Source organism: Eublepharis macularius, chromosome 5, assembly GCF_028583425.1.
Source record: "Eublepharis macularius isolate TG4126 chromosome 5, MPM_Emac_v1.0, whole genome shotgun sequence".
NCBI classification, from domain to species: Eukaryota; Metazoa; Chordata; class Lepidosauria; order Squamata; family Eublepharidae; genus Eublepharis; species Eublepharis macularius.
In genome coordinates this window covers 106676945-106749033 of record NC_072794.1, presented here as the reverse complement: position 1 = coordinate 106749033, position 72089 = coordinate 106676945, and the positions used below count along the sequence as shown (strand labels likewise).

Sequence of the window (72089 nt, the reverse complement as noted above, 5' to 3'; positions counted from 1 at the left end):
TTCCCTTACTGCTAGATAGGTTGCCAACTCTGGGTTGGGAGATTCTGGGAGATTTGGGGGTGGAGCCAGGGGAGCGGGGAACTCGGTTGGGATGTGCTGTTATAGAGTTCACCCTCTGAAGCTGCCATTTTCTCCGGGGTAACTGATCTCTCTAGTCTTGAGATGCTGCAATTTAAGGAGACTTCCAGCCCACCCCCTACCCCCACCCTGGAGATTGGCAACCCTCCTACTGAGTCATCACAGGAGTTATGGGTGAGGACCCCAAATCATGAGTTAGTGGCCTCAGTGCAGATGAAATTCTCACACAATGCATAATTAAATTGTGGAGTTTGCTGTCTCAAGATGAAGTGACAGTCACTATTGAGATTTCGATAAAGGATTAGACAAGTGTCAAATGAAACTTCCAGGTTCTGAGGCAACATGCTTCCCAATTTCAGATGCTAAGGAGAAGCATAAGAGTCTGAGATATAGCAGGAAAGGGGAAGTAAGGAAAAAGTTTATTAGTCAATGTATTGCAGACTGTTAGGTTTCTGATGATAAGGAATGAGGAAAACTAAACATTTAATTAGACCAGTACAATGCTGACATTAAAGCAAGTGATTACCCTAAACCAATCCCTTTTCTTTTAATGCTTTTCAGCAGTCCTTTGGAAAATCAATGCACTCCTAAGTCTTTCAGAAGGAACCAGTGCATCCCAATAGTCATCTGCTGTCATTCTTTTTAGCAGCACCTTTAAAAAACTAACCCCAATACTTTCTGCATAAAGCCTCAAAGATTTCCATGGAAAATCAACAGAAGAGAAACATTAAAAGAATGTAGAAAAATTGCAAGTCAAGGCACTAAAATACAGTTTGATAAGGGCTCTCCAGATGTTATGGGCACGCATACCAGAAGCCTGCCAACAGCATGTAACAGGAGCATGCACTACCTGCAGCCTTCCTAATATGTGCTGTTGTCATGTGGTCTGAAAGACACAACACATGGATTTTGCCCACTCATACTGCCTCTGAACAAACTACACCAATACCTGTTTTTTAATGGTACTGGTCTGTGTTTATGAAAAACTAAAAACCCACACATTTACCCTTTCAGATTACATGGTGATTGAATGTATTGGGAGGATCTCTGATCAGTTGCTGGCCTGATAATAATCTAAAACATAACTCTTATTCCTTATTATAATCTAAAACAACACTGAGGTTGTCTCTCCTTCTTTATCTATCTAGAAAGCTGGCATGTAGGAAATTAGGGAAGGGGTTGGAAAGAAACAAAGTTTGTAAAGAATCAGTTCATTTGGAAGAAGGTCGTTGTTTTTTTCGGAAGAATTAGGCAAAATAAAAGCTGAGGTGAGATGATCAAAGGAGGGAGGACAGGACATTAACTGACCATAAAATAAAATAAATCCCTTGAGCTCAGGTTTTTATTGTTCCCTAATGGGCTGATATTGTTGTTTAGACTGGTAGGGTGTAGTACTACAAGATATTTCTCTTACGGCACCTTTCACTTTCCCTGCTTACCATGGTTCCCCTCTGCCACCAGCCAGCTGATAGTTTAAAGGGATCTTTAAAGGGCCACGAACAATGGACAACGAACATGTTTGTGAACAGGGTCATGTCCGTTACTGTTCGTTGTTCGTTGTTCATGGATGGCAACAAACAATGAACAGCCCATGTCTATTCCCCACCTAACCTGCTTTTTCCAGTTCCATTACATTCCCACCTAAGCTGCTTTTTCCAGTTCTAAACATATGTGTTCCTTTCCAAATGCACAATGGGAATCTTCTGGGGAAAGGCAGGTGGAGATGGTCATTTTTAGGCATGAGCAGCCAGACATTAATCAGGAAATGAACTGAAACCATCCCACTCTTAGATACTATTGCCATAATTAATCAGAACTGAAAAATTAACAACAGTGGGTAACATTCAGAAACATTTGGATCTGGCTAAGAGTTCACCAAAGCAAAAGAATAGTGAGGAGAGAATAACATAACAGGTATGTAACTGACAGGAACATTTACCAAACAGCAGAATTATTCAGGGAAGGATGGCTGGTGACGGGGAAGGGTAGGGAGTAGTCAAATAGTGGTATGTATCCAAGCATCTACCATGGGACTTTTGCACTTCCACCTCTTGCTGCAAACCCAAAAGCCTTATGAAAATTTTCCTGCAGGTTAACAGACCTTAAGGAACATGGTGGAGGGAAGTGGGCATCTGCAGTAATGGGGGGGCACATCAGCAGGAACTGCCCCCCTTCCACAAACAGATGTGCCATTTTGTTGGAGATCTGCATGGTTGGATCTATGCATATGACTGTAGGCCCTACATTTGTTGAGACTTCTTCTTGAGCTTCCCCCACCCCCGCGCCCACTTCCACTTAGTGCCATGAAACTATTCAGTCATGGGGGAATACCATATACACTCAATTTTATCAGTTCTAATGCCCAAGGAGGTAAAATAGTAAAATAGTAGCACCTTTAAGACTAACCAACTTTACTGTAGCATAAGCTTTCAAGAACCACAGTTCTCTTTGTCAGATGCCCAAGGATACATTCATCGTATCTCTTCCCACTTGATTGGCTGCCAGAGCTGTAACAGCAACTTCCCCAAGTTTTGCTCTCTTTCCTGAATAGGAAAGCCAGGTTAGATATTAAGTAATTCCAGACTGCCAGAGTGGGTGGGACAGAGATCTTTCTATAGAACCTTTACATTTCCATGAACTTGTCCTAGCCTATATGAGGTCATCTGATCCAGCAGAATCTTTCACATGTGACAATATCAGTTCATAAGAAGCAGCAGTAAGTGGCAGTGCCTAAACAAAATATGGTGCAAATGGAGAACAGCAGATACTAAAGGTGGCTTATCTTGGAAGCTTTTCTTTACTCTTTTGTCCACTCAGAAAAGGCTTACATCAGAGATACGCCACAACTGTTGGGTGGCGGAACCAAATGCCTGGTTAGAATTGGACTTTCAGGTCTTGGATACACTGAATTACTGCACCCAGAAAGAGCCTCAATGTAAAAATACTATCAAAGCTCCATGCTGGAAGTTCCAGAATTGACAGCATGCTCAGTTTTTTCTTCATCACCCACACGCTAATACATTTTAGGTAATAAATGCTCCAGAATAATTAATTTTAGGTGCCACCCAATATTGGTTTCAGATTCTGCACAAGCTTATTGGTACATAAAGGCTATGTTCAGAGCTAAATCTGACCCATGAGCAACACTTGAATAATGCTGGAAGCATTTTTTAAAAAAATTAATTAAGTCTCAGGATAAAAATGAACAAAGCTCCTAAGTATTTGGGCCACACTTCATTAAATTTGTTCAAGAAAGAGCATTTAATAATTAAAAGGGCTGTTGAATGTTTACATAAATCTGCCTTGTGATTTACTATTGCTGTCCAGTCAAGTTGAAAACTGGTTTACAGACCCTTAAAGTCAGTCTCCCATAGAGTGGGAGTGACAAAGCATCTTCTTAGCTCTGTACAACCTATCAAGGTTTATTAAGATGCTCAGCACACCAATGGGAATTGACAAGATGAGCTTATTAGGTTTCTTATAGGATTAGGGACTGTGGCACAGCTGCCTGATTCTTTTTTACCCCCTCTGTGAAGTTTATGGAAGAAAAGAAAAAGGAGGAATTATCATACTATAAAGCAATCTGCTTTGCTGCCAAAATCAACAGTTCTCTCACATCTGAGGAAGGAGTTGGAAACACAAAAAAACCTTCATACACATTCCCATAGGTTCTCAATTCTTACAAAGCATCTTGTATCATTGACTCTTGTATCATTGATTAGAACATAAAAAGTACTATAAAATTACAGCAAAATATGATGCAATGGCTGATGATTAATATACACTTACTAGTTAGCCAGATTTCTGAAATATAGCTATAAAATTTCAGGAGAGCTTTGACACTAGCCCCTCCAAGCAGCAGTTGAAAACTCTTCAAGACTTAGCTATAAGTGCTGTAAGTTATTTCTCAATAACAAACCAGTGGTGCCTTTAGATAGAAATTAGAAAAACAATCTGCCAAGACCTTTATTTCAAATGAAGGGGGTAGTCTGGTAAAGAAAGCAGAAAACAGCCAAGTCCTCTCAGTCCTCCTTTCAGCTCAAGACATTTGTGTGAGCTTTTGCTTTGAGAAGCTGGTGATAGTTTCAAACCAGGAATTCCTCAGAAGCTATCAGGAGTTCCTCAACAGGAAGGTTAGTAGATATTTGCAGTTATCCTCGGTAAAAAAGTATTGGGTGTTCAACAGCAACAAGTTCAGTTTATGGACATTGCAATCAATCAGAGTAGCTGGCACCTGGCCTGTAATGAAAGTGCTCCTGGCTCCAATTTCTGGGAGTCTGTAGTGGGTACAGGGGGTTCTCTGCAGAGTAGTTAGCATGGGGAGGGAGGGAGGGAAACGGATAGATAGATATGAAACTGCCATACTGAGTCAGATCATATTTCTGGCATTTGTCCACTCTGAATGGCAACAACTCTCTACATGTACACATGAACACCAGAAGGTGTGTCTACTGAGCCAGACCATTGGACTATCCAAGTCACTATTGTCTAATCTGAGTAGCACTGGCTTCCCAGAGTTTTTGGCAGAGATCTTGTACATCTCCTACTGAAATGAAATGCTGCCCTCAAGCCATAATTGTATATTGCTAATGTAACACACCTGGTAGTGTGATAAGCAGGTTCTTGAGGGTTTTTTTAGTACACTCAAGTCATAATTGACTTATGGCGATCCTGGTGGTGTTTTCATGACAAGAGACTAACAGGGGTGGTTTGCCATTGTCTGCCTCTGCAACCCTGGTCTTCTTTGGAGGGCTCCCATTCAATTACTAACCAAGACCAATCCTGCTTAGCTTCTGAGTTCTGATGAGATCAGACTCTCCTGAGCTATCCAGGTCAGTGATAGTGTTTGGTGTAGTGGTTAAGAGCATGGGACTGTAATCTGGAGAGCCGGATTTGATTCCCCACTCTTCCACTTGGAGCCAGCTGGGTGACCTTGGGCTAGTCACGGTTCTCTGGAGCTCTCTCAGCCCCACCCACCTCACAGGGTGATTGTTGTTGTGGGGATAATAATGGCATACTTTGTAAACCGCTCTGAGTGAGCATTAAGTTGTCCTGAAGGGTGGTATATAAATCGAATGTTCTTGTTGTTGTTATAAATGGAGATGCTGGAGATTTAATCTCAGCAAAGCAAATGCCCTTCCACTGAACCACAGCCCCTTCCCTGAGGCATTACCCCTTCCTTCTCAGACAGAGGAAGAGTTCTCTTAGCACATGCTACCTGAAAACGCTTAACTGGAGGTACCAGAAATGGAACCTGAGTCCTTCTGTATAGAGGGCACATGCTGTACCGCAGAGCTGCCTGCAGTCTCTTCCACATTCTATACCTAAGGGCAGAGAATTAGTAAACCAGGGTTTTAGTGGAAAGAGTTTTCCACTCAGAGAAGCCTGATTTCTGAAGGTCACAAAAAAGGATCCAGTTGGGTATCAGAGGGTTACAGATAAATTTTCAGCTCAACCAAAGCATTTGTGGTGCTATATAAGAGGTGCTATATAACTGGTGCTCAAAATATGATGCAGTGGCTATGAATAAGTATTTATGAGTAATTCAGGTAGTCAGCTAAAGCATTCATACACTGTTATGTATAGACTAAACTGCACTGTTATAATTTAAGATCTTGCTTGCTAGAATTAAGATAATGAAGCAAGAGTTTAAAGAAGTAAGCTGCATATCAAATGCCATATTTTAATTCCTAAAAAAAATATAGTTTCTCCTGCAAAATCTAATTCTCTTCTTTCAGTGGCCAATCATATCCCAGACTGCAAGGAGCCAGAACAGTTATTTATCTGGAGCAGTTGGAGGGTGGAAGGGAATGAAGAGAATTGAGAGGGAATCCAGCCATATATTTTTCCATAACTGAAGGTGTATACTATTTCTGACATTTAGAACTGTAGGCAGCATCTGCTTCTCAAGCTGAGGTGAGAAAGCTTGTGTCTATTCACCTGGATATCAGAACGCTGACTTCAGTGGCACAAAAGAGTTATATCAGAGGCTAGTTTTTAATTGTTCCCCCATCCAACCCTATAAGCCCAGGGCCATAAAATGCCAAACCATTTTGACCAAACCAAAGAGCTTTATTTGAGAAAATAAAATTGAATAAAATGCTATCTCATGGTAAGACAGAATCACATCAGAAGCTGTATTATCCAGCCTACAGACTTATCTTGTAACTCCATAAGATCACCTAGAAATCTGGAATTCCAAGATGACCAGTGCTTGTGAAATATCAGCAAACATTCTAGCACACTTTACAGATCTCCAAAATAACTCCCAGCCATCAGACAGAGCAATCAAAGAGCCCTCTTTCCAAAGATAGGACGATTTCCTGTTGAAATTAGCAAAGCCCCCATTACAATCCCCAACATGGTAATCAATTTTCCATCACTCTGAAACGGGTGCACATTTAGGGGATAAAATATTAGCTTTAGAATTGCCTTTTGAGTTCAGTTTAGGCTCTATGTTCCATCTCTAAGCTGTCCTCCACCACCACCACCATGACAACTCTCACTCTTCAGGAACAGGCAAGTTGTAACCAATTACTGCCCTCCTTGATTTCTGTCCTCCATGCCACCATTCTCTCTCTCTCTCTCTCTCTCTCTCTCTCTCTCTCTCTCTCTCTCTCTCTCTCTCTGCATTCTCTCTCTGTGTGCCCACACCAACCTCAGTGGCCTCTACCAAGTCCACTGCCTGCAAGCCTCTACCCTGGTGCTCCACCTCTCCCTTAGCTTCATGCCCCTTGCTGACACCAGCCAGGCAACGCTCTCCCCCCTGATTTCCCTCTCCTCCATGTCATTATGCCCTACCACTCTCCCCTTCTTATTCCTTCCAACCACTTGTTCTTTCTTAACCCTCACCAGCTTTGCACACACACACACCTGGTATTATCCCTTCTCTCTTGAGAACACTCTCAGATGGCAAACTACCCACAAGTGAAACTTTATCTGGGTACTACAACTGCCTTTTCTAGGAAGTACTGTAACTGAATGCATTTTAAATTTGCCTCTCTTTCCATGTTTTTTCTACTGCTTTTGTAGTGAACAAAATGCATATTAATTAGAACCATCTCCTCTTCTTTTCCTGTACATCAGTCCAAGGCATACCTGTGGATACTCAGACTTAAAAGATTCCAACATCAGGGTCAAGGGAGAGGCTCGTGTGAAGAGCACCTACACGTGAAGCCTCTGCTTTTTGAGTAAGAGAACACTGGGCACAATCCAATGAATTGTATTTATTATATTACTAACCCATTAATTAAGACATAAGTCCCACTGTTTTCAAATGCAAAATTTTGCTCATTGTATGTTACTCAATTTAAAAAATCTTAGACAATCAACTGTATGTTTAATTAAATGATTAAATCCGTATACACTATGAAAAACTGAATTATTCAGGAGGACTTTTTTACACAGGTAATAAGACAGTGCTGTAAGTAAATAGTTCAGAGAGATGTGTTGGAATGGGATAGGAACTGTAGACTTAACTACTCTGTACTGTTTGTTGCTGCAGGTATGCTCCTACTGGCTAGTTTCCACATTGTTTAATATGTCAGGCTACATTGCTTATGTTTTGTTTCACCGTTGTTTCAGCTCTGTATTGGATTTCTGCTTATTTTCAAATTTCTGTAATATTGTTTATTAAATGTGACTTTCACTGTGTAATCGGTCTTTAGTCTCAGAGCCGGATCACACATTACTAAATACACAAGACCGAGCGAGTGTCTATATTTGTGCCTCACCCCAAGTTCCCATGCCTAGATGAGTACGTGTCCTTGTCCGGCCACGCGTTCAGATCATCTGTTTTCAGTGGCGAGTGTACGCGGTCTTGATCATCAAGTCGGCAATGTAGAGTTTCCATCTCCATTTTCTTCCGCTTCCCGCCCTGGGCACAGTCATCCGTGCTCTCAATATCACAGATAGATGGTGCTCATGTCTACGTGAGGGAACGTCAAGAATTTATTTCAGATGTCAGTCACACAACTCATTTTTTTGCCTGCCATTGCCCAGTTCTACCCGAAGTACTCTCTCATCACAGTAGGTAATCACCCTGGGTTTTTTCCCCACCATTTGACCGCTGCTTATATCCCCACCCCAAGCAACACCAAAGGAGAGACTGGCTGCTGTAACGGCATGGCTCAGGGCTTACCGGAACCATGAAAGATGGGCACAGGGTCACTAGTGATCACCAAGGCATTGCAAAACACATGATTATTGGGTGGACATGACTGAGGCATTATCAATAACCACTGTTTTATACGTGATGCATTTGTCAGCCTTCAGGATGACTTGTAAAGAAGTATTGAGTTACACCACATATGTTGAGTACAAATTACAACCGACTACAAAGCAATTGATAAGCAAACATAATGACAAACATAAAATTTATCATTACTCCCCCTGTTGAACACTTGAGGAACAATTCCTAACACTGATTCAATTTATGAGGAAATGGAACGGATGCATGATGGGATACCATTCGCCCGTCTTGGAGGAATGCCAAGAGAACCCGTGCAAAGGCAGACACGAGTTTGATTATGGTGCTGAAAGACTGGCAAGTGTACAGGGGAGACCCGTGTAAGTTGGTTTGCGTGTCATTCGCGTGTATTTAGTAACATGTGGTCCGGCTCTCAGTGAGAAAGGTGAACTATACATAAATAAATAAATATGTAAGTAAGCATGGAATTAGTAGTAGTAGTAGTTTAATTGTATATGGCCAAAGGCCATCACAATACAAAGTTAAGAACAGTAAAAATAGAAATCTATCTTACAAGCATAAAATACAGTTATTAAAATAATAAAAATAAAATACAGTTAAAATGGGACCTTAATAAATACCAGATAGTTATGAAAAAGTTAGGTTTCTGAGGAAACAATTTACATTTGTTTGTGATAATTCTGGAGGAAAAATATTCCTTTTTTTAAAAAAATGGTTCTTGTATGTGTTCCATCATATCCCACCTCAGAAGAGACATTCCTTCCTGTGTTTCAGAGAAGGAAGAATGCCTCTTATAGGATACCTGCCACCCATTGATTTGCAAATATTTAAATTAATAATAATTAATACTTTAAAAAAACTATTGCCTGATTAATTGGAATACAATTTGAATTGATTCGTCTAATTGATTATTCAGCTAAATGTTGCAACCTAGTGTGTGGTTCTACTCCATCTAGAAATATTGTTTGAGTCATAATCTGGTAAATGACACAGCATGGCTGAAATATTGCTTTGTCTAATCTCCCTATCTACCTGAGAATGCTTTTAGTTACACCATTAGAGCTAGTCTTCAACAAAAATAACACATGAACCCAAAATACATCTTACTCTGTAGTCATCCCCCACTGTAGCAGAAGTATAAACAGGTAGGAAATCAGTGAGGACTTATCTTGAATGTATTTGAACTATGAGAAATCAGGAGACTAAAGTGTATCCCATTGACAAAACACTTACAGTATAGTGATTCATTAAAGCCACTGTGGTGTAGCTCAGGGTTATCAGAAAACTCTTTGCTTTTTGTTTGAGGTGCCATGACCACCTACTACGACCAATGCTGGTTGAGGTGCCATGATGACCACTTACTACTAAATTTTCCACAGGCTGCTACTAGGCTCAAATACTGATGGTGATTATCATGGTGGAAAAAATCATACAAGCCTGGATTGAATAGTCGGTATGTGACACGTCCATAGGCAGTGTCATGTGAGTTCTCTATTCATGTTTTGTTTTTGTTTTTATTTCATACTCTAGGATGGTTCCCAGAAAGGTGATGGCAACATTTCTTCTTCTGTACATGGTAGCCATGCTGGCTAAACAGAGTGAAGGTTTCATCTCCTTCTTCAACCCAGGAGAATTTGAAAGGATGCAGGTTAGACTCTTGAAAAACATGGTACAACTTCAGGATTAGAAGGGATGGAGAGAAGTCACCATTCCACAGCAGTATCTCCTCTTGAAGCTGTAAGTTTAGGTCCTAAGAAGCACAAGGAGAGTCACACCAGAGGAAGGCAACCCCCTTCATCTGCCACTTCAGTCTTCTGTGCCCTCTGAAATTATATTTCTGTAGATCAATGGATCCTCCAGAACAATACGGGCGCTATGGTGGGATCTACTTCAGAAGAGGGCAATTAGCAAATATTACCCTCCCCTCCTCCCCAAACAGAAATGCCATTCTGTCAGTAGAACTGCTGCTACACTACTGGAATAAAGACTTGGGACCCAAGCCCATGTTTCCATCTTTCTGCTCAGATGCAATTACATTGTTGATGCAGAACCATTAGCTGCTGGGGTTGGACTAGCCAGACCACTTTAAATACAGTTTAGACTTAATCTGAGTTTGGGTTCTGGCTTCTGAACTGTCCTGAAGAAGTATAACACCTCTCCATTTTAATGGGGTTTTTACTTGGTTAGGTCTCTGAGAGATGTTTAGCTCAGTATCCAAGAGAGTAGTCACAACTAGACATGGGCACGAACAGCATTATGAACGGAAAAAAAACATGAACAGCCCGTTCATCTGTTCCCAAACAAGCCATTCGTGAGGCTCCATTCTAAACAAACAAGTGGTCATTGCAAGATTCATTCCTTGCCTTTGTCAGCCGTTCATCAAGCCAGACAGTCTGGGGCCTTTCAGTCAATTTTCCTGGCAATGGCAGGGACTGAACTCTGCCTGAACTCCTTCTGGCTTTCCTTCTGGCTTTAACCCTTCAAAGTACTTCCAGCAGAGAGTCCTATTTTTGCCACTGTGAAGAGAAAATGACAACAAAGGGAAGGACACATGGATCATGCCTTTCCCAGGGTCCAATCTCTCTGAAACTTGGGGTGTCTTCAGAGGACAGTGAGGACTGTATGTCCCCTACAAATTTGGTGTGTATTGGACATTGGGAAGGTCAGTTTATGGGGTGTTTAAAGGGCCCTGCCCCTTGCACGTGGCAGGAAAGGGCCCTTTAAACTATCAGCTGGCAGGCAGCAGGGGGAAATTCCCCCTGCCACCTGCCAGCTGATAGTTTAAAGGGATCTTTAAGGGCCCACGAACAATGAACATGTTTGTGAACAGGGTCATGTTCGTTACTATTCGTTATTCGTTGTTCATGCATGGCAATGAACAACGAACAGCTTGTTCCGGGGGGGGGGGTGTTCCATTTGTGCCCATGTCTAGTCACAACCTTCCCAAAGGCACAAGCAGTACACCAACCAAACACGAATGAAATAAGAGAATATACACACATTGCTGTAAAAGTGGGCAAGTCAGATTCTGAGAGAGAAATCCTAAGCAGGTCTGTACTTACAGACCTTACAACAGGACTTACTCCCAAGAAAATGTTCTTAGGATTGTAAAAAAAAAAAAAAAGGTCTTCAATCATTCATAGATAGGTGTCTTCTAACCACAAGAAAGACAAGATGACAAAATTTGGAATCTGTATAATTTATGTAATAGATAGCATAAGTAAAATCTCAAGACCCAGATTTTTTTTTATTTTGAAAGGAGTAAACCCTAGTGGGTAGTTTCAGATTGCAACTAGTTCTATCTTCTCTTCTTTAGTTCCCACCTATTATCCAAATATGCATAACAAATTAGTTTTATGTCCCATATGCCCAAAATCTAAATTAACAGGTTTATGATGTCATTGCATCCAAATTTCCAGGACACTCCACTAATAAAAAGTGTGTGTACTGGCAACCAAGAATGTCTCTTCTTGCATTTTTTTGGTGAGATCTCAGATGTATATCTACATTGAGATCCATGTTGCTAGATAGTCTAGATATTTTATATAAAGGGTACATCATACTGGGATGACATCCCATTGCTGAAACTCAACGATAAGAAGTGAACACTATCATGCAGTTCCTAAAGATATCAAACAAATTCAGAATGTAGGAGAATGAAGGATATGGTCAAAAGAAAACTCCAATGAATAGCTACTTCTTCGAACAATAAATACTATGTATTAGAAGAAACCAGCGGATTAAAGGATCAGAAGATACAGAACAAAGGAATACTTAACGAAGGAACATTTAAAGTCCAAACTCAAAGAAATCTATTTCCGGTAACATAAATTCGTGCTAATCTGGAAAATGAAATAAATCTAAGATTATGATTTTAGGAGCAACTCCTAGAGAAATTGACATGAATAGTTGCTGGCTGTCAAGGGAGCTTTTAACAAGATTTTGTTGAAGGGAATCTGTCACTAACTACATCTACATTTGAAATGTCAACGTAACTGTTCTGATACTCCTATTCACAACCAACCTAATGGTGGCGTTCTTGATTGTCACTTATTGTTTGACTTTAGGCACGAGAGAGGAACCAAGGTCAAAAGGAATCTCTGACCATGCAGAAGCGATCAGACACAAAAGGTTTTGCAAAGTTTTCAGAAGATGGGCAAGTCATCAAGGTAAATTGCTTATCAAGAGAGCCAGTTTGGTGTAGTGGTTAAGAGTGCAGGACTCTAATCTGGAGAACCAGGTTTGATTCCCCCCTCTTCCACTTGAAACCATCTGGGTGACCTTGAGTCAGTCACAGCTTCTAGGAGCTCTCTCAGCCCCACCCACCTCACAGGGTGATTGTTGTGAGGATAATAATAACCAGGGCTCATTTGGAGGGGCAACGCGCCGGAATGACATCCTGGTAGAGCTGAAAAGTGGTCACGTGGGTTTTGGCCCCGCCCATGATTCCTTTTCCTTTCCTCTGCCTCCCCTCCAAAGGAGACTAAGCTGCTTCAATTCATTCTGCTGCTTTATTTTCATTCGTGAGAGAGAGAGAGAGAGAGAGTGAGAGAATGAGTGCAAGCTGGGCTGCTGGGCCGGGATCTCCAAAGGAGGGTAAGCTGCTTCAGTTCATTCTGCTGCTTTATTTTCATTCGTGACTTGTGAGTGAGTGCGTGCGTGCGTGCAAGTAGGGCTGCTGGGGCTGGCTCTCCAGAGGAGGGTAAGCTGCTTTGAGTTCATTCTGCTTTATTTTCAGGAAATACCAGGAGATTTGGGGGGAAAGGGGCCTGAGGGGTGGGTGTTGCCTTCTGACACATTTCCAGTGATGTCAGGGGGTGTGGCAAATGCTAATGAGATATGCTAATGAGTTCCTGCAGTTCTTTTTCTATGAAATGACCCCTGATAATAACATACTTGTAAACCATTCTGAGTGGGCATTAAGTTGTCCTGAAGGGTGGTATATAAATTGAATGTTGTTGTTGTTGTCAGTTGTGTTAACAGGAAACAGGCATAAGACGGCGACTTACACCTATGTTGCTGATGAAATGGCTATTCTTATTTTAATTCTGTTTGGGCTGATTCTGTACTTTCACATGTTAGAACTCATATTTCTTTTATCAATGTAACTGCTCCTTATTACATTTTGTAGTCTAGCCACCAGTTGTCCTGCAAGACTTTAAAGGCTTTTCAAAAAGATGTATCAATATTTGATTACGATTAACTATCACATCACCTACATTGATATTTCCTAGAGCTGAATGAAATTCTTCTTATAACAATCACTAATCAAATATGGCTATTCATTTCCTCTCATTCAAATTCATGTCCCTGAGAATATGCATATGAAATTCAAATTCAGGTCATTTGTCAGACTCTAATGTTGATTAGAAAGAAAGATATCCTATTTGTTAACTTAAAACTCTACTAAATGGGAGGGAGAATGTAGATTGGAACTGTTTGTAAGTTCCTGTGCCATATTTATTGCAATGGAGTGCCCATGTCAATGGGAGTTTTCCTCCGACATGTTGTGCACAGCTGAAATCCTATTATACAGCACACTAGTGGGACTGTAGTCAACCAGTCTTATTGAACTGGCTGACCTAAGAATCATGAAGTTCCAAGGATTCTGACAGCCATTCTGTATACCTACTGTTGAAAACAGGTCACATCTTATAGAAAATCTTCTATTCCCTCCCCCCCCCGGCCCCACTTGCTATTTGCTTCAGATCTACAACATATACATCTTTCACTTGTTTCATATTTTAGTATGTCTCATAAACTAATATATTTTAAGTTCACTACTGTAGCAGGAAACTTCCATTACTATCACTGAGACTAATTCACAGGACATTGGTGACAAAGCTGAAAATGTAATAGAGATGTTTCAGAGTTTAAGACCAATTCATGTGCACTATATCCACCTTCTCTCTTCATTGTTCTTATTGCCGGAAAAGTTGTTCTGACATATGAAAGTCCCTTATTCACTATCAGGAAGCTACAGAACATGAACTCCTCTAGTTACCTATGGTCATAGATCCAGAGGAGTTAGCCGTGTTAGTCTGTAGTAGCAAAATAAAAAAAGTCCAGTAGCACCTTTAAGACTAACCAAATTTATTGTAGCATAAGCTTTCGAGAATCACGTTCTCTTCCTCAGATGCATGGAGGGCAGAAGGAAACTGGTCAAATATAGAGGAGGAGAGGGGAGGGAAGGGGGGAGGAGGAGAGGGGGGATGTAAACAACTCCTTTGATATGGAGATGCAGACAGCTCCTTTTGGTGTGGGGATCAGTTTGCTTGTGTAAAGATTCAAAGGAGTTTGCCGTGTTAGTCTGTAGTAGCAAAATCAAAAAGAGTTCAGCAGCACCCCTAGACTATCCAATTCCACTGCAGCACAAGCCTTCGATAACCACAGTCCTCTTTTGGACATGTGAAATAGCCAGACAGTTCTGGGGAGATATTATAGAAGTAATAAATGAGATATTGCAGATTCAAATAAAGAAAAACCCAGAACTATTGCTATTGAACTTAAGCATGGAAGATGTTCCTACTCAATACCGAACATTACTATTTTATATGACAACGGCAGCAAGACTTTTATATGCGCAAAAATGGAAGGTGCAAGAAATACCAACTATTGAAGATTGGATGCATAAATTGCTGTACATGGCGGAAATGGATAAAATGACAAGGAAGCTGAGAGATCAGAATCCAGCGGAATTTTTTACGGACTGAGGAAGATTGAAAACATATTTAGAAAAGAAGTGGGATGTAAAGGGGGAAGTATGGCAATTTGAAAATTATTAGAATGGATTTGTTATTAGAAGAGATAGAGTCTTTACCATATGAAGTGAAGTATTAGCTAATTGTTAGCCCAAATGTAAGTGGACTTAGAGTTAATAGATATTGTTAGAATTACTAAAGTAGATATTTTATCCGACTGTTAGTTTAAATTTAAATATATGTGGAGCTAATTTAAAGTAATAGATAATAGATTTTAAGCTTATAACAATATTTTTGAAGTTAATAGATAGGGCTTAGTTGAATAAAAGAGTAAGTAAACATGAGATAAGGAGTTACAGAAAAAGGGGACAGATTGGGAATAGATTAGGCTATAGGATTGGAAAGCTGTTGGAAGTCTTGGAAAAGGGGGGGAGGGAAAGGGTGGGGGAAAGGATAATGAGATGCTATTTGAAAGTTGTATATTAATATTCTCACCTAACAAAAATTTTCTTAAAAAAAGATAACCACAGTCCTCTTTGTCAGATGCATCTGGCGGGGAGGGCTGTGGTTATCGAAGGCTTGTGCTGCAGTGGAATTGGATAGTCTAGGGGTGCTGCTAAACTCTTTTTGATTTTGCTACTACAGACTAACACGGCAAACTCCTTTGAACCTTTACACAAGCAAACTGATCCCCACACCAAAAGGAGCTGTCTGCATCTCCATATCAAAGGAGTTGTTTGCATCCCCCCTCTCTTCCTCCCCCCCTCCCCTCCCCTCTCCTCTCCTCCTCTATATTTGACCTGTTTCCTTCTGCCCTCCATGCATCTGACGACAAAAACGTGATTCTCGAAAGCTTATGCTACAATAAAATTGGTTAGTCTTAAAGGTGCTGCTGGACTCTTTTTTATTCTGGTTACCTATGTAATTGTATACATTAGCATTGGCCAGTAACTCAAGAACTGCTCCATCACAAAATCACACCACCATCATCCTGTTTCTAGTCCATCTAGCCAAACATTCAAGTCAAGATACTGAGTAATGATTAAATACTGAGCACTTTCTGTTTGCATTTTGCAGTCCTATTTTTAGAATTTCCTGTGCAGTCATGGGAAGTAGATACTTGGACAAAAGCTCATCATATCTTAATTCATGACATTTGAACTGATCACATTTCTATACATAGTTCAACTGATTTCAATCGCTGTATGGATGTGTATCATGATGTACTAGATTGCAGCCTTGAGCTTTCTAAAAGCGGATAAATTGTCAAGACTCATAAGAACAGAAATGACTCCCATTGACTTTTGTAAGCACACTTCCAATAAGCAATTTAACCCTGCTCTGGAAGTCTTATAACTGTAAATGGTAAAATACTGGATCAGGAAACCCCTTTTACCAATAACAAATGATCCAGTGTTAACAAATCCCCCTCCAATGTACATGATGTGGACTGTGGTTAAGATGTTGGTTTTCTCGCTTGTTAACCCTGCTTTCCTTCACAGCTGATTGCTCCTGTAGAAATTGGAATACATCTGAACTCCAGACAGCTGGAAAAATATCAAGATGCCCTGGAGGAACTCCTAACAGAGATGTTTCCAGACCCTCAGAATGGTACTATGGGAGCCTCGAATTCTGCCTCCCCCTTTCCTTGGATGCCTTCTTGAAAGTTGGTGTTGAGATTCCAGGAATGGCTTTTGTGTCATGTTTTGCTCAGTTTCAAAAACTTCTTAACAATAGTATAAATCAAAGGCAACGCTAAGCACACCCTTGCCATATTTCTCACCAAATCTCAGCAATAATTACACTATACTTAATTTTCCCATTTAAAGGGGCAGGGGCTACCCTACTGCAGAGAAGATAATTTTGCTGTAGGTAGGATAGTCAAGTTGCTGGGTATTTCTCTTCCCATTTTTTGATCTGCACTGAATTTTGATTGATTCTTTTCCTTCTTTCCTTTTTATCTAAAGGGAGAAGTGGAAATTGACAGGGTTATCAAAAGAGGAGAAACTCAGATTGGCAGGACAGAACACGATGACGCTAACAAACACATTTACAGAACTGTGAGAAGAGCAGAGCACACTGTCTCCACATATCTCTAGAAGGAAAAATCAAATTGGGTTAGATAGAGATTAAATGGCCTATTAGTGGAACAGAAATTTCCTGCTCCCCCCCCCCCCCACACACACACCATTTGCATTGTAGCCCACTGAATACCCACTAAATGGGTAGGATTGCTAACTCTGAGCTGAGAAATTCCTGGACATTGGAGGGCAAAGGCTGGTAGGGTTGCCAGGTCCCCATAGGCTCCTGATTGGAGGTGGAGAAGAGCCCTTGTGCTCACTGGAAGAGTGCACCTGGTCCCAGCCCCGGCAAGATAATATTACTTCCAGAAGTGACATAATCGTGCAGACCCAGAGAGTGCTCCCACGCTTCACATGAGGCCAATTTTTTTAGAATCAGCCTTTGGGGGCCAAAATTGGTCCCCACAATGTGCAGGAGCACTTCTGCAGTCGGCTCAATGAAGTCACTTCAGGAGGTAACATCATTGCGCCCCACTTGGAGCACACCCACCACAAGCTTGCCTGGGTTGCCTGCTGGTTGTGGGCCATCGCCAGGTGGCTTGGCACCTCCCACCAGCGATCGGCAGGCACCAGAGCAAACTGCTAGGTGTTTGCTTGCCACCAGCAGGCACCAGGGAATCCTAGAGCCTGGGGAGGGCAAAGTTATACTCCACAGATCCGTTGTCATTCCAGGAGAACCTCAGACAACACCTGGAGGTTGGCAACTCTGCTCCTGAGGAATAGGGTCACTGAGGAACAACATGAGGTGGGTCTGCAGCAGGAAGGGGAACAAGTGGAAACTTCCTAAAAGGCTGTTGTAGGCTTACATGATTAGCCCAGATCTTCAAATTTATTTATTTGCTTACTTACTTACATTTGTCCCAATGGGGACTAAAACTGCCTTACATCATTCTTCTACCTTCCATTTATCCTCAGAACAACTCTGTGAGCATGTGCCTGGCTTAGGGATGCCAGCCCCCCAGTGGGAGCAGGGGATCCACCACCCCCACCTTTGGTCTCCTCAGCTTTGCTCGCCTGGCCAGCAGGAGCAGGGAGAGGAGAGGCCGGCCACGGGCCATTGGAGCATGCAGCAAAATGTTGCATGCGCAGTCCAGAGGCCCCAGTGACATAATTCCGGTTGCAAACTAGAAGCTTCTAGGTCTCAGTGTGGCCAAATCAGCCCCAAACATAGCAAAAATATCTTTTCCCCCTTGAAATAGACTGTGTGTGCACAAGCTTGGGCATGAGCATGACAGATACCCCCCCACACACACACACACACAAACACACTTTCTTCACTGACGAGCTGGTTTTCAAAGCAATGTAAAAGCATGTGTGAGCAATCAACAAACTAGTCCCAGGACAGCACTGAACTAATAAAACCTTTTGGCTCTGGGTCAAAATATTCAGATTACCTCTGTATTTATTGCAAGAGACAAATATTCAAAGATATGTGCCAGGCTCTTTTGAAAATGTAATTAAAATCTCTCACTTGGTATATCATAATTAGAACTGGCAAAGGTATAATGAAATAGTATTATAGTCCATTTTACACATGGGTAAACTGTGCAGGATTACAGCATCCATCTGAAAGCATAAATTAGATTGGATTTAGTGCAGTGTAATAATACAGATATGTTATTTGATACCAGATCTTTCACAGAATTGCCATGCTAATCAAAACCTTTTTTATTATTTAAACCATATGAGGGGGAATTTCTATGTGGAAGGCTATAAGATCAAAATTTTAAGATTGTATAACACTGATTCACAAGCGTACGTTTTTATTGTTTCTTCTCTTTATAGTTAATTGATGTTTTTGGAATCAGAAGAAAAAAGTGAGATACTGCCTGAAGATTCACTTAATGGAACCTCTGTCTATAAGGCACATCAGAAAAAAAATGTTTCTGTGAGTTAATAAAGCATGAAACTGGAATATATGATGTGTTTGTTCAAAGTTCATTTTAAAGGATTTAAAAAGACAGAAAGATGTCACCGTAACTCATTGGGCAGCTGTAGGGTACATTAACTTTCCATCCACAGAATTATTTGCAAACAGAAAATATTTTAGGCACTGCCCTTTTTTCCATTCTCAGGGCCTAATGAAATATTATGTTTATTATGGTGATTCATAAAGTTGTAATACCAGCAACGTTGGATAGAAACCTACCTCTAAGTAAAGTATGTTCAGATGTGTGTGCATATGTATAACTGCCAACATCTGCAGACACTGGCATGTATCCAATAGAAAGGGCCCTAATGTGTGATTTGATCATAGACAATTATGAAAACAGATTGCATATTTTTCCAGACTCCCTTAATGCATTGCTGGTATTCTGAGCCCATTGATTAAAGTGGATAAATCCATAATGTTCTGCCTGTAAACATGCCTGACCATTCATGCTCATTGACACAGACCTCCGGTATGGTCTAATCTAATCCCATCTTGAATCTCTAAGTAGCACTGAGACTTTTCCACAGAGTAATCACTAGAGCAGAAGGAAGTTAAGAAAGAAGAAAAGAGAATCTAAGGGGGGGAAGTCCACTCCCCTTCAGACAATGGAGCCCAAGAACTCTATGAGTATCAGCATCATTAAATGAATGTATGAGACCTGTGTCTGCTATTGCATCATTAAAGAGCTGTTGCAACATAGTGATACGAGCCAAGGTATCTGTGGTTCAAATCTTACCCCAGCCACCAAATCCCCAATGCTTTCAGGCAAGCCCATATTCTGTCAGCTTCTTTTCTGCATCAGTAGTACAGGCATCATAAACTTTCCAAGCTATTTATTGAGTTACCGTGTATGAAACACTCTGAAGAATTTCAGTGTGCAATATATAAATTGTAAGTAAATACTATGCTTTTGTGTGGCACTACACACTGAATGAGGACATTATGCCAATCGTGCCACATGGGCCAATATTACTGCATCAGTAATGATCACCATCATAAGATATGGCTTGGCATAACTGTGGCATGCAAAGCTGTTTCACAGTATAGAAATGGGTGGAGATGAGGAATGTATTGATGGAATAAGTACTGCAAAGATGACTCAAGCATCATTCTAAAGACTGTGGCTGCAAGGATGCTCTGTGTTACTGTCATTGCTACTATGAATGCAAACACTTGTAGATTGGCAACACAACTTCCACATGTGGGAGTTTTCTGTGCACTTTCTCCATCTTTTCCCCTTCCACACATGCTCTGCAGCAACTCCACATTGGCTTTGCGAGGCATGGTCATCGCAGCTGCCATAGCAATTCAGCATCTGTTTGTTGTTATTCTTTTCTTCGTGCACACATTATAGCACTATAATGGCTCAATTGACATTTGAAATGGGAATAAATAAGTGGTACTGGTAATAGATCATTATACTGCTCTAGCACTATAGCAATTACCAGTTGGTTTTAAAAGCCCTCCAAGGAGCGAGGGACAAAAAAATGCAGGAAAAAATTGGTCTGTACAGGATACTGGAAAGAAAATTATGCTGTGGGCAGGACTTTTTAAGGGCAGGAAAATGCACAGTAGAGTGCTTGTGCACTTGAACTGCATTCTTTCCAAAAAGACTGGGGTAAAATAGATTTGGGAAAGAGTATAATGAAGATGGGGAAAGCCTAGAAACAAGATGATTTACTCCATGTGAGGAAGCTCCCCCTCCCCCAGAGCCAAGGTAAATAACAACCTTTCTATGGAAGCAGTCTCTATCATCACAGTGCCATGCACTACACATATTGCAGTCACACTGCAGTCTTATGCCTCACACATATTGCAGTCATCAGTCATAAAAATGGGGTGGCAATTGACATAAGGGATAATAAGACAAGCCTAGATTTATTGTCGAAGGCTTTCACGGCCGGAGAACGATGGTTGTTGGGGGTTTTCCGGGCTGTCTTGCCGTGGTCTTGGCATTGTAGTTCAACTTTGAACTACAATGCCAAGACCACGGCAAGACAGCCCGGAAAACCCCCAACAACCATCAAGCCTAGATTTGTCTCACATTACAGGCCACACATGCAAATCTTTCTGCATTTTCATGAATACATGCATAGAATGGCCCACTATGAAAATACAAACCAATAAAAATATTACTTTTACATTTTTATTATAGTATTACCCATGCCCATTTAATTTCTTCCTGTTCTAGTGTCACTTCTTGCTGTTGTAAAATGTAGGACTCACACAACTTATTACACACAAACTGGTGCCATGTTCAGTCTTGTAAACAAATATGCTGGGAAAAAACTTAAATTGGTTTCAATTTTACATTAATTGCTAACTTCTTAAATGGCTGATATTTGACATAGAACTGCCAGTCTCAAAGAGGCTCAACTGCTTCACAGCGGCAAGGTTTGAAAGGGGAGAGGGGGAAACAACCCTCCAAGACAAATGAAATGTGTGACACAGATTCAATTCCAATTCAATTTCGCACTTCTAAGTTAATGTGAATTCTTCTGTCACTCTGAATCATTGAGAGAGCTAGAGTACTGCTGCCAAAACAACATGCATGCAGCTCTAACTGCTTCTCACTTTGGCATGGATGCCATTCCCTAGGCTCTTCTAACAGAAAAATCTCCTAGTATCTAATTGATTTCTGTGGTCACCAACGGTGAGCACATTTTATATATCAATGGAAATATTCAATGGCATTCACATATCATTTCACTCTCCATGCAAAATCTATGTAGAGATAATATACCTGGAAGGATAGAATGCCTTTGGCAAAACTGGAACTAACTTAAAGAATTTCAACATGTTCTGTGCTCTTCCAAATCAAATGCATAATTTTGTCGTGCTTACCTGTGTGATCAGCTGCCTTGTGCACTAAATGCACAATGAGGGATCCAGAAATTCTCCCTTGAGGATGCTCTGCTCTTGCAGGGAAATTGCATTTGCCTAACATAATGTAACCCCCTACCTGTGCTTCAGTTGCAATAATAAATGCTACAAGGATTATAGCCTCATCTATTGAACAATGCCCACGGTTTCACAGGTGACTAGTGAATCTCAGTGTTATCCTATGCAGAGTTTGACTGATCTAAGTCCACTGAAGTCAATGGGCTTAGAAAGGTGTAGCTCTGCTTAGGACCTTGTACTATCAGTGACCTAAGTCCCCATCTTCTAATGTCTGTGCCACGTTACGATGTATTGTCACTATACTTTGTTTTAAAAATATTTCTGGAAAGAAACATCAAGGACACTAAGAAACCACTAAGAAAAGAAGTAGTGATCCTATGCAGGACTATCTTACCCATATCTGCTTCAGGAACTATTTACAAGAGTGTATCCTGCTATTATAAGAACCAAATACCAACAATTTGTTACAGTCCTGCAGCAAGATTACCACCTCTGTGCCTTTCATTTGGACTGTTTCTTACAATGTTTCTCTTGGTGGAAATATCCATAAATGGTAAATGGCTGTTGAAGTTCATTTATAATGTTCTCCAGGTAAGCCCCGACTGGCAGAAGGGAAGCACACAACATATACCTGTTAGACTCATTGATGATGCATGACTCAAGGCAGAACTCAAATCTCATTCCAGTAGGTCTTGAGTAGACACGGGCCCGATCCAAAAAAAACCTTCCGATTCAGCCGTTCGTGGATCTGGGCTGCTGCCGAACGCAGGCCACTGATTCTAAACGATCAACTCTCGTTTCCACAATCGGGGAGGCCAGCACCCAGGGCAACCGTAGTCAGGCTCTTGCGCGCACACGCGCACACGCTCCTGAGTTGCCTCCGCCCACGCAGCAAGCCGGCTGTCCCGGTGCACTGCGGAGCTGGCGGCAGCGCGAGTGGCTCGGAGGCTGCCCGCGCCGTTCACCTGCCCCGCAAGACAAGGGCCGGCCGGCTTGCCCACGCACACCTTGTCCTGGGGAAAAGCGAACGGTGCAGGCGGCCTCCCAGCCACCCACACTGCCTTTTGCCTTTCCCCAGGACAAGGGGCAACCGGCTTGCCCACGTGCCCCTTATCCTGGGGAAAGGCGAATGGCGCAGGCGGCCTCCCAGCCACCCACACTGCCTTTTGCCTTTCCCCAGGACAAGGGGCAGCCGGCTTGCCCACGCACCCCTTGTCCTGGGGAAAGGCAAACAGCGCAGGCGGCCTCCCAGCCTCCCGCGCTGCCTTTTGCCTTTCCTTTGTGCCCCCCTCCCTCCCCTGGGTTACTGCTCCATGTTTGGAAGGAAGCCTGCTAATCAAGGAAAGCTGGGCTTCCGTTCGTGTTTCGAGGGCGACAGAAGGAGGGCAAACACAGCTCATTTCCCTGACTCCGTTGCCCTAGGAATAAATTACTAGCGCAAGAGTGTCTGCAATTCCGAACAGAAACTGACCCATCTGATGTCCCGAACAAGCAAACTCCCGACCGCTGGATCGGTTGCCATGGACAGAACCGATTAGCTGAGTCACAATGGAGCAAACGCCAAAATCGGGGAGTTTTTGAAATCGTAATTCAGATCGTGCCCATCTCTAGTCTTGAGCCTGTCAAGTTAAGCACAGTGAGGATGACATACTGTTGGTGAAGTGGTAGAGTCTGTGTTAATAATGGATCAACCCCCCCCCCAAAAAATTGCTCAATTTTTGGTGAGCATCCCTGTCAAATCACAAAAATATTCATTGAGCACTTGTGAATGTTCTGTAAGATACCCACAAAATGCAAGCAATTTCACACAAAAACCAATTCAGATAATGAACACTGCCAGTTACTCCGACACAAATATACTCCAAAAACGGCTTACTTTAAATTATATTCAAATCATCAGAGCAAGTGTATGAGTGCTTGACTCAAAAGAAAATGGTAACTTAAACCTGGGTAACTTTAACTTTCATTATTTGTGAGGATGGCAGTATCGCTTATTTGGGTTTGGAAAGCTGTGTTTCAAATCCCTTTTTGGCCATTTTGGCCTTGGCGAGACATGGTTGGCCACTGTTTGAAAAAAGAATGCTGGATTAGATGGACACAGTGATAGGACAGATCCAGTAGAGAACCTCTTATGTTCTTATATGCACTGTATGATGCTAGGCAGGCCTCTGTATCTTGTTCTAACCTATTATGAGAAAGATTTGAAAATCTCTGTCAATTATACAGTACTATATCATGAAAAATGATAGCATTTGTAAAATAAGTTACTGCCGATGCAATTCTAAGCAAACTAATAACCTTCTAAGTCCATTAACTTCAATATACATAAAAGGATGTAACTGTGCTTAGGATTGCAATGTTAGAAATGTAGGCATTCCGAAACAAAACAAAGAACTTCATTTTGATTGCAGCAGTTGCCTACGTATAGAAATCTGAAAGGGCTGCACAAGAGATCATTTTTGCCACCATTTTGTTCTTTCTAGGACTGGGCTGGTTTGATTTTCCCTTTAGGCACTTATCACCCTTTTGCCATTTCCGTATATGAACACACAATTACTCTTCCCTTCCCATTAAGCCCTGGCATTTTCCTGATTCTGATGCATTTCTCTGTAATGAGCCAGAGCAGAACGCAGCCTGCAGTCCCCATCTGTATGCAGAGCAGCCCAGTTCGCTGTTTAGAAACATCATCTGTGTTTTCGCACCCTTTTTTCCTATTGTGAATGTTCAAGGATCCTCCATCAGCACCAATCACTTTTTTTCACCATCAACCACTTATCCAGTTTCCAGGACAGCAAACTCTATTAACACAAGAAATTCATGGATAGCTGCAAACAGGCCTCCAAAGAAATATATCACAATTTTCCCCAGCTGAAGATGTGACAAAAAGCGGGGAAAACACTACTAAATGATGCTATTGAGGACACACTATGTGATCAGTGACAGATTGGAAGACAAATGGCGTATCCTATTCAATGCTAGCCTTAAAAATGTCTACGCTGCTGTTTCTCTCCATTTGAGGATGTGTTTAAGCTAATAACCTCCACCCATTTTTGCTCATTATACCTTCTAAACACAAAAATCCATTGAACAAACATCTGCAGGTTCCTTAAAAACACCAACTGACCATTGTTGCTCACTATTAAAGAGGCTCAGCCATGTCCCCACTCAATACCACTCTACACAGTTTCTTTTATGCTGGTATGAGAAATTAAGGTTAATATTTTGTCAGTGAGGGACAAAAGTGAACTGAAATATAGCATGACAAGAGTGAATAACTGGATGCATCTTGAAATACAGTATTTTAATAAAATTAGAGAAATATTACTTAGTTATTTTGTAGACTGAAAATACGACTGCTTGATCCGGACTGATTTAAGTAATCTGGGCTCTGAAGCACTGATTAAAATTGGATTACGGATCTCAGGTTGCAATCCTAAGAACACTTTCCCAGCAGTAAACCCCACTGAATCAAACAGGTCTTACTCCTGAGTAGAATTGCTTAGGCTTACTTCCTCCCTGAATGAAAAAGGAGGCATTCCAATATGTGTGTGTTAGCTATTACTCCCTATTATTCCATGTCATTTGTGCTTAAAGAACATACAGATTTAGCCTAGCACCCTCAGGCAAGTTCCACCTCAGACCAGGAGCTTCTTTCATGGGCTCATTTGTGGCTGCTAAACGAATGAAGGAATTGCAATGTAGTTCACAGCTGCCTCCTTTAATAAAGAAAGAAAATCGAGCATGGCTTGATCTGATGCCCTAAATTAGAGTAAGCGGTGAGACAAAGTTGGTGCTTTGAAAGGAGGGCACCAGGAGACAGAAGCAACACAACCAACTTTTCCCTGGCATTTAACACATTCATTAAAATCAAAGGCACAATCACTTGTGGAAATTGCACAAAAATGCATCTTCTAATCAGCTGACACAACCCCATAAAGAGTCTGTTCCCCCCCTTACGACTGAGCCCAGCAGAATCCAGATGAAATTTCTCACACTTCAAAGGTCTCCCACTCATCTTAAAAGAGAATATAAACTGCATAAATGAGAAGAGGAGGAATTCTCTGCTGATGGGACCAACCACACACAAGGCTTTTATATATGAGCAGTCTAGCAATACTCTGTCATTGAATGCTCTGAGTTGCTCTGATGATTCAAAGGGGATGCTAAAGAACACTAAATAATACATACACCACACACCACTCCATTCCTCTAGACCAGCACTTGTAATCATTGCAATTTACATAACTTGGAAGAATGGTCAAAGGACATTAAAAATGGATTAACTACAGAGGAGTATGTGAACAGGACAATATGCCCTACTGGCGTGCCTCTGAAACAGAAATTATACTTTAAATGGAAGCTTTTTGTTTTGTGCATGCTTGCTGAATACTAAGTTTTTATGACAACTTGATGATTTGTACTGAGCATAAACAATTCATAATCCCACTCTGCCAAATCTTTGACTCTCATAGGTGGAGAAAGCATACTCACCACTACCGGGGTGGTGGTGACAAGATGGATGAGGCAGTATTATAAGATAATATTGTAGTAATTTCTATAAGTCTCCATCTTCTTGTGCTAGGGCCAAACTATACATTATGATTTTGGGTCCTCCCTGGGTCCATGCAAGAGCTGCTGGGAACTCATCTCCCAGGTCATGGGGTCTAGTTTTGGATCAGAACAATGGTGTATGGGGAGAGAGTGCTGATGTCTTCGCCCTGTTTAATTTTCCCAAACTGAAACAACCCTGGAGGCACTATTTGCCCCATTAGCAGTTCCACGTCAACTGTGATTGGGTAACCTAAGGCTTCTCAGGGGGGCAAACAACAGTAGCCAATATCCAGTAAGGAAAAAGCATGAGTGGGGAGATATATGCTCCCTCTCCTCAACCTCCAGATGGGGCTTGCGCATCTCCTGATTAAAATTACAACTGCTCTCCAGACTACAGACTTCACTTCCCCTGGAGGAAATGGCAGTTTTGGAGGGTGGACTCTATGCAGCATCTATTACATCATTCCTCTGCTGAGTTTCTTCCACCACCACCACCCAACCCACCCTCTCCGGGATTCATCCTCAAAAATCTCCAAAACAATTTCAAGGAGGAGTTAGCAACCCTATTTCCCGCATACCATGCTCCATTGGGGCCAGAGCACTCCTAAGCAGGTTTACTCACAGGGTTGCCAGGCCCAGAGCACCATTTCCCTCTGCAACTTTGAGAAGGGGTGGGAGAAAAATAAAATAAATGATTGTTGGGTCAACAGCAACCCCATCTACTCAGAATCCTACTCAAGTCTATTCAGTGGGACTTCTTAGGAACAGACAGCACATGTCTGATTGCATGGACCCAGAGAAGGGTTGCCAGATTTCTGCCCCCATCCCATCAATTAACAGGTGATGGGGTGGAAGTGGGACAGTGGGCACTTACCTATCTTCTTTGTGCACACGTGCATCACCTAAGGGTCCACAACAGAAAGTTCAACAGCTGCTGTTACAATGGGAGTCTCGTTGGATACATGATTTAAAGAGTATGAAACCTTCTGGCTTGAATCAGGAACTTAATTTGTCTTACTTCTTATAATTGTTTATTGGGGTTGCATCTTTGAGAGTTTTCTTTACATTTGAGTATGTTGTTAATTGTTTTGCGCACGGCCAGGAAATAGGGTGCATCCGGCTGCTGCTTGAGAAATAAGACACGCCAGCACAGGCGAGTTAAAATCTGGTAATTAAAAAAAGAGCTTATTAAGAGTTCACACAAATGTTTCTATTTGATATGAATTTTATTGTAGGTATGATGGCAAGGTCTGTTTGACCCCTGATGAAGTGTTCTTCTTGGAAACCAGCATCTTTGATGACCGGTTCCTTGTCAGGTCTATGGTCCTTGATAGCTTGCCATCTCGGTTCACGTTCATCTGCAAAAAGACAAAGACATAAAAGAAAAAGGAAAAGACAGTTTCCTCGCACCTTTGAAGGACTAATTCTGCTGAATGTGATAAGAATAATTGTATCTGTACTTATTTACTGTGTACTATTTGGCCAGCTGTCTTTACTTGTCAATGATAACGTATGTACTATCTGAGAAACTATTTTTGTACTAAGCTATTTAATTGCACTGTGTCACTTTATATGGTTTATAAACAGAAAGGATTTCTTTATACACAGTACATGTTTCTTTAAATCCCTTAGCTGTGGGTTTCCACTACGTATTCTGCTGATCAGTGGGAACCTGGAAAGGAGCCCAGGGAAATGGGCACAAATCCTGTCTATGACATTATTTCTAGTGTGACCTGGAAGCAATGGCATGGCACAAGGGCCAATTCCTAAAGAATCAGCCAGGGATATAGGCACATTTGCACCCATTTCTCCAGCCTTCTTGCCAGGTTTCCACCAATGATGGGCAATTTCTGGGCAGCCTGCCTCCTCCTGATTGCCAGTGCTTGGCAGGCAGAGGCTACAGTCACCAGGAGACTGCCCACCATTGGCAGGAACTAGGCAAGCCTAACCCAGGGATAGCCCCAGGAAAATGTTATGTACAGTTAGACCCTCATGGATTTAAGTATCAGGTGCCCACTTCCCTACCCTTCAAGCCTGCATCTGTAGGGTTGCCATTTCCTCCCTCCTGCCTCCCCTCATCAATCAGCTGACAATTGGTAGGCAAAGGCATTAACTGCCAGGAGTTTGCCTGGCATAAGCAAGCACCTGGCAAAGCTATGCATCTGACTACTTTCGCTATCTACCAATTTCCAGTGAAAGGGGGCAAGACCATCAGTTACGCATTAAGCTATTGCACAATTTATGCTCATATAGGTATTACAGAATGGCCAGTACAATATAAGGTTATTTAAAGGTTGTGCGCATGAACTTGTGCTGGCACAACCTGTGGATCAAACTGACAAATGTTTTATTTTTTTGTTAAATTATTTCAAATACAATCCAACATAGTGACCCAAGAGTTCTTTTGCTAACTAGAATTTACAGGTAGGAAAACAACAACTAGCACAAATTAACATCTCTGCCCATTATAACAGTACAAAAAGGAAGTACAATTTGTTTAAAATTATGTGCTTTATACAATTTGACATGTAATGTTGTCAATTTGAGTATGACAGCTCAGACCATAACCAATGAATCATGGTTCACACCTAAGGGGTTTAAACAAGAAATGAGACTATACTAATCTCAGCATCTCCTTGAATCAAATAAGTCTATAATTGTCAGCAAATGCAAACATTTAAATTTGCAGAAATAGAATAAAGCATAAAACTTATAAATAAATGCAAATAAAAATCTGACAGTTAAAACTAAGTTTCCCAACTGGAAAAAAATGTAAATAATGAAACAACTCTTCAAAGCATAATTTCTCACAGCTCAGGCACATTCACAGAATACAAATGCAAAAGATGTTTAAACTTCATCATTTATCAGAGGTCCAAAGATGTAAATCTATAAAAACAAAAATATTGATTGATACGATTGTCTGAAATTATACAAAATAAGCATTATGTTGATTGTTACTGCTGATTGGCATCCTGCTCTTTAGAAGCAGCAGAATGCCAATTGCAGAGGTGCCATTGACTCTGCCCTCTGGGATTCTAACCTGACAGCCCACCAGAAAACTAGGCACTTCTCAGCACAAAAGACCAAATACTCATCAGTGGGAAAGATGATGTTCCAGCATGTACCAAAGTCAGGAGCAGGAGCTATTTTCTTTACTGCATCAGAAAGGACCTTTTCAGCACACTAGCACTAAAAATAGGCATGTGTGTAGTTCTGACATGAAAAGGGTATCAGCCAGACATGAAGATCAAAAGGGACAAAACCAGCTATCTCAGCCTGTTGCCTTAGCCATTATTGTTGACAAAATGTTTACTGGAGGAGCTTTGGCTTAGTGGGAGGAGTTTTAGCTCATCTGCTTGGCATGCAGATGGTTCCTGGTTAAATCCCCACTGGTAGAGTTCTGAGTCGCTTGCCCCCATCCTCTTGTTTCTTTAAAAATAGCCAATGGCATGATGTAACTTCCAGAGAAAACCTGGAAGAGATGCCAATCCTCTCTAGGAATTGATGGAAATTCTATGGTAATATCATAGAGTCTTCAATGATTCCTAGAGAGGACTTACATCACTTTCGGGACAGAGTTTCCAATGATTCCCAGAGAGGCGTGATGTCACATCTGGGTTTTCCCCAAAAGTGATATCACAACATCACTAACGGCCACCCTCATACCACCCACCCACCTACTGATTTCCTGCTGGTTGCCAGGCCTGGTATGGTAACACTAATCCCCAGTATTTCCAGCTAAAAGGATTAGGTGGTAGGATGATATGAAAAACATCTACCTGGGATCCTGGAGAACCACTGCCAATAAGAGTAGACAATAATGACCTTCATAAACCAGTGGTCTGGTTTAGTATAAGGCAGCTTCATATGTACACTATATGCTGTAATATAAAGTAGCAAGTTGGGTTTCTTTTCCAAATCCTGCAAACTTGGTTAAACTCTGATTCACTCTGCTGGGCCAACAAATAATTGTAGAACTTGGAGCAACAAATATAGCAACACTGCAGTGTCACAATATATGATACTGTATGGTGCTGAACCATTATCACAATCCAGTCCATAATCTTACACAGGAGTAGCAGCCACAGGCTTATTTCTCACCAACTGCAGAACAGCGGCACGATGTCAATGCAATCCTGTGCCTGAAAGCTTGTGCTTATTTATCAAGCAGCTGCTCATGGCGGACATGCAGTAAGTCATGGTCCCTCCCACATGGGCCATCACATGTTTGCTAGCAATTGGGCAAGCTGCCCTAAGACAGAACAAGCTCTAGTGTTTCCTGGATAGACCAAGGGTATGACTCAGTACAAGGCAGCTTTATGTGAAGTCTTTGTGCTGACTGCAGATAGTACAAACAATTGGCAAAAATTAATGCAATTGAGCAGCAGCCCATATACAAAGGAGAGCAGCCATATTGCCAGAACTTTGCAGTAGGTTTGCTGTTCTTTCGATTGGGGCAGGGGATCCTCTACTCCCACCCTTCTCCCCCACCCCACCTCCCACCACTCGCCTGGCCAGCGGGGGAGGCAAGGGAAGAGGCCTCCTGGGCACGTTCCCGGGGCAGCACTCCTGCTCTTTGCAGCCAACTGATTTGGGCCCCAAATGCTTTGGCCCCCTGTGTAGTGCATATGCACAAGTGAGGTGAATGCCAGGACCCCCCTCCCATCCCATAGGAAGGGTAAGAGGACTTTACAACCCTACTTTGCAGTAATATGTATTTATTCCTAGAGGTTCAGTTTTATCCCACTATCAGTTTGGTAAAAAGAAAATTGCTAAGAGAGCCAAAGTCTGGAAGTATCTTAAATGCTATACTAGGTAAAGGGGAGAGCCATCCATTAAAGTGTCAAAGAAAGAGACTTTGGGGGAATAAATGAAAACCTCAGCCCCTATCCAGCAAAGAATTGCTTCCTCTGGCAAGGTGCACAATTAACCACAATCTGCTGAGTAGAACTTGGGGAGGGTACAATTCTTGACCAAATGCGGGGGGGGGGGGGCTAGGGTGACAGAACAAGAACTAGCTTGAGCTTGCCCTAGCAGGGGCTTACACTTTTGTAAGGATTGCTGCCTTGTATGCTCATTGCTGTGGTGGTGATTCAGGAGAATACTGATAGGCAGAGACCCTCCCTAAAAGAGCACACAAAGAGCCTAAGAACTCAATGAGAGCCCTAGGTGCATTTAAACATCCTTTATATTATAGGCACTATGCAGGAACATTAGTCACTATTTCTGCATTATCTTTAATTAAATTCAAATATTAAGCAGCAATATTTCAGCTGTTTTCATTTATTTTTTATATAGAGCAGCGGGGAAAAGCAATTATTCTACATCTCTGATGTGCTAAATTTAATTTTCAAATTACAGCCCCCCTCCTTTAATTATGAACATCATCATCCTTCCTTTCTCCCCTTAAGCTCCTGGCCTATTCCTGTTCCTATTAACTTCAGAGTATGATGATCAGATTTTTCAGCAGGAACTTAAAGAGGGGTGGGGGGGTCAAGAAGACATTTGGCTTAAAATTCCTTCTAGAGATGGTCAGGATCTGTAACTGACAATGTAATTAAACAGCATATATGTTGCCCTCTCAGTTAATGCTTCCCATAGTCTTGCTGAAACACATCTTCCTCTTTAAATCTTTTAACATTTCCCACTGCAGATTTTGAAACTGAATTCTTTTGAACAGTTAATATTTGATCATGCTGGGATTTGGCATTCAGTATGTGGTATCTGACACTGAATTTGAACTGGATAAATATATTCAAAAATAATTTCCTTGCTGTTCCTCTGGGAACATTTTTTTCTCTATGAATTTTGTTAGCCAATAGATCACAGTCATTGACCTAAAATTTCTCCAGATATTTTTGCCAGAGGTTCCTTAAGTTGTATAATCAAAATGTAGTATCTAAAACCTGCTTGGTTCTTCCAACAGTCAGCTATCAGATTATAACCCAAAGTAGAAACAAGCAACAAAACTCCTGAAGATCTTGAGTCGGCCTTCTCCCCTCCTATCCAAAGGTGATATTTATGCAAATATTAATAGAATAAAACAAGACTGCTGATATATCCAATGTTTTTCTTACAACTCTCAACAAGATAGCCTACTCATAAGACTCCAAGAGCACTTAACACTGTTTTAACTTCAAGGAAATCCATGTTCAAATAATCAGCTCCTGTACATTTTGAGTCAAAGAGTTCAGAGAAATCCAGCATCAATAACCTCCCAAGTCTCTTCCTGCTCTCATGTCCAATAGCAGCATCACATCCAAATTCATAGTCCTCAAGGCAGCAAACATTAAAACAAAACATTAAAACATTTCGGACATGAAAAAGCATTTAAAACAGACTTTGACAGATTTTCTTGGGATCTAGAAGCCAGTCGAAAAATTAAAGACCCCAAACTCATCCATACCAAATAAAACTTTTCTCTGTTGTATTAAGCAAGTTTATTGATGCCTCTAAGTTATATAGGGGGTTGCCAACTGGTGTGGAGAAAAATATCCTGTCCCTTTAATAAAGGATTAATGAAATGTTATTTATTGAGTGATGATATTTACTTCCATGCCACAAAAAGCTGCAACAGTGCACTTCTATACGTTAAGTTTCTATTAAAAAGACAGAACATTTTTCTCCACACCAGCTGGCAAACCTAAATTCAGCAGGTCAGGCTGAACTACTCTAAGAGGTAAGCTTTACTAGTGAAGAGTGGGCCCTTTCTGCAGTTGGCCCAAGGCTGAATAAAGGTCTGGAAGGCATCTTCTTTCAGAGAGAGTGCATAACGTTTTGCGCATGTGAGGATTTTTTTAAAAAAGATTCATGACACAGGAAAAACTTTAAAATATTTGCACAACTCTTGAGTTCCTCTCCCCTACAGGAACTAAGATCATGTACACATAAATGGATCCAAGTATCTCTACACGAGACATCTGACACGTAAAAAACATGTCAGGAGATGCAATGTTAGCTGGGAAAGGTAGTTTAAAAAGACAGAGCCAGCGGCTCAGCAAAGGCTTTGCTATACACTGGAGCTGTGCGAAGGGGCTGTGAAATACCAGAAGGAAAACTTCATTATAACCTCTCCAGGTCCAAGCTCTGTTCTGGAAGGCAGCTCCAGCCCATTTCCATTCCTTGTTGCCCTCTGATTGCGATTCCACACACTTTTAGACTGGAGAGGTGAAATTGACAGGGCCTTTGGGGAGGCAAAGATGAAATTAACAAACCCTCTGAGGAGCGATCTCCACTGGCTCTGCCTTTTAAACTATGCTTCCCGGATAACATTGAGTCTCCCTACACTTGATGAACATGAGATGCTGAGGTGTCTCATGTAGAGACTTCTTCCAATTTTTTTCTACCTTCATCTTCTCTCCCCTCTCTTCATCATCTTCCTTGCCAAATCTTTTTTTTTTATAAAAATTTTATTGAATGGGTTAAACATACATCTCATTAAAATCTACAATTTCATTACCCTTTAAATTCATGTATATGCCCCCCATCCCTTCCCCCTCCCCCTCTTCCCCTTTTGACTTCCAACAGCACTAAAAAACCCTTTATTTCTTATCATTACCTCTATTCACAATATAATCCCTATTACCAAAGGTAAAGTTCATATTCATTCTCCACAACTCTCAATAGTTCTCTAAAATCCACAGTTGTCCTTTCACGTCCCATTTATTTTCCAAATAATTTTTAAATTTTCTCCAGTCACTTAGAAATTTGTTTGGATTCTGGTCTCTTAGTTTCCTTGTCATTTTGTCCATCTCCGCCATATATAACAGCTTTTGAATCTCTTCCTTGAGAAATTTTAGATGGTAAGCTCCTTCAGGAAGACACTTGCCTTCTTGAGCGCTGTAAAACATTATGCATACTGACTGTTCTGTGTAATAAAAAACTCACCATGTGATTCAGCTGAATGTAAACAAACTGTGCCTAAACTAATCGGTTCCAGTGGGACAGCAATGTTTGCATCAAGAACTCTCTGGCACCCAAAAGACATGTATTTCAGTATAAGCTTTTACAGACATTAGTCTTCTTGCATAAACTAATATTGTGGTGTGTGTGTGTGTGTGGGGGGGGGTAATAGTATAGCCTGATCTCACCAGATCTTGGAAGCTAAGCAGGATTGGTACTCCAGGGAAGACTCTGCTTCTCACATCACTTGAAATCCTCTTGCTGGGGTTACTGTAAGTCAATTATGACTTAATGGCTTTCTTGGATGGCCTCAGATGGTAAGGGCACCCAAAGCAAGGCCTCCAAAGATGACTGGAGTAGTCAGGTAGGTTCATATGAAAGCAGACAGTCCTCCAGATATGCTGGACCCAAGCCATATAGGGCTTTAAAGGTCAACACCAGCACCTTGAGCTGGTCCCAGAAACAAATTGGGAGTCAGTATAGACAGGACTGAAGTGATATGGTCCCTATGACCCACTCTAATCAATGTTCTGGCTGCAGCATTCTGTACCGACAGTAGCTTTCAGATAGTCATGAAAGACAGCCTCAGGCAGAGCATATAGCAGTACTCCAGGTGTTTCTTGGAAAAACACCACAGTGGCAAGATCTTTCCCCCTAGCTACCAGTACCACCTGTTTAACCAAAGAAGGCTCAGATCCAGCAGCACCTCCAAGCTATAAAATTAATCCTTTAGGAAGAGTACAAACACATCCAGAACTGGAAGTTTCCTCCATTCCTGGGTCAGACCTTTTCCCCACCAGTAGAACCTCCATTTTGTCTAGATTGGTTTTCAGCTTGTTAGCCTTCATACATTTCAAAATTGACTCCAGGCTCCTATTCATGGTTTCCACAGCTTCCATGAGATCTGCCGGAAGTATGAGACAAAGCTGAGTGCTATCTGCATATTGGGGGCAGCTCCTCCTAAATCTCTGGATGAACTCTCCCCAGCAGCTTTACATAGATGTTAAAAAGCACCAGGGGCAGTCCTAGATTAAATCAACCCCCACCATCACATCAGAGAATCAAAAACACTCCAAAAACAGAACCAAAAACACACAAATTTTTTTTTTTTAATTTTATTTCTTGGATTTCTGGGAACAGCATTAATAGCACATTCAAATCACAACATACAGTCCCCCACCTTGAAACAAATTCTAACATCACACCAGAGAATCACACACCAAAAATAATTTTTTGACATTTCATTTCTTGGATTTCTGGGAACAGCATTAATAGCACATTAAAAACACACTCCCACCTTGAAACAATTTTTTTTTAAAAAATTGTCCTCCCAGAGAATCCCCCAATCAGGAAGGGAAGAGCTGCTTGCTGCTGCAGCGACTGGCTCTTTCTCTCAGCCAGTCTCCCTTCCCTGATCACCCCCTCTGCCCCTTCCCTCTCCTGCCTCTCTCACTCCCTTCTTCCTCCTCCCATCATGCGAAAGCCGCGGGAAGGAAAGAGCTCTTCGAAGCTTTTTTTCTCTTGCTGCAGCAAGGGAGAAAGGCTTCACAGAGCTTCCCGAAGCAACCCAAAGCACTTCAGGAAGCTTTGCTTCAGGTTTCCCATATCAGCCCAGCTCTGCTGGGGCCAATTCAGGAATCAGAGATCAACCCCAATTGGGGCTGATCCGGATGTGCTTCGGGTTTCTGAAACCTGAAGCGCACATTCCTAATTGTGAGCCTTGTAGTTCACAGAAAACTATTTTTCCTGACAATTGACTACACACACACATACACTTCACACAGTATCAGAGACATTGTGAGTATGTAATGTGGATAATCAGAGTGACAGGGAGATAGTGAAAAAATTATCAAAGAAAAGTCTGCCCTATCTTTTGGCACTGGGCCTGAACTATATCTGCAGGCTGAATAAGTACCATTCAGCGCAAGTCTGTGGTGCTGCCATAGTGCAAAAACATGCTTCAAAAGCACAGATCCTCATGGATCATCTCAATTTTTACATGGGGTTACCCAAAACTTACCATACAGTGAGTCCTATAGTGTCCATTGCCACAGATTGCACCAAAAATCATGTACCCACCGCTTCGTGCCACTGCCACAGCACCAAAATGTGCTTCAAAAGCACAGATCCTCATGGATCCTCAAGATTTTTAAATGAAGTCACCCAAAATTCAACATACAATCCCATATCATGTCTATTGCCAAATACTGCATCAAAAAAAATCATGTACCCACTGCTTTGTGGCACCACCATGGTGCAAAAATGGGCTTCAAAAGCATGGATCCTCAGGGATCTTCTGGATGTTTACATTAGGTCACCTAAAATTCATCATACAATCCAATGTCATGTGCATAGTAATAAACTAGAAAAATCACACACCCACCACTTGGTGGTACTGTCATGGCACAAAAACTTGGTTCACAAGAACAGATCCTCATGGATCTTCTGGATTTTTACATGAGGTCTCCCAAAATTCACAATACAATCCAATGTCATGCCCAAATCCACAGTTCGCAGCAAAAAAAATGCATCTACAGGTTTGTGGCACTGCCATGGCACAAAAACGTGGTTCAAAAGCACAGATCCTTATGCATCCTCTGGATTTTTACATGGGGCCTCCTCAAACTCACCATACAGTCAAATATCATGGCTATTATCACAGATTGTGCCAAAAAATCATGCAACCACCGCTTTGCAGCACTTCCACAGAGCAAAAATGTGGTTCAAAAGCACAGATCCTCATAGATCCCCTGGATTTTTAGTGTGTAACCTAAAATTCACCATAGACTGCCATGTCAGATCCATAGCTACAGAAAAGACCACAAAAATTACACACACACCACTTTGTGGTGCCAGCCCATCTCAAAAATGTTGTTTCAAAGCACAGATCCTCATGGATCCTCTGGATTCTTTTCACAGGGCTATCCATAACTCACCATGCAATTCCATATCATGTCCATTGCCACAGAATGCACACACAAAAAAATCATGCACCCACCACTTTGTAGCACAACCATGGCACAGAAACACAGTATACAACTTGCTGGGCTTTGATAGATAGTCCCCCATAACTCACTAACTCTTCCATTTCTTCTAACTGTCCATCCCCTCTTTTGTTAGCACTAACCATCAGCTTATCATTCTATTGCCAATTGCCATTCTTTCTCTGTCATTCTCTCTAGACACAGAAGGGGGAAGGGATATGTCAATCATTCTCCCTTCCTGCTGCTGTTTCAAGCCTTTACCAGCCTCTTGCTGAATGCAGCATTTGGCAATCCATCATAGGGACACATTATCCACGGGGGACACTACTAAATACACACTCCAACTTGGAATCTTCCACCCACTAAAAAAACCTACCAGCCCAGTGAACACACTCCTTGGACCTTGGCACAATTCTGTACAGAAAATTGAGAAAAGCAGCACCAAAAATGCTGTCCTCTTACCACTGGAACAGGATTCAGAGAGATATTAGGAAAAGAAGAGAATTTGACACCATATACATGCTAAATCGTTAAGTTAAAACAAACAGAAGCAAACCCACAGAAACACCCAAAAATAAGCTAGTGAATGCTGTTGTGTTGTTCTTGTGTCCTGTTAAACTTTCTTCTTTGCAGGGGTGGGAGGGAACAGGAGGGCCAGTGATAAAGGGCAGCTTCTGAATTTCGGACTCAAAGCTCCTCTGAGATAGTGATTGACAGTGTAGGCTGTGCAGACTGCAGATAGTGAAGAAATTGGATTACTCAAAATGATCCCTTTCCCTCTCACTTTCTGAGGCCTTCCCTGCAAGAGGGATCTTATACTACTGTGTGTGTTTGTTTGCCATTGCCAGTAACTACTGGATGGTTCATGTTCACACTTGGTTCTGTTCTGTGGTGTTCTCATATTGGCCCTTACTTCTTCCTGGCATCATTGAGTGACACTGGTTGTATTGGGCTTGCAACCGTGTCCCTTACTTCGGTTTAGTTTTGCCAAGATTCTTTGGTTTGACATTTTTTCTGGTAAGATTCTCTGGTTTGACATTGGTTCTGTTGGGCTTTCTTGGTTTAGCTTGCATTGGGACTGGATTTTGGCTAGGAGTTGCCCCAGTGTAAGGTATCTTAGCCCTGGAAACTTTGGAATCCCCCCATAGGAAACAATTGAGCGTGGCTGGAGGCAGCTTGTTCAGGGGTCCCTAGAATCAGACCCCTAGGTCCAGACTTCTTGAAACTTTAGCGGACTTGGGGAGACTTTAGCGGATTCCTGCACTTTTAGTGGAGCTTGTTTGAAAAAGGCCTCTTTCAGTCCCCCAAATATTTTGCCCCATAAGGAATAACAGCCAAATATATTTGGGATTCTTGGAAAAAACTAGAGGAGTTAGCCGTGTTAGTCTGTAGTAGCAAAATCAAAGAGTCCAGTAGCACCAACTTTATTGTAGCGTAAGCTTTCGAGAATCACAGTTCTCTTCGTCAGATGCATGGAGGGCAAGAAGAAACTGGTCAGATATATAGGTGGAGAGGGGAGGGAGGAGTAGATGCAAACAGTAGCTTCTGATATGGAGATCAGTTTGCTTCTGTTAAGGAAGTCAGTTACTTCTGATAATGAGATAACCATTCATAGTCTCTATTCAATTCCAGCCTGACTGAATCAAATTTATATATGAATTCCAATTCAGCAGCTTCCCATTGGATTTTGTTTTTGAAAGGTTTCTATTGAACTACAGTGACCTTCAAGTCCTTGATGGAATGTCCTGGTAGATTGAAGTGTTCTCCCACTGGTTTCTCTATGTTGCCGTTTCTAATGTCAGATTTGTGTCCATTTATTCTTTTGCACAGAGGTTGGCTGGTTTGTCCAATGTACAGAGCAGATGGACATTGTTGGCACATGAGGGCATATATCACATTGGAGGATGAGCAGTTGTAAGAGCCAGAGAGAAACGACTTCTCACTCACAATCATGAATCGGCCAGCAGAGTCACCAGCACAGGTACCAGGCCCTGCAACAGACCCAGATGCCAGCTCTGCCCTTATGTCTACCCAGGAAATACAATACACTGGTCTCATCCCTCTTCCAGCAACACTGCCTCATCTGGTGGAGGTTCACCAGCGAATGGGCTAATATGCAAGTACAAGAGGGAAGCGGCAACCAGCACCTCAGTGAAGCCAAGGACTATTGCTGCCTGACTCCCTCAGCTCATCCTTGCCTCACCTCATCTGTGGCTGCCTGGGCACTGACACGTGTGTGTGCAAACCTACTCCTGCTCAGAAGCCCCTTACCTGTTATGTTCTAGCAGATGACATTTGCTGCTCCACCATCCTCAGCCTCCCCAGTTGTATGGCTGCTGACTCCTGCTTGACCTGGAGATTTAGGAGTGGAACCTGAGGAGGGCATGATTTAGGAAGGGAAGGAACCTCAACGGGGTATAATGTCATAGAGTCCCCCCCTCCAAAGCATCCATTTTACCCAGGGGAATTGATCTAGAGACCAGCTGTAAGTAAAAGAGAACTCCAGGCACCACCTGGAGGTTGGTAACCTTACCCAGTCTCCTGCTCTTCAAATCAGCTCTGTTGTTCTCCCCTGTATGCTTGAATTGTCACTCCAAGCACCAACTGACACTTTAGTCAAATCCCTCTTCAAATACCAATACCAATGCTTCATGCAGCTTTCCAACCAAAGTGTCATTTTTGCATCACTGGTTTTGTTTGCATACATCCACTGTTCAATGTTCACACACACCCTTTCCATCCATTGTTGTACTCACCTTCATTCTGACCCACTGACTGAATTGGTCTATGGGGAACAATGCTTAAAGCAGTTTCCTTTGTTTGGTTGATTATATATATTAATAGGACATCTCTTTTTGATTGTTAGTTGGACCCTCCAACCAGGTGACCCCTATTGGCTCGAAGCCATGTTTTAAGCCCCAGGCAACCTCCAGGCAATGGGAGGAGGAGCTGAAAACATGGTCTGGGCCAGGGCTTTTTTTCTGGGAAAAGAGGTGGTGGAACTCAAGACTGCACAATGACAATGACATCACTTTAGATCAGCTGAAGTTTGAATTGCCCTCGGCAAAAATGGTCACATGGCCGGTGCCCCCACCCCCTGATCTCCAGACAGAGAGGAGTTTAGATTGCCCTCCATGCCACTCGCTGGCGCGGAAGGCAATCTAAACTCACCTCTGTCTGGAGATCAGGGAGTGGGGGCACCGGCCATGTGACCATTTTTAAGAGGTGCCGGAACTCCGTTCCACCGCGTTCCCGCTGAAAAAAAGCCCTGGTCTGGGCACACTTTCAGCCCCGAGCCACTGCAGAAAACCCTGCTCTCTGCTGTTCCAATCCAATTCTCCATTGTTCTCCCCTCCTGAAAATCTGGCAAACTATCCTTTCCAGAACTCACCCATAGCTCATCCCTAACTTTTTATGGAACTTGGCAACCCATACTTCAGACAGTTTTTGTGCAATGTCTGAGCAAGTGGAAGAGTTGATGGCTAGTCTGGATGGATTGTAACTGTTTTTTTGTGGTACTAACATTTATTTAGTGGTTGTTCTGGCCTGTTCCATGGTCTTCCAGTAGCTTTTTGGCAGAGAAAGGGTTAATAAAAGCATGATCTTTCCATGTTTTCATTTCTAAAATCTTGTTCTGCAACGCCTCTAATGCTTCCCAATGTTTTTGTGGTACTAGCATTTATTTAGTGCCAGTTCCGTGCGGTTCCAGGAGCATTTTGGCAGGGAAGGGCATAATTTTTCAATTCGAAAATACTGTTCTCCAGTGTCTTTAACACATCCCAGTTTTTTGTGGTACCATTTACTGCCCGGTCCCACCGTTCCAGCTTTTACCCGGTCCCCAACAACTGTGCTTATATTCCGCTCTTCTAGGCAGACTAGGGCCCGAACATCTTCCCAAGTACCCATTTTTTAAACATCCTTTTTTCAAGAGGGCTGGGCATTAGGACAGGCAGTCCTACGCAGCAGCCAAAGGATTTCACTCCGTAAACGGCCAACCAGACCCCGTGATTCGGCTTAACAGCATCTGTACATTACACTAGTGAGGCGTGTATTTTTAAAAAAATAGGTGAATGTTGTTGAAGAAAGTCGATTTTAAAATCAAAATTCATTCTCTTCCCTAAAATATTTCATTGAACACTGGAGAAATTTAAAAGCAGCTGTGAAAAAAGCTCCTCCAGCGCGCACTTCTACATGATTCTACAGCAGCCGCAGATATGCTAAGAGCACGATGCCCCCACTTCAAAAACAAGCGTCGCTGACCTTCTCAAGATGGCGAAGCCCTCCTTTCTTCCCTTTCAAGATGGTGGCGACCAACCGTCACGTCGAAGAAAGTCTTAACCTCTATGAGATAGCCCCGTGAGTGCACCCTGTTAGCCTCTACCAAGATGGCGGTAGTGCTTCCTTGTTAGAAAGGTATCACTTCCGGCTCGTATGTCTGTCTTTCTCTTTGGTTATGGCTGCAGTGGGGCTGTCAGACGCAGAACTGCGGGCGGAACTGCTGGCTCTGGGCTACCAGCCGGGGCCTATCACTGATTCCACCCGCAAGCTCTACGCCAAGAAGCTCACCCGCCTACGGGCTGAGGTGGCCGCTGGCCTGAGGAGCCGCGGTAGCCGGTCGCCCCTTCAGGGCTCGAGCAGCCCGGCGAGGCCCAAGCCGGCCGCCAGTGGCAGCCCCAAAGTAACTCCTCGGGCCCGCGTCCTGGTTAGGAGAGAGAGTGAGGAGGATGAGGACGAGGAAGAAGAGGGCGGCGGGAGTTACCAGCTATCTCGCAGGGACGCGGCGCCGGCCAGCAAAGCGTTATCCCAGAGAACCCACTGGGGGATAGATAGCGGGGTGGCCTCCGGGAGGAGTCCGCTGACGGCGGGAGCGGGGATAGTCCCCAGCAGCTCTTGGGCAGGAAGTGGCGGGTTAACCCCAACGAGGACCCGACTGGAGACGGGAGGTGGATGGGCATGTTCTTATCCGAGAGACACCCCAGACAGGCTCACTTCCAGCAGCCAGTATGGGACAGCCTCGACAGGAGGAGGCGTGGGGCTAAGTTCTAGCAAGTGGTGGGAGAGGGAGCAGGGCACCACCTCCAGCGCCCCTTGGGAATCAATCCGGGGAGGAAGCAGCATAGGCTTTAGTAATAGGACCCATTTAGAGACAGAAAGGAAGATAACTCCCAACTCCTATTTGAGATCAGGCAGGGAGGGGTTAAGTTATAGGACCCCCGCGACGACAACAGAGAAAGAAGTGGCGTTATCTTCCAGAAGCTCCAAAGCCCAGTGGAGTACAGGGGGAGAATTAAGCCCAAGTGCTGGTAGGGATGGGACATGTCAAGGTGTAAGTTTGAGACCCAAAATTCAGGGCACAGGAAGAAAGGACAGGGGGCTGGAATTTTATCTCTCCTGGTTCTTGTGGCTGGCAACCCTAGGGCTGTTGATAATTTTCTTGGGCATCCTTTGGGTGAAGATGATGGGACCTGCCCGACTGCAAGGGGCTGAGGAGGACAGTATGTGAAGGCTTTAACCCTCTTTTTGAGATACTTTTGTCCCATTCCTGTTAAACCCCAGTTCCATCCTATCTCTTCCTAATAGCCTCATAATTTTGTTATTCCAATCTTGTCCTTTTCAAGGTTTTGCTGGGGGTGGGGGGAACAACTCACGGATTTCTTTTATAACAATTTAGCTTTTGAGCTTTTCAGTCCTAGATGTATAAAGGAATGTTAGTCTGATCTTTTCTGATCTCCATTTTAGGATGGCTGTCCCATTTAATTGCCAGCATATATTCTAAAGATGTGTTTTATAAAAATCACTGAAATATGATATATTTCACACTGACTACCTAGCAAGTTCTACGTTTGAAATATGTGCAGTCATCTCTTACCATCACCAAAAATTTTAACCAGACAAAAATCAGTCATCAGAGAGCCAGTTTGGTGTAGTGGTTAAGAGCATGGGACTCTAATCTGGAGAACCGGGTTTGATTCCCCACTCCTCCACTTGAAGCCAGCTGAGTGATCTTGGGTCAGTCACAGCTCTCTAGAGCTCTCTCAGTCCCACCCACTTCACAGGGTGATTGTTGTATAATAACATACTTTGTAAACCACTCTGAGTGGACATTAAGTTGTCCTGAAGGGTGGTATATAAATCTAATGTTGTTGTTATTATCATCATTATCCTATATTTAACTGGAACAAATTAGGTCTCCCACTTTATTAAATTATCTGAAAATAAACTATTGTTCCAAAAAGATATGTAAAGAATAAGATTTGGGATGTGAAGTTACGAACATTGGGTGTTCATTTATAAAAAGTATAATGCTGTCATGTTTCTGAAAAAATTCAACATCTTTCTGAAGAAAGCAGATTAGCATTTCCTTTACCAAGGAAAATACTGCGGTCTGTGTCCTTATGTTCTAGTGCCTAACATATAGTCAGGCAGTTCTAGTGTTCTTAGTCATGATAGAAATCAACAGACCAACTTCTTGGATTCTTTATCAATATAATGCTTTAAATAATTTCCTTACAGTGTGACAGCAAATTTAATTTTTAGTCAGAATTACTCTGTTTTAAGATAGGTATTGCAGGAACCTAAATTGCCTTTCTGTATATATTTATGTTCAATATCCCAGATTGTTTGCAAAATAAATATCCTTATTTTGACATGAATTGAGTATACAATATCTCTTATTTAGTGCCATACTATGCAAATCATTTTATAGTACTCTATCTGTAGTTAGATGCATTTTCAATCCAATGTATGCTCAAGTAGACGTAGGTTCTGTTCAAGTAAATAGCACACATTTCCAAGTAAACATACATAAGATATAGTTATAGTCCTAAGTATACTTGTCTGGAAATAAATGACATTGAAATATGTGGGACTTCCAAACAAACATGGTTGTGCAACTATAGCAGAATTATATATTTTAAAAAAGTTAATTCTGGAAGGTTAGCCATATAGCAAAATAATTGGCTTCTAATCAGCAAAGCTGAAGTAACAATAAATGTTTAGTCCTTAACCCCATATTGTTTTAAAAGAGCAAGTATGAATCTCTTAAGCCTTGTCAGGAATATGTAGTCTGCAAACAGCTAGTACTTTTTTTTTCTTATTCACAGTGAAGCTGTTGTCCATGGACTGTTCAGAAAGGACAAATAATGTAAGTGTAAGTTTGTCTTTGGGATCCCAGGTGTTAAAATTAATATTTAAGCATAGTGCATATATCATTTATTATCAGTGTTGTCATAGAAGTGAGCCTCTGATGTATTCTGGGAAGAATTTAATGATTTATTGATGCGGAATTAATAGACTGCTTTTTGTTGTTAGAATAAAAGAATCATCATTCAAACCATGTAACTCTAAGCTGCTACAAATCTGAATTCTTGCTTTTACAGAAATATTCTTTAGTTAGTTGTAACAAACATGAGATTGATTTGTGTTAAAAGTCTCATCTGCAAAGCTGCTTTTCTATACCAAGCTTAAATAAAGCAAGCAGCCCTTAATCTCTTGTGATTCTCTCCTGATATGATCGTGTTCCAGAATACACAGTTTGGTAAAACAAACCTTGTTATAGTGTGTAGTTAAAGTGATAGCTCTGTGATACTGGGATGTTTGTAGCATCCAGACATGTTATTGTAGTTTTTGATCCATCATACAGAAGATATAAGACTTAAGGTTCATGGAGTGGGCGTTCTTGTTTCCCTCATCTGCTCTTGTAACCACCGTATCTGAGGTTTTATGGTAGATATGATCCACATGTTATAGTGACCCCCCTCCCAGTGACATTTTTAATAAACTTAGTATCTTCAAAAAGATCAGTATATATTGAAGCTACTTCCTTAACTACTATACAGAATGGAGCAGCCATTCAGCAGTAACACATGCAAAAAACCCTCCACACCTGTTTGGTAAGGTGAGATCATAAGACACTGTTTTTAATTTTACTAGCTACACTGCAGCAGAAGAGAAGACACTAGCTTAGAACCTAATCTCCTTTGTCTTTTGCAAGAAGACACTTCTGCCAAGGGAGTAGTTTTAGCTGTTTCCAGGATTCTGGCGGGGGGACACAGGAAACTACAATGGGTAATAGAAGTGAGAAGGATTCACTTCATCTATTGCAATTCTGCTCATATTAGATAGAATCCACTCTTGCCAGGTAGTTCACTTTGTTTCTTGTGGCTGATTGAATTACTGAGCTATAGACTTATTTTCTCTCTTTTCAGTACTGTCAAGCAAAACAGGAAGAAATAGTAATGAACATACTATATGAGTTATATAATTATCTTGCAATACAGGCTGGTGAGTTCTAGTTTTCCTTTCTAGAAATAACTTCTGAGTTGTCAGTAAAAATGTGTCTTCCTACCATCAGGATACTTTCAATTGTAATTTCCATTTAGGATGTGATAATTGACTATTTCGCTCTCTAACTTGAGCTCTAGTTTTAGTAACACAGCTTTTGTGGTTGCCCTTTTCACATTTTCCAGGGGAGGACTGATGGAAGGATGAGAAGAGTGGAGTCACAGCAGAAGGCTCTCCCACCATTCTAAGCAAGCTCATTGTAATTGCATATAAAGCTTGTATACATATAGTTCTTTCCACACAATCAAGAGATAGAAGGGGAGGGTAGAAGACGCTGCCTTCTTGCTCCCTTCTACTCCCTGAACCCCATGCCTGTTTATTATTACACCTTAGAATGTGTGGAAAGGAGTCATGTATTCACAAGACGTTTTGAGTTGAACAGTTTCAGTTCTCACATATCCTTTCTCCCAATTGGTAACCAGAATGGAGGCACGGTTCACAAGTTCAGAGTCAGTGAAGTATGGTTCAAATCCTAACTCAGCCATGGAAATTTGCTGGGTGACCTTGGATCTAACACTCTTCAGAAGTTGTGAGCATAAAGTAGAGGAAGGTAGAATGATGTAAACTGCTTTGGGTTCCCATTGGTATAAATGATGTAAATAAATTTTAAAAATCACGTTTTATGCTGCAAAAGTGCAAGAGAAATGTTTATGCAAACTAGAAGTCTCTGACTCTTGAACTTTTTCCTATCTTGTTTTCATTGTCTCCCCAGGACTATCTGAAACCTCAGTTGGGAGCCGTGCTTGGAGAGAGTGTCTTTTAGCATAGGCAGGAAAGGCCCCAATCCTTCCTTACTCCTCTAGTGCTCATATCATGAATATAAGATTTAATTGTCCTCTTAATAGTCCAAATACAGTAACTACAAATTTTATGAGAAGTCATAAAATAATCTGGCTATTTATATTCCATTTAAACATACTGGCCATACTAATACTGAGTTAAAGTGGATTTTGACTCAGAGCTTCCACAATGTTTGATATATTTTCTAAAGGGGAAAGTTCTTTCTGTATACTGATGCTCTTGGTTTCTCTCCCCCCTCCCCAGGCAAATTTGAGTGTGGAAATGCTGAGAATCTAGAAAGTAAATGCATTCAGGTCAGAGAAGCAAGAGATTATATAGAGGTAAGTCCAGGCACAATACATTTCTGTTATGTGTTTGTGAGGTATTTTTGTTTATGTGTGTTTTGCTTCTTTTTGCCCTAAAACAACACTTCATCTGGCTTTCAATTTCAGCAGTTCTGGGGCAAGGGATCATATTACTAGTTGTTACTTGATCTGCCATTTTTATATTTGCATTTTGCTTTTTTTGACAAATAAATGTTATTGCTCAGACTTGCTGTTCTTCTTTCCTTCTAAGAACTAAAGGTTTGACCCATTTAGAACAGTTGAAAGTGAAGTTTCTCCACTCTTTCACACAAAGAAGTATAAAACTCATTGCTTTTCATCTGCTGGTATACCTCTTTATCAAGGGTCATTTCGTAGAAAAAGAACTGCAGGAACTCATTAGCATAACTCATTAGCATATCTCATTAGCATATGCCACACACCCTGACATCACCGGAAGTGGGTCAGAAGGCAACACCCACCCCTCCGGCCCCTTTCCCCAAAAATCTCCAGGTATTTCCTGAAAATAAAGCAGAATGAACTCAAAGCAGCTTACCCTCCTCTGGAGAACCAGCCCCAGCAGCCCTGCTTGCACTCACTCACTCACAAGTCACAAATGAAAATAAAGCAGAATGAACTCAAAGCAGCTTACCCTCCTCTGGAGAGCCAGTACCAGCAGCCCTGCTTGCGCTCTCGCTCTCTCTCTCGTCACGTAGCAGAATGGACTCAAAGCATCTTACCCTAATCTGCAGAGCCCTCACCGCTTGCAGGCCTGGATGACAGATCATGTAGCCGCCGCCCCCAACCCACCCACCCCCGGTGTGGCCACTGCTCCCCCCCCCCATGCAGCCGCGCCCACCCCGGGTTCCTACCAGGGAATCCAGGAGGTGGTGATGGGGTGGTGGTGGTGCTGCTGCTGCCTCTGCCACTGCCTGCTGCTAAAGACACGGGCAGCGGGGAGGCAGCGGGGAAGGAATCACGTGGACAGGGCCAAAACCCACGTGACCTCTTTTCAGATGTCCCAGAACACTGTTCCGGCATGTTCCCCCTCCAAATGAGCCCTGCTCTTTATGGAAGAAGACTGTTAAGTGTGTGCCATACTTAACTCTGGTCTTGGCAAGTTAGTCATGGTGTTTTCTATAGAGTGTATTTCTGTAGTATAGTGGTATAGTAAATGAAAATGTAGCCAGTTTGTCTTCTGTTATCCAGCTAGTTCCATTCACTTAAATACATTTAGAAGCTTGATGAATCTAGTTGTGCGGCAGTTAATAACTTGAGGGTGGGGAGAGTAATACATCTGTAGGAAAACCTTTCATGAAATGGAGAAAACAGAACTAATGTTCTGGGGCATCTTTCCTTACAGAATGTGACTGGCAGCTCTGCAGAAGAGTTTAGGGGTGCCTTGCAGTGGTTACTTGACAATCACAAGGATTCTGGTATATGGTAAGTGAATGGGAACAATTAATGTTATGATCCTCATGTGAGCCCACCATCCCTTAAGATGTGGCAGAGAATTTTTGTTTAGGATACCCTTCATGAAAGAAGTGAGACCTCTTGGGAAACAAAATAAAAAAAAATTGTGAAGCTGTCTAGAACCAGCTATCTTCTCTTCAGCCTGTAGACATTCCACAGGCATGCTTTTATTTAGATTAGCATTTGATCTGTCTAAGAATATGACTGCACAAAACATGAACCCCCACATTGAACACAGCTTACCAGCCATGTATGGCAGACTTCCAGGGAACTGATACTTTTGCTGCCTGCTGGCTTGGGACTGTGTCAATGTCAAACATCTTGCCGATCATCATACCTGGATGATGGGCTATGTATCTGGATCACATTGTGCAGGCCTGATTGAGAGTATTTGATTGTTACACTGCTATTAGAGACCATACTGTCAGTCTTGCTTATGCTATGATTAGGTGGCTATAGGCCCTGACCTGGATAGCCCAGGCAAGCTTGATCTTGTCAGATTTCAGAACTTAAGCAGGGTCAGCAATGGTTAGTAATTGGATGTGCGATCCCTAAGGAAGACCAGGGTCACTACTGAGAGGCAGGCAATAGCAAACCACCTCCTTAGTCTCTTGCCTTGAAAACCTCAGCAGGCGTTGCCATAGGGCATTACTCTAATCTGTCATGCGCTATTTGAAAACTGGCGGGACTTACATTTTACAAAGAAACAATTCGGAACTCTGTCTAATCTTATGTAATTTAGCATCTAGCGTATATTGATAGGTTTCATTCCTCAGCCTGAGAGCTTAGATCATGTAAGGTAAGCTAGAGTTTTGGCAGGTCAGGAAGTAGAAACCTGAGAATATACTAGTACCAGGAGACTACTTGAAATACTGAGAGTTTGAAACATGACTGTCTCCCAGTTCAAAAGATGAGTATGCAGTGCCTTTTCTGAGCTTTCAGATGAAATATAAAATTAATTCCAGGCATCGAAGACATTTATTAACCTTACTTTGTTTTAAGAGACTTTATACTTTAACACCATGGAACTTTATGCAAGTGGCAGAAATATGTCCTCAGTTATACTACCCTTGGTTTCACGTAGCATGAACTCCTCAGGAGAGTAATAGATTGTGTTTCAAAGGGCGTATTTATTCCAGTTGTCTTATGCTCATAGTGAATGTTTCTGCATTTATAGGGGTGCTTTATGGTCTGTGGGACTGAAAACACATTTAACGTTTTAAATATGCTGTATTACATTCACAGTGTAGCTAACTTACTCACCGGTATACATGGCAAGAACTTTGCTATGTTTAGTTCTGGATGAATCAAAAATATGCATTCCCTTTTTACTTACATTGATGTTCTTATACTTGGAGTTTATTTGTATGATGATGGCTGCACAGTATATCTGGAGGGTAAACATCACCGTGTGCAAATTCTTCTGAGGATTTGCTTATCCCTTTGAAAAATTGCAAAGCCTCTTTAAGTGCCTATTATATATTTATAAGAACATCCTTGCTTGTCTCATCCTGATGTTATAGATTATTCTCTTGAACTGTGTGGAGATATTAAGAGCCACTCACTGTAGGCAAGGAACCCATATACATATGTTTTGAAGCACTCAGATACGGATGTGTTATTTGAAAGCAAAATTATTTCTGATAAGAAGGAATAATAGCAATTTGAAGTGCATTCCTTTGCAGTTATTCGAGGGTCAGACCAGCTAGTTTCCTCTGATTGTGTTGTTTCTGCATCATTAAAATTCTTTACATTTGAAGACCTGTCTGTACGGAAGTTGTTCTTGAAGTTACTGTAGCCCTGAAGTTTTGAAATAAACATCTGAAACAGCCTTACATGAAGACAGTACATTGGTCCATCCTGCTCAGAATTATCCAGTCTGATTGGCTTGGGCTCTTAAGTTTTCCAACAGGGAAAGGTCTTTACTAACATTTGCTACATAGGGAGATGCAAGGGATTGAAACTGGGAAGTTCTGCATGTAAAGCATGTGTTTACACCATAACCCCTCTCTTTAATTTTAAGCCTATTTAACCATCATGGCTCCTAACTAAGAATCTCTGGGAATTGTAATTGTTTGAAATTCCTAGAGCATTCCATGGAAGGCTCAATGCACTTTTTTAAAAAAACAACTACAGCTTCCATAGTTCTCTGGGGAAGCTATTGCAGTTAAAGTGGTATCAAAACTACTTACATTTGTAGTGTAGATATTCCCTCAGTTATCTGTAGCAGTCTCTTTACTGAGTTGGAATTCTTTGTAATCAAATCCTAAAATGTTTGCCTGTGAGTGCATCCCGTTTCATCACTGGGATTTATATTCAGGTCACTTTGAACAGAATTATAGTCTAGCGGATTTTGACTATTCAGTTATGGAATACAATCTTTGGTAAGTACAAAAGAGATTGTTTTGCTTTGTGTGCATATAAATTAACATGCTGGAGCTTCAGTTCAGCAGTCAGATTTCAAAAATATGTCAGTGTTGTTAACTCTGTCACTGCTGTGGAATCATTTGACAGGCCTGAGGCTGTGATCAATAACAAAATACCTTCTCCCCTAATCTCATTATCTAAAACTCTGTTGTAAATGTTTAAAAATGTGTTCCGCTTCTCCATTCTTTGTGTGTGAAGATTCCATAGTGCTAAATGCTGTTCCCTTAGGGACCTGTGTTAGAATTGCTGGTGGGATGGAATTCAGAGTTTTCTAATTAAGATGTTCTTCATCATTACAAATCTTAGCCTAGAAGGTCAAAATGCTCTCCCCATTTTTGTATTCTCCATAATTAAGAGTTTCATCAACACTTGAGCACATTGATCCCATTCTGGCAGCTCAATATGAGGCTCACTAAGAATATACACTGTACTAAAAAGCTGCTACAGGCTTTTAGACAAATGTGTGAACTTGACACTGTCCTGATAAAAGCAGAACCAATAAGACAGCTTTGTTTGACAGCTCTGCTCTAAGAATTTTCCTAGAGTTACAGTACAAGTAGCATAATAAAGCGATAAAGACTTGGGTGTGAAGCAGTTACTTGCACTCTGTTATGATTTCTTGGCCAGAAAATTTGAACTGTCTGTGCACAATGAGGTATTAGTTGCAATACCAGAGAGGCATCAATTAGTGGTTATAAGATCACCCAGGTTTCTTAATCCATGTTTATTGAAAAGAGGCAGCAGCTAGGAACCTTGCATCAGGGCTTTTCACAATTTGCTGTTGTGTAAAGTTTCCCAAAATATATTCACTTCTCTAGTATTTGTAGTTTCCTCGTTCTAAGGTCTCTTTACCCTTTAATCTCAGACTCAAATCCATGTATTCATATGCTCTGCTGTCCTGCAGTTATCAGTAGTTGTTATGACATGTACTTTCTTTGGGGTAGATTTTTCTTTTAATCTTCCCCTTACACCCTCTGGGTAGTTTGCTGCCACCAGGAATATATTATTCCAAAATATTTTATTCAAATTTCCCCTTTGGTAATGTGTTTAAGCGTCAGGCTCCTTCGTGGTTCTATGTGGCCCTGAGGATATGAATGGGATATAGCAATGGCAGCTACACTGGGATATAACAAAACAAAATAAATGTTTATTTTTCAAGAAGCGTATTGGTTTCATAAAAGTAGTTTTTAAAGTTACTTCCTATAAACTCATTCACACAGATCTCTTCTAAGGCTTCACACACAGTTAGCCTCCTTCACTAGACTCAATAGTTCTCTCACAAATACTTCAAATATAGGCAGCACACAGCTAGCCTCTTTCTCTGACTCTCATTCACAGAAATATGAAACCTGCTCAGGCAGCACACAGCTGGCCTCTCTTTCCCTGACTGAGTGTCCTTTCACAAACATGCTCAGTTCAGGTTCCACACAGGTTATATTTCTGTCATAAATACTTCAGTATACTCAGGCAGCACACAGCTAGCCTGCTTTCTTCTGACTGAAACCTTTTCTCTCTGCTCTATCAGTCTCAAACTGCATTCACTCCACCCACACTCTCAGTCATCAACTAATCATATCACTCACTCATCCCTCTCTCACCCCCACTCTTCACCTAGCTCAAACCAAGCATTTAAAGACACATGCACCCATTTACTTGAAATCATTACAGTAGTGTTTCCTATGTATACTTTCACAGCATGCATGCATGCATGCATGCCATGCTTTGTAAGCTCTTTTCAGATCTTGCTCCCTTTCCTCCCATTTGCTATTTTCTTTTACTCCTGGGCATTTCTCCAGATAGCCTGATTCCATCTTCTGTTGCACTAGGATCTCCTTAACCCTTCATTTCTCTGGGTCCTCAGGAAGACAAACCTTGTTCCTCTATAACAAACAAAAGGAAACGTAATCAGTGTCCCTTATAATTGGGAGGGACTGGAGCTAGAATTGCCCAAGCCACCATATGCACCACCTAGGGGGACATCTTATCTTGCAACATAAGGGTTTTTCTAGATGACATAAGTTTGTTTTATAAGTGAGGGGAGCATATAGAATTGGGCTTTTCATCCATAAGTTTTTTGCCAGCTGCATCAAGCTTTAATTCAAGAGTATGTACTTAAATAATGTGAATCCAGGTGACTTAACTGAGTTAATTTGTTTCAAGAAAAATATACCAACATACATACCTTCAGATGTTCTCTGTGCACTCACTGGAGGAGGGATTCCAATTTAAAGTTTAATCTCCTGCCCACTGAGAGGTGCTGTCAAAAACCTATGGAGGAGGATTTCACTTTGCCGATGGATATTCCTACCAGGCTATCTTTCCAAAGTCCTATCCTTCAACTAGTAAGAGACCAGTACTCATATACGCCAAGGATGCTGATAGTAAGAACCTAGTTTTTTCTAAACAGTGTGGTTAAAAAACGATCTGCCTGATAAACATGAACCATCTGAGTGTTTAATTTTGTTCAAAAGCTTTCTGTTTCTTCTCATCAGGTTACAAGGTGATGATCCTTCAGAAGAAGTTATTACTGTGGACCAGGTGGTTTGTCTTGAGTCTACCCGTCCTCGAATGAGTTTAGGATGCCGTTTCCACCGAGCACTAAGCACAGCTATTACAAACCTATTTATATTTTTTTGGAGTACGTTTTTGGAATTTTGTCTGTAGCAGCCAAGTTTAAGTACTGTTAATACCTTAAAATGGGTAGCTGTGTTTGTCTGTAGCAGTAGAAAAGAGCAAGAGTCCAGTAGCACCTCTAAGACTAATGAAATTTATAGTAGGATATGAGCTGTCGCAAGTCACAGCTCACTTTTTCAGATGTGAAGAAGTGAGCTGTGACTCATGAAAGCTCATACACTACCGCAAATTTTGTTAGTCTTATAGGTGCTACCGGACTCTTGTTCTTTTTTGCTGTTAATACCTTGGTTTCTTTCATGAGTTGCACTAGCATGCATTGCCATGATATCTAGAGGATTTGAGATAGGTGACAACTTTCTTGTACATACACAATGTAGAAGGACCTCCTCAAAAGAAATGTATGTAGGAAGAAGGTGAAACTATCGTCAGTCTGCCTCTGGAAAGCAAACATAGAGGTGGCCTTCACTGGGGAGACCAGGGTTCAAATTCCCACTCAGCTGTTAAGCTTGCTTGGTAACCTTGAGCCAGTTGTCATTTTTTGTTATTATTTATTAAAACATACTGTGCCTTTCCCTGTTGCTGAAAGTGGTTTACAACTCCACTTTTAAAACATACAAAATGTAATAAAACCCCTAAATAACCCCCTCTTCCACTCCTAAGACATGTCTGCAGCAAACAACCTGCTATAAGTCCCCCTAAGCCATTGTAGAGATGGTGCCCCTCCCCACCTCCTCAGAGTGCCTGTTCTAGAGGATAGAATATATATGCAGTCTTTTTCAAACCATAGCCCATTCCATTGTCCGCCCTGAGCTTTTTGGTGAAAGGGTGAATTACAACTGTGATAACTCGCCAAGATGATACTCAGTCTTTTGTCTATGTCTGTAGCTCATCTCCATTTGGAAGCTTCAGGCTGGGCCATATAGTAATTTATGAAACAGGTTAAAATAGATTAAAATATAACAAACTCTAGAAATCTAACCTCTACCAGCCTGAATTACAAAACAGTTCACTAAGTATGCAAAATGTGCTGATGCTTTATTGGCTTTCTAAGAGAAGGAAGTTCCATGATTATGGGATAGCAAGCAAGAAACACTTCTCTGAATAACATGATTGTTTGAATGGGAGATAAAAGGGAATTCTAGTTTTGATTTATCTTAAGGACGCATGCATTCTCAATGCCTTACTTGTTTGCATTCTCAAGATTTTATCATTGTGTTGTCCCTCACAGGTTTAGCTTTCCTTTGGGGGATTTTGATTCTCCTGAAGTATTACTGGCGGAAAAGAGAAGAGGAAGAGCGGGCCATGTATAAAATGGTGCAGAAAATCATAGGTAAGAGTTCATCTTCTGATTGAAATGCAACAGGAATGTGCCTAATTTGACAGAGCTGCATGTTTTCCTGACTGCATTTTTCTATTAATAGGTGCCGTCCAGAGTCACTACAAAGAGTGGGAACAGAATCTGGAACGGTACCCCTATGTAGGCATCCTGCACATCAGAGACACACTCATCCCACCACAGGACAGGTAATCCTCTCTTTACTTGACACATGGCTGTTAATTCTTAGCATAGATGGGGAGTCAAGTCTCCAAGAGCAGCCATCCCCTGTAGTTCATCGCCAGCATCTGGTATGTGACAGAACTACATTCCTGGGCATACATGACTGTCATGGTTAATAGCCACTATGCTTCCTGAATGTGCTAAATTTTTTTAATACTGTCTATGCTAGTGATTATCTCTGTGTGCTGAATTCTATAAATTAGTTGTGCATTACATAAGGAATTGTTTCCTTATGTCTTTCCTGAATCTGCTGCATTTTCACAGGATGACCATGAGGCCTAGAGTTTTGAGAGAGGGAAAGATTTATAGTGACACTCAGGTTGTAGAAAAGCTTACACATCTCTCTTTCAAATGTTATCTGGTATAGGAAAGATGCACACCATCATTTTCTTCCTCACTGTCTAGCCTGTTGAGTACAAAATAAAGCATCATAATGTCACATTACCACAGGTGGTAAAATGAGTAATTAGCTCTGATCTTACCTGCCTTTGCGATCCTTGGATCAGAGCTCAAAGCAGAGAGCCGCCCAGTACCCACCCAACTGCAGAAGTATTCACTAAGGGCACTGGCATCTAAGGAATCTTGCAGCCAGGATTTGGAGCTTACTGATATCCTTGAGTTTCCATTTGCTGCATGTAAGCTGAGGCCCTTACTGTGAGCATATACTTTATGACCTAACCAAACTCAGAGTAGTCTATTATTTCCACTGTGGTTCTGTTTTGTTTATCTTATCTGGGAGGGCAAGGGGCTCTTAAGCATTGTTGCCTGTACACATATTCAGCCCTGGTTACAAAATGTCATTCTTCCCGCCCCGTACTTTTTTTTAACTATCCCAGGAAAATTATGAAGCGCATTTGGGACCAAGCAGTGGATTTCATAGCTTCCAATGAGTCACGGATTCAGACAGAATCGCACAGAGTAGCAGGAGAGGATATGCTGGTGTGGCGTTGGACACAGCCTTCTTACCTCTCTGATTCAGAGCGCTAGTCCTGCGCAAAGGCCAAGCCAACGTTACAACACTGTGCAAGGTGATGTGCCCCCTTTCTAGGTTGGGAAGGTGCTGCCTCTACTCAGGTGTGCTCTTTGACACCATTGTTCACGTATATGAAAAGAAAAAATGACTGTTCAAGGCAATCCCTGGTTATAGCCCTCTGAAAAGGAAATTGTCCAGTTGGATGATGCCATAGATAGTTTTACCCTTTAAAAAAAACTGTATCTGACTTGCCACTTGGATCATCAGTGCTAAAACTGTTACAAGATACTGTAAAGAGAAGTAGCTACTGTTTATTACAGAACGCCATAGGTGGAAAGTGAGATGTGTAAGATGCTTGCCAGTAGGTCCAGAATTGCTTCTTGGCTTATAGGGTGATGGGTGGGACTGAGAGGATATGTTCCATGTGCCTTTAGAGACAGGTTGGGGAAGTGCAAGGGGCTTGAAGCAGTCCTGCAGTCTTTGTGCTTTTTTCCCCTTAGGAGGTGGTAGAATAATGTCAGCTGATAGAACACAGCTGAACACATGCTTGTAAAAATAGTAGAAAGCCTACAGTAAAAAGACTTGAAAAATAGCTTATGGGAGAACTCCTGAAAGCAACAGCCATAATTTGTATCACATCCAGTCCACATCTGTTACTCTATAGAACAAATGAGAGGGGGGAGGGCTGCAGTGTCAAGTACGAAAATGTCATAGATATCAAGAGTTTGGACAGCACTGCAATGAGTGGAATGCTGCTGTCTGGCAATACAGTAACCTGTTGACTACCCCAATCAGTCAAGTTTGTCCATTTATTTTAAGAAAAAAATATATTGCACCAGAATGCCATGCATCAAAAAATCTGTCATTCAAATACATGCCATTCCAGAACTGACTCTGGGCTTGTACCTGCCCAAGGTAAATATAGCCTTCTGTAAAGTGGATTTTGTAGGCATAGTATATATGAATTCATAATAACGTGCACATATGAGCCTCTGGATACAAATTGGGTTGAGGCTTTATGCTGTCTTTCACAAGACTTGGGCTTTGAACAGGCATATTAATTTATTTACAAACAGAAGTGGTCTAAACTTGAAGTTTGACCTTCTGCTCCCCCTGCTGCCTATACTGAAAAATAGAAGGATTGGAGTTTTCACCTCAGTGTCCTTCGAGACTGCCTCAGCAGCATGCAGCAATTCATTATATGCCTCCCGCTGATTCATCAAGAAAAATTGGTACAAAGAAAAGCATCCTCCAAAAACAAAGCACCAGGAGGTCTTATTGGTTAAGTAGAAGAAAATCCTGTATTCAATTGAATTTTATCCCCACATGTTGCCATCTGTAGAGTAGGTGGTATATTAAAAGAAGAGATTTTAACAGATGTCTCCATAGCGTTAGCCATCTTTTTACACATACTCTCCTTATTGATTAAAGCGGATAATCAAATGAAGGAAAGCCCTTGTGGTTAATGTGTTCTGAATTTCTGCTGATGTTTGAAAAAATTTCCATAGTGCCTGCATTCTTAGGGCTTTAAAACATTTGTGAGTATTTTTTACCATCTGACTCAAGAGGGGATGCCAAACATGACTATTTTGTACAGTTGTTTAAACTGTTCGTTGATTTTTTTTCATGTAGATGGGCTGGTGCTATTTATTATACGCTTGTCTCTGTACATTTATCTTGCAAAATAAAGATTTGTTACAAACTGGACTGGCTAGTATTAGTAGCTGGTACCCTTTCTGACAAAGGCAAACATAAGTAGCATAATCCTGTGGATAATTACACTGAAACACTGTTGAGTTCCGTATTGAATAGGACAGGAGAACACTGGTTAAGCACAGTAGTGTTTCCAAAAAAAGGTTTGGCTTAGTGAAGAAAGAACTAAACCACAGCTTTTGGAAACACTAAATGTAAACACTGCTTATTTTTAAAATACAACTTTGAAGCTTGCAAAGGCTAGAGAAAGTCCACTTGCCTTTGCTTTTCCTTTGTGTGTAAAAGTGGTTGGAAAGCAAGATCACTGTCATGATGTACAGACTCATCCTGCTCCCCCCCTCCCTCCCTGCCACCTCTGGTAAGCTGATCTTGTAGACTTTTATATTGAGTTAAAAATCCACACAGCCTGTTTGCCCGATCTTGTGAGATGGAAGAAATGTGTCAACACTATGGGAAACAAAGCCTTGCAAACCACTTTCAGCTCTTTTAAAAGCTGTTGTGTCTCTTGTAAAGGATCTTTTTTTCAGAAAGTGCTGAATCCTGTCTCTCTTTTAAAGTTGAAAACACTTGAGGTATCTCAGACTGAGTATTTCCAGAAAACAATACACACAGGGAACTAGGGATAAGAGATGGTGACTTCAGTATACCACATTATGGTTGAGCAGAGGATTTGAACTCAGGCCTGCCAAGTCCAGTCCTTTGTATTGTGTGATACATGAAGAAAATTCCATCTAATTCCAAACAGGGTCAAGGGAAACAAAAAACCCTTGAGGTTCTCATTGCTGCACTTGCAGTGCTTAATGATATCAAAGAAAACAATTACAGATGCACAAAATAATCTATCCCACCCCCTATAATAACATCTTGATATAGCAGTAAGGCTAGGGGGAGGTGAGATGAGTTTTTCATAGCTAAGCAACAGCCCTCTGCTGTTAAGCACTGTGTTGCAACTTGCCTGGCAATGCTGAGGCACAGTACGCTTCATTTTTAGATCTTGAAGCATTTTCTAAAAGAAGTTAAAACTGCTTTTTACCTGAAAAGCATTCAGTTCCTCCTTTGTAGTCCTTTCAGGGTTATGGTAGATGCTGTAAGTTCACATACCTCTTTAAAGTCCCTACAGAGACATTAATGTTGTGCGTGCAAGTTGATTCTAAGGTAAAGACTACAAATGATGTCGCTTGCTTGTTTGTATTTAGCCTGTATAATCAATTACATCTTTTAATATGAATAGGCTTGTGTATGATTGTTAAGTTTACAGTGATTATTTTTTTCTATCAGCACAATACTTACTGTGAAGGCTATATATAAGTCTTAAAGCTATCATGTCCTCTTACTGTCAAAAGTGGGAAAATATGCATCAACTAGGCATCTTAAAATAAAATTTGCCCTTTTATCTTTTTATTTTACATTTCCATTAAAGGCTTTTCATATTAAATGTTTTGTCTCCCAGTGGCATGACAGCTGATGCTGTGCTATATTTATGGCAAGTGCCATAAATTTTCCCAGTGCCAGATCTACTGGGAAGAGGTGGTACAATGGGAGAATAAAAAGAAACAGGAAGTAAAATATGCCCAAAAGCAATGTGCTATTCAAAAGTCCTGCCTGTAAGCTTGAAACATTCATGGGAGATTTTGATTTGTAGGTTCAGGAACCGCATCCCCATGTAATAGTAAGGTTTTGTTCCTTGGAACTCAAGTAGCAGATAACCTTTCAGGCAATTAGTCTGCAGTGCAGCAAAGGTCCATTGGTTAAGTAGAATCCAGATGTCTTCTGCACTGTAACACTTTTGTTGCAAGAATATTGCTTCCTGCCAGCGTCCACTTTGTGTTAGGAAAAGACCATTCCCATTGTGTCCATTGGTATTGCAAGTGCTACTGAGTGGAAGGTGGTTGTGCCATTGTCACAGTCATCTGTCAGATATTCCTTGTGACATTGCTTGCGATGAGTATAACATACCTGATTAGTTGCCAATTTCATTTTGAGGAGATTTTTAGAAAAAGCACTCACCCACTGCTAATTTTTAAAAGTTAAAGTAATAGAGTTGCCCCTCCCATTCATGCTTAGTTGCAGAAATTTTTAATGTGCATCTGGAGCGTGCTTGTTTACCCCTTTCTCCTCCTTAATCAAAACTGTTCTGCTTAATCCTCACACATTACATGGGAGTGGCATAAGATAGTTTCTTCCTTGGATCATTGCTAGCACAAGTATAATGCTATGACTACAATGCAAGAAATTGTTTTAATAATCAGGAAATGCTCTCCATCTTAGCCAAAGAGTGAACATTTAGGCAGTTGACCTGTAGAGCTTGTCTGCACTGTTAACCCATTCAGTAAATTAATCTATTTTTAAAGTTGATATCAAATTATAACGAGAGCCCTTGGTTATACGGCACTAGGCTATAGTAAAACAACAGCTTTTGGGGCCTTGTTTTCTTCTCTGCTTTAATGGTATGGGTACTTGTCTGCCCCCTTAAAGTTGTTTATTGTTCTTGTGTGAAATCTGTGCTGCAAGGTATGCCATTATCCAACACAATCTCAAATACAGGCTTGCATTAATGATCAGCTGTGTGCCATAACCAAGCATCCTGAGATCTTTTATGTGGCTGCTGCCTTCGCAGCATTTCTAACAAGAGTTCATTTCCTGAATCTTAAAACCCCACACACAGCAGACCCCAAGGGAAACAAAATAAAATGTAACCACTGGGACTCAGTACTGTCTGCTGTCCCTAAAAGATTTGCTTCCATTTCAGAGTGTGATCAGGTAAGAGGCAGATATTCCATTTTTACAGTACAGTAGAGAAACATTCTTGTGCATTCCTGACTGGCACTGAGTACATGCTGCCCTGCCTCTGCTTGCTCCTGTCAAATCTAGTGACAGTTATACTTCCAGATCAAAAAGGGAAGAGACATTCTCAAAACTCATTTGAGTGATGCTGGAAACCCAGCCTCAAAATGTCTGCACAATAGAGATAAAAGGATGAGGTGGCTCAGATCAACGCCAAGGATGACAGCACATAAATCACCACCCACCTTTTCCTTACTGTTCTATCAGTACATCCCAGACTCATTCATTCTGCTAGACCACCCACTTAAAGGTGTCCTGTGACAAGCATATAAGGCAAACTGTATACGTTTATATTAGGAAGCGTACGTACATTTGTGTGTGTGTGTATAAGTTTGTATAAGGACACAGACTAGTTTTTTCAGGGAGTTGAAAGAAGCATGATAAAAATATAATTGTCCATGGTGTGCATGCTTATTCTACTGCCATCACATTTTTTTTCAGGTTTTTGTAGAGGTTCCAAAACTTGTAAAACCTGTTTGACTAGAGATGATAATGGGACAAAAAACAGTGAATGTATATAACCACAGGAAACAGTGGCTCTAGCATAGCATCTTCAGCATTCTTAAAAGCTATTATCTATCTCTAATTTCCAGGAAAGAGTAAGTGTCATCCTTGGGTAGGTAGCAGTTTTTCATACAGTTACTTATAATTAATACTGTCTTGAATGCACCAGAAGCTTCCTACATAAGTAATGTAGTTATCCTCCTACATAAAAGGATCAGAATTCTAATCCTGTTATCAGTAAGTTTGTTACAAGCTTCCAATGAATGTGTCAACTACAATTGTTCCTCGCTTAACTTATGTGCTGTGATGTCTCAGAATGTTCATAAATATTCTAACAGCAGAGCAAGACAGGCACAGAATTTTGCAATCAGTGTAGCTATTCTGAGGAAAACTTGGCTGAAAGAAAAACTTCACCATACAGCCTGTGGGAATTTGCTTCTCTCCAGGGGCAGTTTCACATCAGTACTCAACCTATGAAAAAGTAAAAAAACTGATTAGCACTCCTGCTTTTACACACAGTGGGTAAATGCATGACAAAGGATGTGGTGTTAATATTTTTAGTTCCATTAGCTGGCAGACATTCATGGATAAACTACCACCTGTTTAAACATGTGCTTTAGATAATACTGGGTGTGACATGGGAGTTACTTTGAATGCTCAACTTTGTGTAGCAAACATTTGTTGCCTACTAGAAGATAAATCATGCTCTGAGACACGTGATTTTGAGCTCTAAATCACTCTCCCTCATAAGTTCTTGCCATTGCAAAGGGCCAAGTACCAACCTGATTTCTCATGCCTGGTGCTCGCTTTAAGGAGAAACTAACTATATGATTACCCTGTATTGGCATCCCATTGGCCGGCAACTCCACCTGCAAAGGGATAGGCCTGCAGTAAAAGGAAAGCTGTCTCTGATCCCATCAGTCTTGATAGCCTCCTCAACGGGATCTATAGTTGTACGTCTTTGGTTCTTCTGACACAGGAAATTAATGAATCTGAACAGGTGGTGGAATTTGATTCTAGATACTAGCACTTTTTAAGTTGTGAAAGAAATAATAAGCGATGACTTCCTGCTCATCATATCTGCGGTCAGCAGCATGCGCTCCAATTATTCTTTCCTGATGCTATCAGTCTGTTTCCCACTAAAGCTCCTTTTGCCATGCCCTTTTTACCTGCCTTATTATACAAGGAGCAGTGGGTGCATTCTGAAGCAATTGTTCATATTACTCAAGATAGTTACTTATTTAAATTTATACCTGCATCATCTGTAGCCTCAGGGCAAATGAACACAAATTGCTTAGACAGGTCCAGAAACACCTATTCCCTTTAGGAAAGAACTATACACTGACCAGAGGGACTGTGCTTCTGAAACAGACTAGGGTAAAACAGTGGCCCCAGCTCAGAGAGACTCGTTTGCTTAAGGTGAAGTGAGCAGACAGTACAAGGGGGTTTTGTGTGTGTGCTACTTCATGAAGACTTCCATTTCTGTTGTGGATTTTATATGATTGTGTGACACCTTCTGTGGAAGGAAGGCTAGAAAGATTTTCTGGAATAAAAAAAAGCCATGTTTTGAGAGAGAGATAGTTGGGAACGCAAGTCCTTATCCATCCTGAGTGAAAGGAAGGCAAAATTCTAATTAGCGATGCTATGGAGTTTGCAACAGACCAACATCAGCAGGCAAACATTATGTTTGACAGCCATGATTGCTCATGAGATGAGCCCCAATCACTTTGCCCCGCTACTCGTCAAGTAAAATAACTATTGAACAACTTTGCAGCTGCACACTAGCTGTGACAGAAGAGTTGCTTTGCCTTGCAGACTTTTTTGCATATGCACAGTAGGTGAAATCAACTCTTCCACAGTGTCACAGATGATCAGGTAGTTAAATGATATAGGAGGGGAACCACATCCATAAGATTATGTGAAAATGTGCATGTGCCAACCAATGTTGGTAACACAGACTTAAACACCAAAAGGTAAGACTTGCTTAAATGTTTGTTTATAATCACTGGTTAACTGACTAATCTGCTCACCACTTTTATATCACACAAAAAACAAGATGCAACCTTGGTTTATATGACTGGCAGCAGAGAAGCATGCAGTGATGACTAGTCTTTAGGTGAGAGAGAAAACTGGTGTTCCAATTGTGCTATTTGAAAACATGCATGAGTGAAACGTGCCAATTTCATTGTACTGTATTGGCTAGATATGTGAAAATATTGAATAGGGCTGAACTGCTTGTGGTGAACAGCCAAATGGACCAATTAAACAATGACTTCCTGTTCACAACCAATGAACAGAACATGAGCTGAACATGGTGGCATTTGAGCATGTTTTATTGGATTGCTTAGTGCACATGACCAGCTAGATATATTGCTATGCAAGTAAGTTTTCCTACCTCAAGCAGTATCCAGCAACAACTTATATGTGTGGTGACTTTTTACATCCTGAATAATAGGTTGGTGTATAGTTCTGTTATAGGTGAATGTGGAATATCTGTTTCACATACATCAGGCATTTGATTGCATGAGATGAGAAATGCAGAATTACATAAGCCAGCAGCTCTGTCACACATACACCCTTTTCCCTTATAGCATGTTTTATGCAAGATTTCATGGATGGGACTTAGCTATTAATAAACCAACGTCCTTGGATTGTTCACTTTAAAGCCTTGGAAATAAATCTCTCCATCAATTCAGGAAGGAATGAAATACCTGATGGCTTTGTGGATTTGGAAATGAATGCTTGCTCTGATGGCTACAGCTAAATCTATTTAAAGGGTTGAAGTCAGCCCATCTGGAAGCAGGGTGTCCTTTTGTGCATCTTATCAGTTTACAGTAGTTTGGCCTGCACAACTTCACAGTGTCAAAGATGCCTCTCATACACAGAACATAACTGAGCATCACCAAGAGCCCAGTCCAGACTTGCCCTGAGATGCCAGTATATGCTTGGACTGCCACTTTTGAAATCAAAAATGTTGACACCTGGGCAAGGCCTTTGGGTAAGGCCTCCAGTGGGTACATCCCAGAGGAGATCCAGGAATGGAGGCTCAGAGGTCTTTGGTGGGTCAAGAACTAAAAAAATAACTTGGGGGGGGGCGGTAAGACTAGACTTGCCCTTTGCTTTTTTGTTCAAAAGCAACACAACAGGCAATTTTTGGTCAGTTGGATCCTACGGAAGATTTCTTTGTGTGTAACAGGTCTGGCACGAGCACTGAAATTACTCCTTGCAGTCTGCTTGTGCTAAGTGAAAGGGATTGCAGCCTCACTATCTATTCCACATGCCCAAGACACAGAACAAGGTATTTCTTCTGATACCATTTCAAAACTGCACTAAATGAAATCATGTGAACCATGTTTTGTGTATGTTCCATTGCTCCATATGCACCTTCTTGTTCCGTTAAAAGTTACATTAAAGTGCTATGTGTTGCTGCAGCCATTATACAACTGCTTGTGCAAGCAGAACGCCTCTAAGAATATTGTCTTGCTTACATACTTCTGGATCCAACCCTATGTATGGACAACATGGTGACACAAGAAGCTGATAAGAAAGCTAACAAAAATGCAAAGCATGCTTACTGGATGAGGGATACACTTCTGGCCTGGATAACAGCATGTTCTGAGAATTTGAGAGCATGCCGGGCTATCTCAGTTGGCTGAACCTGGAAACAACTGACACCCTAGACCAGAGACTCAAAAGGTCAAAAGAATTTATTAAACCAAAACCATTTTTACATACACAGGCCTAAGAACCGAAGTTCAAAGACCCTGTACTGACTCAGTTACAAAGCTTTTATAGGCACTTATGTGGCAAAGTAGGAGCAAGTACACTTGGCATATAATCTGATTAGCTATAAATTGTTGCAGGGCAGAACATGTGCTCTGAGGACTGGTAGACATGACTCACTTATAGTTATGGCTGCTAGGTGATGTAACAGCCCTGAACCAAAATTTCCCATAACAAGTGTGTGTGAACAAGATCTTGGGACACGGGTGGATGGGCAGCTGTATATGAGCAAGTCTGTGATGCAGCAGTAAAAAAGGCAAACACAACCTTGGGGTGTATCAACAAAGGCACAACATCCAAATCACAGGATGTCATTGTCCCACTATATACCTTGTCGGTCAGGCCCTACCTGGCATATTGTGTACAGTTCTGGAGGCTTCATTTCAAAAAGGATGTGGACAAGTTGGCATAGGTACAGAGGTGAGCAACCAAGATGATCAGGGGCCTGGAGACCTATGAGGAAAGAATGAGGGACCTGGGAATGTTACGTTTTGAGAAGAGGAGGATGAGGGGAGACATGATTCTTTAAGTATTTAAAAGGCTGTCACTTAGGGGAGGAGAGGGAGCTGTTTCTGTTGGCATCAATGGATACCACTCAAAACAATGTTTTTATACTACAGGAGGGAAGGTACCAGCTGAACATTCATGTGAAGAGTAATTTGACAGTGGAATTGGTTGATTGGCGGTGGCGTGGGTTCCTCCTCCTTGGCAGTCTTTGAGGAGCAGCTGGATGAATACTTGTAGGGATGCTTTAGGCTGTTCTTGCATTGGGCAGGGGGTTGGCCTAGATGGTCTGTAAAGCCCCTTCCAACTCTATGATACTATGAAACTAGCAAGGAGTGACTTGCCTGTATAGCTCCTATTCATTTTAATCAGTCCCTTTGAAAAGCAGTTGATTAAGGCCTCAATTAAAGCTCTTGTCCCAGAATAGTTTGGGGGGGGCACACAGCTAGAGCACACTGGGAAAATACTAAATACCATCAGAGCACAAAGTACAGTTTGAGGAGCCACCCACCAGAGCAATTCAAAGGGCCAAGAATACTCTGGGCAACTGATGATGACCAAGAGTGATAGTATTTATTCTGCCCATAATTACTGCTTATCGGCGTTCTTTAAATGAAAAGCAGACCTGATCTGCTAGTAGAGTGCCGAGCTTCTGAGAAGTGGCTGAGTAATTGCCTCTGCCGCTTTGCGGCCCTTTCAGCTATGGTAATCTACCCAGCCAGCTGCTCCTGGGACCTTGCAAAGGCCACAACAACCCAGCGCAGCTTCACGGACTCTTGTTCAGCAATCCTCAGTTCTACGTGTCTTAATAATATAATAACTGCAAAGGACATGTCTCTGGGCACCACAGTGTGCTCTACATAAAAATTTAATCTCTTCAAATAATCATACATTATAAAATGCATACAGTGTTGCAATCGTTTGGCTTGGCAAGAAAGAAAGCCTGTGTCAAGCATATGAGAATTCCCCTGGCATAGCAGCAGCTAGGAATACATCACCAATCTCTGCTGCTGTGCAATGGACCCAAGGAATCAGGACTACAGACAAATGGGATCACCAATACAACTGCATTATCTAAGCCTGCAGTTTGTTGGGAGCAGTTTTGGCACTAGGTTATCTTACACCACACCTTAGTGATGTAAAAGATACAACATGGACCATAACTAGACATGGGCACAAACGGGGGAAACCCCAAACAGGCTGTTCAGTGTTTGTTCCCGATGACGAACACGAACAGCTGACTGCAACCAAACATGTCTCGTTAACGTTTGTGTGTTCGGTGTTCATTGTTCGTCAGCGCCAGAACAGCCCCCTTAGCACTTAGAGAGCCCATATTCACAGGGAATGTGCAGCAGGCTCTTCTCCAGACATCACCCAATTTTGGTCAAGATTGCAGTATGGATCTTGGAGTTATACATTCACAAATTCGATGCCCCCAGGAAACTCCCATTCAATACAAATGGAGCCACCCTCCCTCTCCAGTTCACTTTGGCCTCATGCGGTGGACGTGAAGATGGGCCACCTCCCCTCTAGTGGGTGAGGGGGGTCTGGCCTCTGGCTGGTGGCACCCCCCATGTGCCTGCCCGCCAGGCCTCCCCAAGGCCACCAAAGCAGGATCCCACTGAGGAACAGTGTGGCAGCGGCAGCCAACAGTACACACCTTCCTGCCTTGCCAGAAAAGATGGGAGGGAGAGGACATGTCATCATGAGGAGGGGGAGGGGGAAGATCCCTCAGCATCCGCGGGTCCTCACCTGAGGGTCCCACTGAGGAACAGTGCAGCTGCGGCAGCCAACAGTAAACACCTTCCTGCCTTGCCTGAAAGGATGGGAGGGAGAGGACCTGTCATGTGGGGGGTAAGTGGGAAGATCCCCCCCAACCTCCAGGCCAAAGAGGAGCATGCTGGTATTCCCGGTGCAGAGGGGCTGGGAATCTCTATCTGTCTCTACAAACAGTTCTCCAACCATATACCACTCTCTAACTGTTAACATTCATTCTGTAATGTTTGTGCTTACATTCTAGTGTCTTTTTCATTATACTGATACATTCTGGACTGTTTGTCTCTTTCTCTGTTTTTGATTTTCAATCCTTTTCTCCATGGATGTGGCATTTTCTGTTCGATTCTATATCTCCTTGATGCATTCGCATTCTATTTCTACTTTAGAACGGTTGATATCTGTGTGCCCCTTTCTATCAGTTTCTCTGTTTCTCCCTCTCACTGTCTGTTTGCAACGTTCTATCTCTGTCTCCTCCTATGTGATTCCACCACTGTTTATCTGAATCTATCTCTTTCTATGTATATATCTGTCCTTTATTATTTCTTTCCATCTCCAGCTGTCTTTTTTTCTCTTTCAATAACTATGTTGTTCTCTATTTTCCTTTCTCTATCATCATCCATACGTAGGCTTGTGTGTCAATCTTTTTCCAATGGTTTTGTTTTTGTTTTTCAGTACATCTTTCTATCTGTCTCTCTGTCTTGTTCTGTCCATCATGAGGAGGGGGAGGGGGAAGATCCCCCAGCAGCCATGGGTCCTCAACCGAGGGTCCCACTGAGGAGTAATATGGTGGCAGCTGACAGTAACCACCTTTCTGCCTTGATAGAAAGGACGGGAGTAGGGGTGTGCAGTTCGGGTTAATGAAACCTGAAAAAATCCCAAATCACCCTGATTCGGGGGGATTCAGGGAAACTCGAATCGGCATGCCCCGAATCGATTCGGGGAGATTCGGGGCAGCATTTTGCTTGCTTTTCAATGGGAAAAAGCCTCCCCAGGCTTCTCTGAAGCCTGGGGGAGGCATTGTCCCACCGAATCAAGCCAAAGTTGGTGGAGCCCTTCCTCTAACTCCCCTCTAACAACCTCCCAAGTTTCAGACCGATTGGACTTTGGGGGGGCATGTTATGGCCCCCCAAACCAGGTCCCCCTATCATCGTCTATAAAAGGGCATAGCTTTAGGTTGCTGCTGCTAATCTCCTATTTTGTGCTTGCTGCTGCTGATCTCTATTATTTCCTATGGGGGGGAAATGAAGAGGCAGGCTTCCTTTGCCCCCCCCCAACCCTCAGGGGCCCTTCTCACACCTTTCCTCCCACCCCCCACCAAGGCTCAGCCTGCTCCCACTTGGGGGGGCATTTCATGGCATCCCCAAGTAGGTGCTCTTTTCTCTACTACTTACAGCTGGGGGAGGCTTGTCTTGCCAGGGGTGGCATTTTGCATGCAAAATGCCCCCCAACCCTCAGGGGCCCTTCTCCCACCTTTCCTCCCACCCCCACCAAGGCTCAGCCAGCTCCCACTTGGGGGGGGCATTTCATGGCCTCCCAAAGTAGGTGCTCTCAGCCACCAAAGTCCACCCCCTACAGCCCCACACAAACCCAATTCCCCCCCAGCTGCCACACACAGACCCAAATCCCCACATTAGCCCCCCACAGACCTAAATCCACCCTCAGCAGCCCTACACCCATAACCCCAGGAACAGGCTGGCCAGCCCTCCCCCTTTGTTCCCTATGCTGGGAACTTCTAAACTCTCTTTCCCAGGGCAATTCTGCACAGCCCAGGGGTGCCACAATGGTGGGCAAACTTCTGAGTGCCAACTTGTCCCTGGGAAAGAGCACCTGACCTGACACACAGACAACCATCCCCTGACATCCTCACCACCTACAGAGATGGCTGGCCAGCCTCCCCATTGTTCCCTATGATGGGAACCAACTGCACAACAAAGAATAAAACACGAACAACACAAAATACAGTTTTTAAAAAATTATTTTCTCCCTTTCAAAGTACAAGTAGGCAAAGCATTATGACACATTACACCAGCAGTCCCACACACAGAAAAATAACACAACTCTCTCTTAACATCAGAGAATCACAAAAACACAATTCCTGCCAAAAATACTTTATAGATGGTATTCTCTTTGTGGGGAGGTGGTGCTCTGTTGTCTTGGTGCTGGAAGGAAGGCAGTGGGAGGGCTTCTGGTGTCCTGGCCTCACTGACAGTCCTTTAGATGGCACTGGATTTCTAGCCACTGTGTGTGACAGAATGTTGGACTGGATGGGCCACTGGCCTGATCCAACATGGCTTTGCTTATGTTCTTATGTTCTTATGTTCTTATTTCTTTAACTGCTTTAGGTTACACAGTAGGAGGGCACAACAGGGCATGATAGCAGTGTACTACACAAAATAATACAACCCACTCCACCGTTTTTGACAGCAATTGTGTTTGGGTGATTCTCTGAAGTAAAGTGAGTTGTGTTATTTTTGTGTAGTACACTGCTTTCATGCCCTGTTGTGCCTTCCTACTGTATAACCTAAAGCCATTAAAGAAATAAAGTGCTTTTGACAGCAATTTTTGGGGTGATTCTTTAATGTGAAGTGAGTTGTGTTATTTTTGTGTAAGATACTGCTGTCGTGCCCTTTGGTGTGCCCCCCTGCTGTGTAACCTAAAGCTGTTCAAGAAATAAAGTATTTTTGACAGGAATTGTGTTTTTGTGATTCTCTGATGTTAAGAGAGAGTTGTGTTATTTTTCTGTGTGGGGGACTGCTGGTGTAATGTGTCATAATGCTTTGCCTACTTGTACTTGGAAAGGGAGAAAATAATTTTTTAAAAACTGTATTTTGTGTTTTTCGTGTTTTATTCTTTGTTGTGCAGTTGGTTCCCATCATAGGGAACAATGGGGCTGGCTGGCCAGCCATCTCTGTAGGTGGTGGGGGAATTTGAGGGAGGGTGTCTGTGGTTCAGGTGCTCTTTCACAGGGACAAGCTGGCACTCAGAAGTGTGCCCACCATTGTGGCACCCCTGGGCTGTGCAGAATTGCCCTGGGAAAGAGAGTTTAGAAGTTCCCAGCATAGGGAACAAAGGGAGAGGGCTGGCAAGCCTGTTCCTGGGGTTATGGGTGTGGGGCTACTGGGGGTGGATTTGGGTCTGTGAGGGGCTAATGTGGGGATTTGGTTCTGTGTGGCAGCTGGGGGGTATTGGGTATGTGTGGGGCTGTAAGGGGTGGACTTTGGTGGCTGAGAGCACCTACTTTGGGAGGCCATGAAATGCCCCCCCAAGTGGAAGCTGGCTGCGCCTTGGTGGAGGGTGGGAGGAAAGGTGGGAGAAGGGCCCCTGAGGGTTGGGGGGCATTTTGCATGCAAAATGCCACCCCTGGCAAAGGAAGCCTGCCTCTTCATTTTCCCCCCATAGGAAATAATGGAGATCAGCAGCAGCAAGCACAAAATAGGAGATTAGCAGCAGCAACCTAAAGTTATGCCCGTTTATAGACGAGGATAGGGGGACCTGGTTTGGGGGGCCATAACATGGCTCCCCAAAGTCCAATCGGTCTGAAACTTGGGAGGTTGTTAGAGGGGAGTTAGAGGAAGGGTCCCACCAATTTTGGCTTGATTCGGTGGGAAAATGCCTCCCCTAGGCTTCAGAGAAGCCTGGAGGAGGCTTTTTCCCATTGAAAAGCTTTCCCGAACCCCCAAATCAAGCCGAATCGATACCCGAATCGCCATACCCGAATCGGCTTGCCGATTCGCGTACAGCTGTTCCAGAATCGGCTTCTCGATTCGGGTATACCCGAATCAGGAAAGCCGAACCACTGCCTTTGCACATCCCTAGACGGGAGTTGTGGGACACATTCCCACCCAGCTGAAAGAGGTCCCACCAGTCCCGTTGACAGGGGTGCCGCCACATTGTCAACCGACTGTATCCGTACACAATACAATCGGCTGCGTGACTGCAACCAAGGTGTGTAACCAAGGAGGGAGCAATAACAAGATAGTCCCTTGTGAAGCAGGGGCTGACCTGATCCGCCATTCTGCCTTTGTGGAAAGTAGGGGACGGGCAGGACAGGAGGCATTGTTTGGACAGGTCAGAGTGGTTCCTGAGAGGGGGAGATGGAAATGTGACAGCAGCAGCTGACATCGGCCACCTTCCTGCCTTTGAGGGAAGGACATCAGTTGAGCGACCCATTCCCCCCTGCTCAGAGGGCTCAGCATTTGCAATGGATGGGGGCACCATGCGGCTGAACTATATGTGAAACAGTTCCTGAGCTGCTGCGCAAGTGCCCAAAGGAGGCTGTCATCAGCAGCATCACCCACCTTCCTGCCTTGCCGGAAAGGATGGGAGGGAGAGGACCTGTCATGTGGGGTGTAAGTGGGAAGATCCCCTCGCAACCGCCAGGCCAAAGAGGAGTATGCTGGTATTCCCAGCGTGGGAGGGAGAGGACATGTCATTCAGACCGGAAGCCTGATCCCCCAGCCACTGCGGGTCCTCACCCAAGGGTCCCACTGAGGAACAGTGCAGCGGCAGTCATCTCCTGAGCCATCAGCCTCGAGGTTGTAAGCAGCGCTGTCCCAGACCTCGAGGGGACAACCTCCACCAGCGTGGCCTTCTGGAGCACTCTGCTCTCACCAGCATCACCCTCAGGGCAAAGTGATCCTCCCACTGACCCCCGCTCAGAAGAGCTGGTGGCCCCCTTTCTCTCCCCAATGGATGTTTCACTGGGAGAGGAGGGAGACAGGCTTGGGTGGTGCCTCATCAGGTGCCGAGTCACGGCCGTCGAAGACAGGTGCTCCGGGTTTTTGCCCCTGCGCACCAGGACATCACAGGCATGGCACCGCACCACATGGGGGTCATCAGGAAGGGCCCAAAAGTGCCTCCATACAGAGGCATTATAACGTCGACCACTAACTGTCCCAGGGGAAGGAGGACAAACGGTTACAGGCTGCGCTGCGGGGCTGGACATAGACGATGGGGTGAGGGGTAGACTGCAGGAGGGGACACCACCAAGAGTTTGGGATGGGGACAGGAGGGATCTTTCATAACACACATACCATTCCTCCAGCGATCCATTGCCCACCCACCCCTCCTCAAAATGTTGAGAGAGAGTCTCTCCCCCCTGCGCAAAGACC

The 72089-nt window shown here is 42.4% G+C and overlaps 2 protein-coding genes across 2 annotated transcripts in view; both read left to right on the top strand.

Annotated features, from left to right (window-relative positions):
* The window catches only part of MLN (motilin), a 21894-nt gene extending 2918 nt beyond the window's left edge, over positions 1-18976 (top strand). Inside the window, exons 2-6 of the mRNA XM_054981686.1 lie at positions 7165-7268; positions 9818-9935; positions 12355-12456; positions 16491-16599; positions 18855-18976. Of these exons, the coding sequence (XP_054837661.1) occupies positions 9819-9935; positions 12355-12456; positions 16491-16599; positions 18855-18862 (336 nt within the window). The 5' untranslated portion in view covers positions 7165-7268; position 9818 and the 3' untranslated portion in view covers positions 18863-18976. The remainder of the gene's footprint in view (positions 1-7164; positions 7269-9817; positions 9936-12354; positions 12457-16490; positions 16600-18854) is intronic.
* A 22812-nt stretch (positions 18977-41788) lies between these two features.
* On the top strand, positions 41789-57561 carry LEMD2 (LEM domain nuclear envelope protein 2). The gene is made up of 9 exons (XM_054980852.1): positions 41789-42838; positions 44447-44487; positions 45551-45626; positions 46731-46807; positions 48153-48232; positions 53182-53327; positions 54552-54653; positions 54745-54847; positions 55718-57561. The coding sequence occupies exons 1-9, from the start codon at positions 41797-41799 to the stop codon at positions 55866-55868; spliced, it is 1818 nt and encodes a 605-aa protein (XP_054836827.1). The 5' UTR covers positions 41789-41796; the 3' UTR covers positions 55869-57561.
* The last annotated feature ends 14528 nt before the right edge of the window (positions 57562-72089 follow it).

What these genes read in the sequence shown, in the direction of transcription:
- LEMD2 (XM_054980852.1), top strand. Translation starts at nt 41,797, where the DNA reads ATGGCTGCAGTGGGGCTGTCAGACGCAGAACTGCGGGCGGAACTGCTG. An exon ending in GCAAGGGGCTGAGGAGGACA is followed by an intron (nt 42,839 to 44,446) that starts GTATGTGAAGGC and finishes TCTTATTCACAG; the next exon opens with TGAAGCTGTTGTCCATGGAC. An exon ending in CACAAGGATTCTGGTATATG is followed by an intron (nt 48,233 to 53,181) that starts GTAAGTGAATGG and finishes TCTTCTCATCAG; the next exon opens with GTTACAAGGTGATGATCCTT.